Raw genomic sequence first — 72089 nt, 5'->3', positions numbered from 1 at the left:
TGGATGGAGCCATGTACCGTCAAATCTTGAGTGAGAACCTCCTTCCCTCAGCCAGGGCACTGAAAATGGGTCGTGAATGCAAAGAGGAGTGGCCCCAAATTCCTTGAGATGTGAGATGTGTGCAAACCTGGTGGCCAACTACAAGAAATGTCTGACGTCTGTGATTGCCAGCAAGGGTTTGCCACCAAGTACTAAGTCATGTTTTGCAAAGGGGTCAAATACTTATTTCACTCAATAAAATACAAATCAATGTATAACTTTTTGAAATGTGTTTTTCTGGATTTTTTTGTTGTGACTCTGTCTCTCACTGTTCAGATAAACCTACCATTAAAATTACAGACTGATCATTTCTTTGTCAGTGGGCAAACGTACAAAATCAGCATGGGATCAAATAATTTTTTCCCTCAGTGTATATATATATATATATATATAGTAATTATTAAATAATGTGGAAGTGATAGTACTCTGCCATCAGTACTAAACTATAGACATTATAAAAACAGAAAGATTTTATGGTATTCTCCGAAAGAATAAAAGAATTCTTCGAAATGCCAACCCTATTATCTTGCTTAGCATTACTTGTGATTAACAACCAAATTTGAACATGGAAATGACAGGAGATTAACACAGTGTGAGCTACAGTGTGGACATCCAGAGATGGCAACAGTACCAGAATTTAAAAGGATGGGTGGATAATTTTTTATGTGTTGTGTTAGGGACCAATATACAGTCAATAAATAAACAAAACACTTACCACAAAAATGATCACTTATCATCCATAATAGCTACAGAACAATATCCCCTGTCAAAAAACTTCCTGTGACACCACACTCCTAGTGTTCTCAAACCAACTGCATATGGGTATGTATAGAAATGTGCATGTACACCTTGCATGGACTATCTATTTTCTTTGTGTTTACAGCTGACATAGGCCATGAGTATATGCTAAACCTGGAAAACTGAGAAACTCCATCCCAGAATGAGCTAGAACATTCAGACTTTGTAAAACCTGGACAGATGTACAGTACATAATATAAAAGCAAACATCTTGGAAAGTGGAGCACAACAATCAATTACATGGTAACGTCCTTGACACCTTGTCAAACCATTTTATAAACATTCCCAAGCATATGGTTTTATGGCATAAAAATTCAAGCAATAATTTGCACCCATAAGAACACTAATCAGTTTTTGCATGTGTTTAAACACAAATTATTCTAGACTAGCTGTACCTTTCTTGCTTACTAGCAATATATTCTAAAGGTCCTGAGAGCAGTTTGTTTAGAGTCACTGTCTGAAAAGGCAGTGAAAATCGTTAATATGATCAGGGAGCCTAGGTGTGTTATCTTGAATTCCAGTTATTTCATTAATCCAGAATCTAAGGCATTTTCATTTTGATATTATATCTTGTTTGACAAAACACAAGTGATTATGCCATCTTTTAAAAGGTGTACAGAGATCCTATCAAATTTGAAGATAGTGTACCTGGTCTGTGTTGCTATCTGTGATAGAGCTTGTGTTTATTACAGATAGAGTCAACTGCTGTAAATAATGACAAAATGGCTGTACGATTCTGAATATTTATACATTATATGAGACGGAGAGACAAAGTAAAGTCACTCTCTCTCTCTAAGTCTCTCTCTCTCTCTCTCTCTCTCTCCCTTACACACACACACACACACACATATCTGTCGCTACAGTAAACAGGAAATAATCATGTATTTTACTATGCCTTTATATGACAGGTGCAAAGACCCACAAGACTAAGATGAAAGAAGCATGCTCAATGAATGGCTACTAGAGAGAGAGAGCTGGCTCCATGCTATGCACTAATTGGAGACATTCACATTATGGATGACAGTCAGACACTAGCCTAGCCATGAGCAGAATGCCAATTTGGTGATTAGAGGACCACAGTAGCTGAGCTATTAAAATAAATAATGTTCAATTCTCAAAGCACAACGTTGTAATTCAATGACAATTTTTAATTTGTAGTCTGCATGTCTGTGTGTACGATCATCATATTTTAATATACATGGATTTAAACTGAGCTGAGACGTTTGTTTATATGTTAAAAATTAATTCTCATCTTCTAAGTATGCATGCAAAATGGACTTTGGTTAGTCAACTAGAGCAGATGCAAAGCACAAAAGACATTAAATTTCAGTCAATTACAGGACAAGCTGTTCAAAGTATTCACAAAGCTCTAAAAATCCATGACAATTTAAAATAATCAAACAGTTCAACATCTGTAATCAGCAGATCATGACAATCATTTTCCTTTATTGTTAGCTTTTCTAGATTGTAATCCACATAGTTACTTTGTGGGATAGCTTTACTTCCTATACAGCCATGCTTTTTTTCTTTATACTTTTCTTCATTAAAGCAGACTTTAGTAAAGGCAAAAATTGTAAGTTTCTTTCAATTTGCCACATAATTATGAGCTTTGACTTAACGGCAGAACCCCCTTTTTCTCCAATAAGCAGCCCCCACCCCCCATCGACTGCTAGTTATTTTGCCAGCTAAGAACATAAAGGCCGTCGGGTTTGGAGACTTGAAAAGACACTGTAATTACCTACTGCTTTGATTACCTTTCGTTTGGAGCATTTGGGCTGTCGGTTCAATACCTATTACTTTGCAAACTCTTGTGATGGCTCCAGTTTCATTCACAGAAAAGGGGGAAGATTAAAGACGACAATAGTCACAGTTTTCTCTGTCTGCCCAATGCTTTAAAATCTATTGATCGTGGCAGCAGCGAATGAACCTAGCTAGCAAGATTTCGTTTCTAGAATGGTTAGGGACTCTTTTTAAATAAATGCAACACCATTTTTAAATACAGCCTTAACATTTGTGAATGCAAAATGTGAATGTTATTCAATAAACTCTCTTATGAAATGAGTGCATAGTGTTACTTTTGAGAAACAATTCAACTTCTTCTACAATTCAATTTCTTTTGCATATGAAAACATTTTGGAGATTGTTTATGACTAACCAATGCTTGCAGCTTTTTGAATATTTCCAGTATTGATTACTCTTAGGAATACTCTATCTTATAAGTAAACAAAAAATCACTACAGTGATCCAAATTATTCTAGTTGTTTGTTTGTTTTCAATATAAGCAGGATCTTACAAACAGTGCATATGAGTAAGCATAGTTGAAAGCTGCCTCATCTCTTATTAGAAGTGGGCAGGTTCAGTGGTCAGATTAATTCATCTGGCATCTCAGAGAGATTGTTACACCTTCTGGGTTAGCAGCAGTGTTGTATTAGCAGAGTAAAGTAATATTTTTAGACCTAAAAATAGCTATAACAGACATTTAGCTTACCTATTTTAACAAGATTACTGTTAAATTTGAAAGAACTGTATATTTACAATGGTAAATTAGTTCTCACTTTGATTATCAGCATCAGCCACAGTCTCTGTTTCATCACCTGAGGTAAAAGTCACTTGCAGAATATAAACACAAGCCTAATTGTTTTTTACTCCACTGACTCTGTTCTCTCTAACATCACTGGGGAAATAATTATTGATTCAGGTCTGTTGCTTAAATGTCTTGTTATTAATGTCTTTTATTTGGTCATTTGTGCACTGCTGCATGTACAGAGTGCATAAGCTTTCTTCCATGTTCTGATGATAATGTGATGACACAGACATCGTAATTGCCATTGTGACAGCCATTTACTTACGCCCATTCTAAATATCCAAAACCTGATCTATTAAAAGAAAAGCTTAGTTAGCAAGGTCTTAGACATGTTTATGCAGACTGAGTGTATTTACTGCTGCATTTTTAGATCTAGCTCCTTTCTCATCATGAGTTTTGCAGGAAGAAAGGCAGAAAGATCAAATGTAAAGAAAGTACCTTAATAAACATTTCAGCATATATAGTAGAAATGTTAAAGTACAACATTGACAGAAAAAACTATTTTGATCCATTCCCAGAATTTAGCCATATGGACTTCTGAGGGTTGTCCCAGACTGCCACACATATTTGGCCCTGCTTGACATTTACAACTGTTTCAATGGAAACTAAAAACTTTCATAGCAACTAAAATTGATTTTGTTTAAATTGCTACTAACAAGAGTTAAACTTGAATAATTAATTAACCTTTAAATATTACCTTGAAATCATTCCTATCTTTATTCTAAAAGAGTTTACTTTCCTGTTAAATTAAGAAACATATAGACAAATTCACAAGCTTATGCATATTATCACACGCACATTTATACCCCACCAAAACACACAAGCATATATATATATATATATATATATATATATATATATATATATATATATATATATATATACACAAACACACACACACACACACATAAACCTACACACAATATCCTTTCCCTTTAGACATCGACTTTTTTCATACCTCAGTGTGCTGGGCTGTGATAAAGAGTTGTTACCGGGGCAACAAAGACCTAATTCAAAGGCTGGGAATTGTTAGTCACTAACCCCTGCAGAAAAGTAAGGGGATTTATAGTGGGGGGGGGGGGGGGGGGGTTGTGATTGGGGGAAATGAACAAGAGAGACAGTTAATTACAGAATGCAAATTATGTTGTCAGAAGAGCCATTCAAAAAGAGTCTTCTTCTGCATTTCTGCTCCTCCCTCTGGTGCAAGTTTAATAAGCATCTCTTTCAAACAGCCCTGCCAGTGGCTTATAGAGAGAGCTGCAAATAATCTCAGAATGATGAACAGAATCATCTCACCTCCTCCAGGCCTTGACAGCCTAATTCATGCAAAATATGCAGCTGCAAAGGAAGCCATGAGCATGTGAGACTATCCTCTTAGTGCATGTTCAACAACATCTCCCTTTAGACTTTCAGAATTCTTCATCACTTTCTTGCAATAGTAAACCTTTAAACCTTTTATTTTAAAACCTTTAAAATGTTCCTTCAACAACACATAGCAGCATGCAAGCATGCATTACTGGGCGATTTCTGTCAGAGATTAGGTAAATAGTCTAGGTAATAGGTTTATGCAAGGCATAGTAGATATTTTTGCATCTTTTTGCAAAAAATAGCATAAATGTTAATAAGTTGTAAGTTTTTTTGGAATAGCTGAAAACAATACAGAGAAAGTCATTGGTCCCTGGTGCATAATTTATTGATTCATCCTTTAACGTTTCTTGAGAGGTTTATCCTGATCAGAGACACAGTGGTTCCAGGGCCTAACCTGTAACACTGGCTGCAACATAGCACATTTCAATTCAGGCTTAATTGTATAGAACTTTTATCAATTGACAATGTCACAAAGCAGCTTTACAGAAATATATATCCATATTTAGACACCTAATAAACAAGCTTCCCTCCCTAACATGACAAGAGAAAGAAAAAACAAAAGGAAGAAAGTGACCCATCCTCATCTTGGTGACGCTGAATAGTAGGATTATAACTTACATAACTCTACATTTGGAGACTGTAAAGCCAAATAGCATTAAGTGCTGAAAAAGGTGTTAAAATTATGTTTGTCAGGTCAAGTCAACTTTATTTATACTATAATATTACATCTAAAACAACAAGATTGGGTGTGAGGTCAACTGATTATGGGAAATGCAATCTGGTTATCCACAGCAGCACATAGTGAGTGGCACACAGTGGCAAGTCATCTGTAGGGGCAGGTAGAATAAAGCCCTGACATATTTTAAATTAGATGCACAACAAATAATAATCCTCAAAATGCCTCATTCAAACTCCATACATTTTTTTTTAACTTCAGCTGAAATATTAATTAACTCTGTGGAATGACTAGTGATTTAAAATGTTTAAAATGCCCCATTTAGCTCTAGATAGTTACTACTGCACCTAGTATTCAACATGGGAACTACAACAAGCACTGATCAGAGCAGGGGCAAGAATCATGCTGCACCATGCTTGCTCTATGAACATTGTCAGTAGAGGTGTAGCAGCCAACAGAGCAGTTTATGACTTGGTTGCCAGAGGCATGGTTTATATGCAAATTACACTAGTTTAACTATTGTCTAAAACCTGAAAGATCTTTTTTCATAGCAAAGAATCTAAATTAAATCAAATGCATTTCCACAAATAAAACAAAATGTAAGTGCAGAATGTTGCATTATGGCTGATGCTATGGGAACTTTTCTTTGCGGAAAGATACTTTCAGTTGTATCTGAAGCTCTGTGTGAAATCACAGCAATTTATCAGCTTGGGTAGGTCATGTGATGAAGCAGAGCAGGCAAACAAGACCATAAAAGGATATCTATGTCACAGTACTCTAGCTTCTACTTGTCTGAAGGAAGTGCGAGTGGATGCATGAAGTGTGGCCAGTGATGCAGCATCTCATTCCATTCTTAGGGAACCAAGTTACATGCGTAACCTGGTGTAGTTACCTTTCAAAGGGAACTCAATGCTGCATCATGGCTGACACTATAGGAACACCAAAACCAACACTGCCACAAGCCAGGAGATGTCTGTCCCAGAGGTTGTGAAAGGACACAAATGAACTGGGAGCTGGGAGCAGACGTCCCAGTTTTGGCATGGCTCACAGTCTCCAGGCTCAAATTCAAATTCATCCCAAAGGTGTTCTATAAGGTTGAGGTCAGGACTCTGTGCAGGGGCATTAAGAGTTCCTTTCACTGGAACTAAGGGGCCAAGCCCAACCCTTGAAAAAACACCTGAATTCAATGATTTGGAGAGTGTCCCAAAACTTTGGCAATATAGTGTAGTTACCACTACCCAGCACAAGACTCTGCTGGATTGCTTTTGTTGCTTTTGCCACAAAAGCAGAAGAAATGGGTGAGGACTTACACCACATGCTCAAGAATTGGGCATAAGTGCTGAGAATCCCAACTGGCACAGCAGGTACAGTCTTTTCTGCTTCACCAACTTGGGGGGGGGGACAGAAGGACAGAAGGTCTCTTAAAGGACTGAATGAGTGGGTTATAGCAGGTTATATACCATTGGCTCAAAGGGGGCATAGAAAAGCCCCTCCAGGATGACTGAAAGGTCAAAGGAGGGGAGACGAGGTCTGCAAGAAAGCCTCAGCCACCTGGCACCGCACAGAAAGTAAGAGACCAGAAAACAGGCATGTGACTTGCAGCAATAACTGCCACATATACCTTAATGTAGAGTGTGATAGGTTCTCAATGAAAGTTCAACATCGTTTCCACAACCTTCTTTTAGAGACTGGAGTCAAGGAGCTGGTCCCCTTAGGGGCCAGACCTAGAGGTTCCAAATCTCAGGGGGGGGATGGGGATGCACCTGAGAGAGGAGGCTCCTTCTGATGGGAATCTCCCAAGGGTACTGTCCAGAAGGGAAATTAGGTTAAAAAGCCAAACTCAGGTGGGCCAATGAGGAGCCACCAGTAATGGGCAGACTTGGTCATGCCATACCCTGCCTAGGACGCCGATGAGCAGAGCTAATGGGGAAAATATACAGACGGAGCCTCAGCTATGTTTGCACCATGGTGTCCAGCCCTCAAAGGGCTGGTGAAATAAAAAGCCACAGGGGACAGTGGGTCGACTCCTCACAGGGGTCGACTCCTCAAAGGCGAACAAAGCCACTTCCCTCCAGCCATATGCATTCCACCACCTACAGGTGGAGATTCCATTCCCCAGGTTTCAGTCCCTGACTCAACAGGTAGCCTGCTTCCCGATCATGTGCTCTGGGGTGTAAATCGCTCTCAGCAAAAGAAATCTGGTCTCTAACTTGGGCAAGATCTGGTGGACCAACCTGAACAGTGGGCAAAACATATACTGACCTAATGACTGATAAAGGGGACCACCAAAGGTTTTGGGGGTAAGTGTTTCAGCACCAGAAACATAGCGCCCTTCTTCAGGGATTCTGTGTGTCATTAGAGACAGGAGCCCTCCCATATGCCATGGGCCAAATCCCAAACCCAAGAAGGGAGCATCTGTCGAAAGAGCCTTTCAATGATTACATGCCCTAAAAGTGGCACCCAAGGTGAGAAACCGGGGGTTTGTCCACAAAAGAAGGGTATGAACCTTGTGATGCGTAACCCTTGTGATCCTGATAAGGGTGTCTACTGGGTGAAAAAAACCCTTCTCCTGAGTTGAAATGGTCTCATGTGTTGCAGACCCAAAGGAATAGCTTCAACCGCTACCGCCATGAGCCGAGCACCCTGCCTAGCCAGATGTCCTTTATGGCAGACTGGATGGAATCCCCCGAGTGGGAGACAGATGTCCCGGCATTGTGGATGAATCCCAAACTGTCCCAAAGAAGGTATTTCTCTGAAAGGGAGAAAGCATACACTTCCCTAAGTTCAGCCTTAATTCCTAGGGACCTCATGTGGGCAAGCGCAGCATCTCAATGCTCGGCTGCCACATCCCTTGTCTAAGCCTGATGAGCCAGACATCTGGATAATTGAGTACATGGATGCCCTGGGGTGCAGTGATGCTAGAGCAGCCTCTATGCACTTTGTGAGAGTGAGAAATAAGACTAGGCCAAAAGGGAGAGCCTTGCATCGGTATGCTTCGCACCCAAAAGCAAAGCAGGGGAGTCTCCTATGCTCTGGCAAGATGCCTATGTGAAGATAGGCATCCTTCAGGAATATCATAGCTAATTAGTCCTCAGACCTCATCTGTGACACAATGACGTTGAGCATTAACATCTAGAATTTGTATGTTTCAGCAAAGCACACAGGTCCTTCTTGGGAATCAAGAAATTCAAGCAGTAAAGATGGAGGCTCAACCTGGGAGGGGAATATACTCTATGGCCCCTTTCTCAGATGTGAGAGATGATTCTCCTGGAAAAATGAAGTTTTCTTCTATGCCAACAATAGTGGGCAGCATACCTTGAACGAAGAAGGATGTGAGGCGAACTGGATTTTGTAGCCTTTTCCCACAGTATCCAAAACCCACTGCGACTGACCTGGTAGAAGCTTCCACACTGCCAGGGGGTCTGAAAGAGGTATTTAGAGCCTCTGTCTGTTCTCATCCGGCCGTTAAACAGTGAGCTGGAAGGTGCTAACCCATGTAGCAGTGACACATAAAGAGTAGGAGCATGGGTGGGCATGGCTGATCATGGGGAGATGGCCATAGGGACATCCCAAGAAACCCTAACCCTCGGGAATTAGGATTCCTTTTTGGCCTGCCTGGTGGAGATGACCACCTGGTGGGCCTGCTCCTAAGCACTGGCTGGCTGCCCAGAATTTGTGTGGGCAACACTAGTCTCCTTTCCTGCCTCAGCAGGCCAGGCTGAGGCCAGGGACTAGTGGTAGATAGCTCTAGCTCCTCACTGCAGCAAGCTAAGAATAGGAAATTTGGAGAAACCAGCCATTGTGGCCTTGTAAGCTTTCTCTATAATGGCCACCATAGCCTGACAGAGTGCAGATTTTCTCCATGTGGCCAGTGAAGGGGAGAGATTGCTCGCAGTCATCTCTTTAATCCTAGACATATCCACATACCCATGTTCATCTAGGCCCACAATGACTGAATAGCAGTGGATTATTCCACATCCTCGACACCTCAGTGTGGAGGTCTGGGAAAGATATGGGAGATACATGCATGGAGGTGGAAGGTGGCATGAAGTTAGGTAGTGGTTGTCAAGCTCAGAGCTGACAAAGCTAACCTTTTATCAGGCAAATATAAGCTAAGCTGCCTCGACAAATGCAGGACTCAAGCCATGAGGAGCAAGCACTTGGCTGGAAATACAACCAAGTTAGCACATAATGAGCTTAACGACATCGCGTGAAACTGCCTTCAACAACACAAATGCCACTAATTGTTTTCTCTCAAGAAACAATATCTTCTTTTTCTCTAGTCTAGACAGACAAGACAAACAACTGACACAAACATGCACAGAGCATTTCCTGAAGACAAAGAAGCTGGAGGAATGTGATCTAGATGCCCTTTTATGGTCTTGCTGGTGATCTCTGCCTCATCACATGATAAATCCAATAAATCAGCCAATAAATCAGCGTGATTTCACACAGAGCTTCATACACAACTTCCACAAAGAAGAGTTCCCATAGCATTAGCCATGATGCAGCATTGAGTTCTCTTGAAAGGGAACTTTGTGTTTCAATGTTTAGTATTAAGCTAAATACTTAATCCCCCATCATTACCAAGCCTTTTTGTTCTGTGTTCTGAATCCCTTTTTAATAATATAGTACTGTTCCCTTATTAAGTTTACTTTTGATTTTAAATATCATTGTTCATATATCACCTGATTTGCCACATACCTTGCTACCTGTTTCTTGTTATTGTCTTTTAATTAATATTTTGGATTTGTCTGCCTACCACTCTAATAAAACACCTACTGCAATTGCATCTTTCTTACCTCTCCATACATGATACAGTACTGTGCCACTACCATAGATAAAGCAGTAAGGCAAGAGTGCCAAGCTGACCATTCCAGTGTTTGACTCGATCTATTACCCAAAATTATGTTCATGGACTCCCCAGCTTGTTTTGACTGCACTAAATTCACTCCAGATGGGTTCCTGCTAGAATGCAAATTTTATTTGGAAGGCTTAGTGGACCCCAAGCCTGAAGAGTCAGAGTGGCTGTGATTCATGCTGTCCTGGCTCACTGGTTGAGCAGACATATGGGCTGAAATCCTGGTAGCCAATGGTCCCCAAACATAGACAACACAGCTGCTTTATTTAAACCCCCTGAGAACTTTTTGGCTGGATAAGAACCTGTGTGTAAAACCACAAGCTATTACATAGGAGACAAGACAGTGACAAGGAAACATCCCCTGCTAATCTCCAGCCAAGACAAGGCAGCCTTTACTGCAGTACTCCTTCCAGAAGCCAACAAAGGCTGGCAATCTGGTTTAATGATATTAACACTTAGGTGTGTACCTCATTAAGTGAGACACAAAGGAACAAAATCTGCTGTATTAAAAATAGGTAAACATGTGTGCATGTGGCAGGGCATCTTCACCTGGCTGTGACAGTGACAAATCCCTCCTAAAAGCACTGAATGACTTCTACGCTTGGTTCAGAACAATGTAGCAGCTAGGAAGAACATCCCTCTACCAAACAAGCAGGTAACCACAGCTGATTTGAGGAGAACTCTTCCCCTCTTTTTACTGAACATTCCTGTAATTATTAATCAGAAGTACATTCGTCTTGTAGCTTTAACTAGCCTTCAATTCTCAACTATATAACACTATAACACATATATGATAACAGTAGTGATGCAGACCATACCAATTCTGTATCATTACAACTTATTATATGAAAATGGCTCAACTTGGTAGCATACCAATGTGAGCACAGTGCATTCAATACATCAGGTCTAAGTGACAGTCCTTTAACCAACTAGGTTTGTGAGCATTACGTGTAGGTCTAAACGTATGACTATGTGTACAGTGATCTGTGTTCTCTGTGGTCGGGCATGGAAATGCAGTAAGCTTGGAAGCATTCCAAATTTTCCCATCACTAAGGACATATGTACCCACCCCCAGTCTTTGTTCACTGTGAGCAGATCTGTGAATTTACTGTGTCCCTTAAGAACATGCAGATGATTTCGAACTCTCACTTTGTCTCCCTCCTAGAAGCAAGGGTTACGTGTGCTGCACTTAGCATCAGTATACCGTTTCATTTTCTGTTGCATCCATCTAACCTTTTGGCGGACAGTCATATCAGTGGGTGAGCACACAGGGAAGATGGCAGAATAGACAGCCTTGTGTGCATTTGCCTGCCATAAAGAAGTTGAAAGGGAGAAGTACCGGTTGTGGCATACAGAGTGTCACGGTATACCTGCAAGAAGTCAGTTACTACAGGTTTCCACGGTTGATTCTGCTGGATGGCCATTTGGATTGTGTGTTTGAGCACATGGTTAAACTTCTCTACAGCACCATTAGCTGCTGGGTAGTAGAGAGAAAAATGATGGTGCCGGATATAGATGGATGGGGCCCGACTATATCCATAGCTACCTTCTGCCATGGTCCATCTGGCAGCAGTACTGGCTGAAGAGGGGCAGGATGTGAGTTCACCATTGTGTCATTGAGTTGACATACATGATAAGAACGAACAGCGTCCTGAACCTGAACATCCTTTCCTGGACACCAATAGAGATCATGGAGACACTGCTTAGTTCTCATCTCCCCTTGGTACCCTTCATGCGCTATAGAGACTAGCCTAGAGTGAAGAGCAGTAGGTGCTATCAGCCGTGAGCCTCGGAAGATGAAGTTATTCTTCACAGATAATTCCAGTTGCAGCTGATAGTATGCCAACAAGTCAGCATTCAGTCCCTTGGGTGAAGGAGGCCAGCCATCAGTAATCTGTGCAAGTTTGGTTAATACAGGACAAGAAGCACATGCGGCAGCAACATCAGCAGCAGACAGAGAATTACAGGTGGCAGCCAGAAATGCAACAAACTCTTCATCCACATTATCATCAGCATTATGAGCCAGATCAACAGCATCATCAAGTAAGTGCATACGTGACAGGTAATCAGCAGGGGCATTTTGGGAACCTGGACGGTATACCACATCATAGTTAAATGACATGAGGTGTGCAGACCATCTTGCTATACGAAGTCCAGCACGACCAACACCTTTAGTGGTAAGTAGGGTTGTCAGAGCCTGGTGGTCCGTACGTAGAGTGAAACAACGGCCCCATAGGAAAGTACGCCACCTTTCTACGGCCTACACGCATGCTAGTGCTTCCTTTTCAACTGTTCCATATTTATGCTCTGCAGCCGTCAGAGTGTGTGAAGCAAAAGCTGCAGTACGTTCAGTGCCATCTGGACTAACCTGGGAGAGTATGGCATCCAGGCCATAATCAGAAGCATCTGTAGAGACAATGGTACGCATTGTGGGGTCAAATAATGCCAAGGAGGGGCTGCTTGCCAGCAATTGTTTCACTTTGTTCAAACTTTGTCCTGCCTCTTTTGACCAGCTGAATCCATTGGGAGCTTGTAGGCATGTGGACACTGGGACTACAACAGTGGAAAAATCCGGGATGAACTTATTGTACCATAACATGAGTCCCAATAAGAAATGCAAAGTAGATGCACCTGAAGGTGCAGGAGCATTAAGTATTGCCTGTACTTGTGACTCATCCAGGTGAAGGCCCTCTGCTGACACAGTATGGCCTAAGAACAGCAGACTGGTTTGATGGAAATGGCATTTGTCTTTATTGAGTTGTAACCTAGAGGCTTCCAAATGCTGTAAGACCTCTTGAAGCGTTTTGTTGTGTGTAGACATGTTGCGTCTGTGGACAATAATACCATCCAGATAATTTTCGACCCCTGACTATCCAGCAAGTATGATGGTCATCATCTTCTGAAATGCTGCAGGTGCTGAAGCTAACTCATAAGGAACACGGCAAAATCTGTACAGTCCATCATGGGTAATAAAGACAGTGAGATTGCGACTGTCCTCATGCAGTGGCACTTGATAGTAAGCGTTAATCAGGTCAATAGTGGTGAAGACAGCAGAGCCTTTGAGAGTAGTGAACAGTTCATCCATGTGTGGCAACGGAAAAGAATCCACGATTACTGCTTTATTTGGCCCTCTGAGGTCCACACACATCCTGATTTTTCCTGACTTTTTCTGAGTAACAACAATTGGTGAGACCCATGCAGAAGCATCAATGCATTCTATCACCCCAGCTGTTTGTAAGCTACTTAATTCTTCTGAACACAGCACTTCACACAGAAAGACGGTGAAGTTTTTGATGCACTGGTGTGACCGTTTCATCCAGCTTTACACAGTGTATAAAATTTTTAGAACACTTTACAACACTACAACACTATTCTCAATCCTCACTTGCAGTGCAGACATTAAGTCCTTCCCCATCAGTGGTGTGCCTTTTTCCACAATAAAGAATGTAGCAAAAGCTGTGTGGTCATGTAACAAAACGTTCGCTGACAAACATTCGACCACTGGAATTTGAGTTTTTGATTAAGTCACCAGCCTGACTGTTGGTTGTGACAGTGCAACATCACTGAAATGGTGTGCATAAGTACTGTGAGGCAAGATCGAAACAGAAGACCTGGTGTCAACCACCACATTCACTGTACAGATCTGATCAGCAGAGGTGGATATGGTTACTGTACTCGTAATGCTAGGCAAGCGAGCTGTATATTCTGTGTACAGAACAGTAACTTCTGGTAATTCACACACACTTTAGCATAATGTCCAGTCTTGCAGCAGGGCAGTTTGCAGTGTTAGATAAGTGTGCCTCTGAGCCACAGTGAAAGCAGGACCGTGTTTTTCCCCCATGAGCAGAATTGGGCCTGATATGTGGTGGTTTCCCCCTCCTGCACTTTACTACGTGCTGTACTGCTTGTACGGAAGTGATAGGTTGGTGAGGGTTTGAGATTGATTTAGCCTGATCGGCAGCCGATTCAATCTGACTCACTATAGTAAAAGCTCTATCCAGCGTGAGATCCGTTTGAAGTAAAAGTCTCTCTCGTATCGTGGGCTATAAGAACATTTTCCACTAACTGATCTTGAATCATCTCTTCAGCACATGCACCGAATTCACATGTAACAACAAGTTCTCACAAGGCAGCAACGTAATGTATAACTGTCTCCTGAGGTGCCTGGTAGCGTTTATGGAAGGCGTGATGTTAAATTACTATGTTAGCTTTTAGTGCAGCCTCTGCATCCTTATAGGTCGTACCTACGTTAGACAATGAGTAGAAAATCCGCTGTTGCTCTGTGCCAAGGCAGTGAAGCAGGACAGCTCTCCGTCCTTCATCCAGCCAGAAGTCCCCCGATAATGCATAGGTTCCGCAGCCATGTGCTGAACGGCATAGGAGGTTTGCCGGGGCAAGGCAGGAAAAACTCGGAAAAGGCACATAGGCAATAGCCATCTTCGTGACCAAATTAGCAGAAAAAGAAAAAACTTAATCCTCATCGCCAATTTGTGGTATTTGGCAGTATAATTAGCAATAAGCAGACGAGACAGAATTAGCAAACATCCATCAGGTTTATTACTTAACTCACATTCTCTCTTTTTTCCTCCTTACATCACATTGAACTACACAGTTCAGAGTTCCTATTTCAAAGTAGTCACAATGCAGTTACTCATGAACAACAACACACTGTTTGCACTTGGTTGCACATGATGTGCATTTTGTAGCTAGGACAACTTACTTTTAGTCCTTAGCCCTGTGTTGTTTCATGTAGCACCAGAGTCCTGGAGAAATATTGTTTCATTTCACTGTGTACTGCATCAGCTACATACTGTATGGTTGAAATGACAATGAAAGCTTCTTGACTTGACTTTCAGTATACTCAGGTGTAGCTTCTGCTTGGTTGGAATGGAAACCTGAACACACACTGGCCCTTTCTGAATAAGATTGGACACCCCTGATCTAGTGGGAGAAGTCACATCAATAGTACATGTGGTCCATGTATTCATTCATATTTACAGAATGACGCATATTTATATGCATCAGCAACCGGGGTTTCCTGCTCAGACAAGAGTGTCAAAAACAGTTCTGGTGGAGTGCTTATTCTTTGGTCTCATTTTTATTCAGGCCAAGTGTTATTTGTCAGTTTAAGTGGATACGGATTTCTATGTTTTACACAAATTTCTTCTGAAGTGAAATCAATAGAACAGCACGCACACAGGGTTTCGAACCCCACTTATCTTCAAGCTTGTGATTGCCGCATAGTCTACAGTGTGCAATATAAGAACACTGCAGTTTGAATCTTCTGAAAGCTCTTGAGGGTTTGAAATAAAAAAAAGAGATAACAGTAAAAGTAGGAGGAGGGGGGTCAAATAACACCCACGCCACCCCCCATCACATACCCCTATTATCTTAATTGTACAAGACAGGCAGCTCCAAACTAAAAGTGAATCAAAGTGATCAATGCATTTATTTTAAATTAGAAACCCATGCAGACAGACAGGAATTTGTAATTACTTATGCTAATATAGCAATGATACAGCAGGCGAGTGAGGCGAGGGGTGGTGTTGACAAAGGTGCTGTAGGCAGTGCATGGCAGAGCTGGATGGAGAGAATGAAAGCAGTATCACTGAGGGTGTACTCTAATTAAAAGCAAAATTAATCCCAACGACATGGAGGACTAACTACACACAGCCAATCTCTTAGTGCACCCCCAGTGGAGAGCAGGAGCTGCTGAGTGGTAATTACCGTTATCTGCAGCTTGTTTTATTAACATGTCCTCAGAGAATGGAGGAGTTACGCTCATCTGCAACACTGGCTGATTCCCCATTTGATAGGTATGCATGAAAAACATTTATGTTGTATGAAGAGCAAACATCCATGCAAAGTCTCCCAACATGACTATCAGCAGGATGTGAATCTATTAAGCAGTATAAGATAAGGGTAGATACAGGGATATGAAGAGAGGAACTGGGGATTCAAGAATTAACTAAGAGGATTCAGAGGCACCAGCTGAAAAACGGAGGGGAAAAAAGCTTGGACATGAAAATGGAAACGCAATAGGAAATATAAAAGAAAGGCACAGAAAACACACATAGTAGGTCCAATCTGAGTAATAAAAAAAACATGACAATTTCAGCAAGATGTGGGTCCACAAAATGTAATTGTTTGTTTTTCCTGTTTCAATTCATATTTATATACCATTATATTTCATTTGCCTGATAGTGATCTGCTTATCTGTCTTTGATTAGGATTTCTTTGTACATGTCATTATCCCAGGATTATTGCATTACAGCCCCATCTTAACTGGGGACAGAATTAATAAAAAAGGTCAATATAGAAATACTATTTCTAATAGAATTACAATTTAGTGCAGCGGCACATTTAACACATTTAATCCCAAATTTGTCCCAGCTATGTAGGTACATATAATGCATATTTCTCATCAAATAGTCTTATTGCACAAAATGAAAAAAACTTGAAAATTGATCAGTTGATCAGTAATATCCAATTACTTGAAAAATATTTAAAATCATACAGCACGGAATTTTGAATTTTATTTTTTATTTTACTCTACATTTAAAGTAAAAATTATTTATTTTTTATAATAAATATTTAATATTATCAGTAATTGTGGATAAATAATATAAATAATAATAATAATAATAATAATAATAATAATAATAATATGTGGATAAAAATAAAATAAAACAAAATAAAATATCAGTGATATGCTCTTTAAAGTTTGTTTGAAATTATATGGGAGTGTCTGTATTATAATATGTTTTACTTGCTGCCCTTAAAAAGAAATATGATGCATATAATGAAATGTATTGCTTTAACATAAATTGAAAAAAAAAAAAAAACACCATCCACCATCCAATTTGTAACCACTGGGATTAAATGGATTCATCTTGTCATGGCTAAAGAGGTTATTTCTTAATTCAACTTTGTCTGTGCCCATCTTATAGTTTTAGTTATCTTAAATATTTAGGGGGCTGCATAAGAACAGAATTTGTGTTTGTATTCACTTTTTCTTAGCATACACTAAATGTTTGCTACACTGATTAGAGTCACTGTGTGTTCATTCATCAGCCCAGAATGAAAAATGACAACAATGCAATTTCATACCCAGTGCAGTGATGTGTCACTGGTGTAGCAACCTGAGCCCTACTAATGTAACCCTGGGGATCATTTAAACAGGTTGGAGATTTACATCCTGAACAAACACACCTCTGGCATCTGCAATTCTACTCAACAAACCGAGGAGGTTCCTTGTAAACAGTGCATGTTTATACATGATTATTGCTTTGCAGTGATAGCTGACAATTAATTAGGTGAGGACAACAAACCTAAACTGATGAGGATTAATTTGTGGTATGTTATTGTGTAATGTTATTTTAGATATCTGATAATATTTCCAATTCAAACAATACACACTTCACAATTAATGAAGAACCACATCAAGCAACGTTTGTGCCTTTGGCATAATCTTTCCTGTATTGGAGTTTTATGGATTTAAATTGAGTTCTGATTTTTTATTGAGTTTCTCATCTTCTGTTCCAAAGGCTTTGTCTCAGTACCTTATTCATAAGGGATCATTTATCTTTTATGATCATTTTGGCAGTCACTGTTGTTCACTGAAAATTGAACTCCACCAAAACAAAAAAATTTTATAAGTAAAAGCAAGTATAAGCAAGTAAAAACTCTAAATTAGCTTCTATACATGACTAAATATACATAACTGTGCTATCAGTCTTTGAACAGGTTAATAGTTTGTGGGACAGTTTCTAATCCAAAAATACTTGAACAAACCTTCAAGGCAGCTGAGGGATTTTCTCAGACTTATCATGAAGGCCTCTATTTTTATGAATAGGAAACCCAGGGGCATTACATATTTTTGATATCTTTGAACATTACAGGAAATATGGTGTAGAGGGAATCAAAAATTTTAAAGAGTGGGCAAAGGATTTGAAACAATATATAATCAAGAGGTGTGGTTAGGTGTGCTTTGCAAAACACAATCAAACCAGATTATCTTACAATCAAACCAGGAAGGACAGTGATGTTTTTGTAATAAAATAAAAATAGATACGAATAAACATTCAGATTTTATCTAGATTTTTAGTTAGAAAAAACAGAACTTGGCTAACAGAACTTGTAGGGAACGTGTTGCCATGGTTGTGCTAAATACAGCACAGGACTTGGATTCCCATCAGCCACTACATATTTTGGCCTCATGAGCATGAGTATTTAAGTCACGTTTGTATAGCAAGGTTTGTTTAGCATCTGTATCCATTCCATGCTCATGTTCATTTCATGCTTGTCTAGTCTAGTTTTTGTTTGTTACATAGGTATAGTTGTTGTCCATGTGTGTATCACTTTAAGAAAAATACTCTGCACTTGCTTCAGTCTCCAACCAATTTGTGACTACATTTGTCATTGCATACTCTCTGTCACTACATTTTATTTACATCATTTAGTGGTAATAAACACAAAGTCTTTAATACAACATAAAATTCACAATCATTTAAATACAAAGAAGGTAGCAAAAATAGAGATAATGGGCTAATGCAGAGAACAACATGAGAAAACATGATGAAATTTAAGGAATAAAAGGAATAACATAGTGCAGGCTGCAGATACAAATAGGGAGTACATACTTTTCCCCTTGGCATGGCTTCTCGCTAAAAATTACAAGATTCCTATTATATTCTGCCATCTAGGTATGTACTTTTTTTCAGAAACATAATATATGCCACATTTGCACTGTCTTTTTTTATTGGAATTGAATGCACATGGATCACTATATGCTAATTATGTCTAATCACACTGCAAGCAAACACGTGTTGTTTACTGGATTGAAAAAAATGTGATTTCTGCAATGTCTGTTTATTAACAAATCACTACATTTGGCAGAAATAGAGGTCTAGTGCTGGAGAGCTTAAGCTAATCTACTTCATGCAGCTCCAAGAGTGAAAAACATTTCGCACTTTTACAGTTTTATATACGTACAGTGTGTAGGAGTGGGTACAGTTACTTGGTCTTTGGTGATGTAGAAATGGTCATTTAAGAAATAAGTATTAAAAGAGCTCAACAAATATTCTGGAAAGAAGCTCTAAACTGAAGCTCTAAAAAGTGAAATTCTTTAGTTCTTTAGTTTAATAAAGTAATGTTATTATTCGTTCAGTGCAAAAAAAAAAAAAAAAAAATCCTGTGAGTGAAAAATGCAGTATGACATTTGGATGCACATTTTTATGGCACGTCTCACAGCTGATATGGATTGAAACACTCACGTGTTAGGTGCTTCAGAAAAGCTTTCAGTGCTTTCACCGTGAATTGTCCTTTAGTAGCCACAACCGTGATGCTGGTTCTTATTTGCTACAAATAAAATGATCATTTCTGTAGTATTTATTTGGGTGAAATGGACAATTTATTTTGAAGTGAGGTGATAATGGATGAAATGGGACAGGACTTCAAAAAAGATTGATAAGCCAGGAAAATACAGTCTTATCGATGTGTCTGCAGTTAAGAGCAGGTCTTAGGAAGAGGTAACACATGCACACACATTTTTGGTACAAAATACAACTCCGTCTGCCGATTTGTGACGTCAAACACTCACCTGAGGCCCTTTGCCAATATCAGTACAATACATTATTATATGACACAAAAATAGCACAAGAGCACGAAGGCAAATAAACGGCCTGCATACCACCTACATAAAATAGTAACTGTGCTGGCTTAAAACTAGAGCCCAAAGTATTATAAGTTTTACAGCACACAATATACAGTAAAATATCCAGAATGTGCCAAATGTAATGTATTTACTTCAGGTACAATAGGTGATTAAAACTTTGCTATTTAAATCAAGATGCATGTAGCATGAGATAAGAATCATTCTTAAGTTCTATGCTCCTTACGTAGTTTTTATCTTAATCAGGATACTTGGGCTAGGGGAAATACACCCACCTGAAACAAGGATAAATTGTCCTCTTTAGCCAGAAGCAGAGAGCAAAGGAGACGACGGGAGAAATAGGCAAGGCAGTTTCTCTGCCATCAGAGTTCTGTTCACCCCCTACCTCCACCCCAACCCCCAACAACTACCACTACCCTCCCTTTTCTATTCTGCTTGTGTGAAATGAGCAAGGGTCTTATCTCTTAGAAACACACCAGCCAGAGGAGACACAGGCAGCGAGAAAGGATAGAAGGAGCGGGAAATAGACAGTGAGGGAGGAGGGACAGCAGAAAGTGAGGGAGAGGCAGTGTGTTTGAGAGCATTGAGCCACGTGGACTGCACACTAATCGCAGTAGTGCTTGGTATGCTATGAGCTTCACATTTGTTTCGAGCAGCAGCAAACATTAATCTAGTTTAACACCAGAGTAAGCTCGCCATACAAGTGCTCATCTCACTGCGCACACCTCAGTGCGCTCCAGCATAAACCAGTGTCCTAACACATCACCAGAACAAGATTGTTTAATGATCATTACTACCTAAAAGAGTCAGGAGCATTTACATGAATTGTCTAATGGAGAAAAAGTTCTTTTTAGCTGGGTGATAAAGAAGTTACTTGGATTTACGTGTGTTGCCTGAATTCGGTTGCTGATGAGAGATCCCATGAAGGGCAATGCAATAAAGGGTAGGTGTGAAAGGAGAATCAAGTGAGGTATAAGGGTTTCACTGTGAAACATGGCTTTATTACTGCAAATATTTTCTGCTTCAGTCACTGCCGTCCACTGATATCTGTCTACCATATCTGTACTGAGAAAATTGCTTCTTTTCTTTCCTGACAAACATGATTGCCTTCCGATAACAGGGCTATCAAAGGTGTGTGTTGCTAAGGGAACAAAAATGAGGAACCTAAGTGTCATTGCTAAAAGCTGAAAAATAGGACAATCAAATCACAAAATCAGTATTAGCACAACTGTTGGTACCATTATTGCGAACAATTGAGCACCTACATTGTGTGTGTGTGTGTGTGTGTGTGTGTGTCTGAGTGTATGAGAGAGAGAGAGAGAGAGAGAGAGAGAGAGAGAGAGAGAGATGAATTGTATGTATGCATGTAGTATTAATGCTGTACTCCATTAGGAGAAAACGGCAGATTGTACATCAGTTGTGTAAACAGTTATTTATGTGTAATTGTAAATCCACATTCAGTGATTTCTCATCCATCTTTATCTTTGTGTCAGGTGGTATATTAACGGCATATTTGTAGAAAAAATGTACACAATGTTCATTTATTATGTAGTATTATTATAATACAGCACACAAATTAGGTACTATTATATATTATTTAGAACATAATTATATATTATTCACATTATATGATTTATTATCTATTGGTTAGGTGGTTGCAGAGCAGTTCATTTAAACCATAATACTGTGTTGCTATTTAAAAAATCAGAAATAAATATGCAACACTTGACACCACTCAAAGAATGTGACCTGGTGATCCAAAAAAATGTCTCTACAAAATTATTCAGATTAGAATTTGCCTTAATTTGAAATTCCTAATTGCTCACACATGCCTGTAATTAAGGTTCAATTATCCTCTGCTCTTTTGAACGCAGGTACAATTGATGCAGATGTTGCCAGTCACTGCTTTAGCCAGCGGGCTTCACCCCAATTTGTTTCTACAGGTGCGCATATAAAGGTAGAATAGCTTCATCACCGGGGGTAAACATTTCAACATGACATTAGCCTAGTGAATCTACAGCTGATACAGGAAAGACAAAATTTATTTATAAAGTAGATAGAGCACATACAATTAGAATGTAATATGTCCTATGTAAACCTCCAGAAACACGCAATTAGGAGACAATGGCAACTTACTTGAATAATTGATTTAAAAAATAAAAATAATTTATCGTCTATAATTTGAAATACCTTATTTCCTACATGGGAAAAGAAGAAAAGAATTTACTAATGAAATCTGCAAAGTGAAGTGAAGTGAAGTGAAGTGAAAGCTATAAAGTGGAAATTGTATATTATAGTTAAAGCTGAATTTTCAATTGTCAAATGTTACTCATTTATCAATGCAGTCTTAATTTAACCGTGAAACCTCACAATCATTGAAACATGTTATTTTCATTTGACTCCTGACAAATACCCTCATATAAAAGCACTAAAATCACACCTAAAAGATTACAATATGTGTTTCGATATAATAACGGACCTGTACTGCCCTCTAGTGGTCATTACAGAGAACATTTACACAAAATTGTTAACCTGCAATGTTTTGATACTACAGCTAGGTTGGCCTCTATACACCACAAGCTGCGTTATCTTTCACATTTAAATTCAATTTTTATTTAATATAATTTTATAATCAATAGTAAACATACGTGAATGCATGACAAAAAATAAATAGCAATTTAAGAGTCCAACCTAATAACAAAGGTTGTTTATTATTTTTAAACTGATGATGTCTCATCAAAATCTAGCAATATACATTTTCTGCACATCATCATGTCTATGTCGTGTAAAAGAGAGAAGGAGTGGCAAAGAGGATTTAGCTGTGTCTCCACGGGTGGATTTTTTCCACTGCTGCAAAGTCCAGTCACAGCCAGAAGGATTAAATATAATTTCTGGTTCCACTACATATGAAATTGTATGCTTAGTGAATTTTAAATCCAGTTGGGTGGCAGAGTAGAGAGTGTGGTCCTGTCTTTTTAAGGTTTAGCAAAAATTACTTATTTTCCATTCCATTCCATTGCATATGCCCTTCTTAAAAGCATATAACATCACAAAGGTATAACTGAAATTGTTCTTTAGGCTTCAGTCTTCATATTCATATAAAGGTTAATGGTAAACACAGATGTTTGTTTTTATGATTATTTGTAAGGACAGTAATAATATCATTTTCATTGTAGTTTCTTTTTTTATGGCTCCTTATGTTTTCTTTTTAGTTAAATGCTCTTACCTACATAAATATATTACATAGAGTTAATTGGCTCTACATAAAACTCTCTGTTCCCAGTTGTTCATTCATCCAACAGGCTTCACCCTAATTTGTAAAAACAGATGCAAATATAAATTACATTTATGGCATTTGGCAGACACCCTTATCCAGTGCAGCGACTAAACAAAGTAAATATTAGTCTACAAACCCTGTTGGGAAGGGAATATTCTATTAAAAACACACAAGATAAAGCAATATCGTTTTATAAATAACAAAGTGCTAATTAAAGTACTTCAGAAGAGGTAGGTCTTTAGTCATCTTTTGAAGACAGCCACTGACTCAGCTGACTCAGTCACATTCAACCTACACACCAGAATAAAGAAGAGCATTGATGCATGCCTTCCTTGTACCCTGAGAGGTGGTAGGACCACTCAAGCAGTGCTAGAGGGTATGATGCAGTGAGTGAGTAAATGCTTGAAAGTAGGTGGGTGCTGGTCCATTTTTGGCTATGTAGGCAAGCAACAGTATTTTAAATCTGATGTGGGCAGCTAGAGGAAACCAGTGGATTGGGCATAGCAATGGGGTGATGTAAAAGAACTTGGGAATGTTAAAAACACGTCATGCAGCTGCATTCCGGATCAGTTGCAGAGGTCAAATGGCATGCAGAGGCAATTCCAAGAGCAAGTAGTCTTAAAATGAAGGGCCTGAACAAACACTGAACAGTGGCCTGTATGGATAGAAATGAACAGATCTTTCTGATGTTGTAAATGGGAAATTAACATGATCATGTCAGTTTAGCAATGTGAGAGGAGAAGGACAATTAATTGGTATAGAGGGAGAACAGAAGAGGACCCAGAGTCATGTTGGACACCAATGAAGATGTAAACTGATATGATCATTCCTTCAGGTAGGAAGTAAACCTTTGCCCTGATATGCAACGAATTACAAGACTAATGAGGATGAACAAGAGAGTTGTGTGGTTGGCTGTGTGAAATTTCTGCTGAGAAGTCCAGGAGCATGAGGACTATCAGCATGGCCACATAGGCACTTTCTATGGAATGTATCAGACATGAAAACAGACTGATTGGGATCTTGAAGGTTACTCCAGGAGAGATAGAGACATTTGATTGTAGATACTGTGTTTAAGTTTTTTGAAAGAAAATAAAGAAGGGATATTTGTCGCTAGTTGCAGATGTCTGAAAGAGCTGTATGGGAATAATGCGTAAGTCATTAATGAGAGTACCAATGAAGAGGAAGAGGTTTTGTGAGATGGGCATTGTAGATGATCTTGCTCAAAAGCTTACAGCTTTGGCCTTAGCTAAATCACGTCTGATAAGAATTCAAACAGGAGAGTGTGGTATATGATGAGATCCATGTGGAGTTGTGAATTTCTCTTAATCCATAATTAATTCTCTTAATCTGATTAATTCCTGGATTTAGAAGATACAGGGCAGAGAATATCCATAAATGAGGAAGAGAGGAAAGTATCATTGGCTAACTTCAGCAGAAGAGAGGAAAAGGAATCAGAATCAGGAAATGATGATAGAGAGTCGGAAGCTACAAAGGAATGGAAGTTAGGGTGGAAGTTTGAGGGAGTGGGAGAGAGGTACTGATAGCTGATGTTAGGTAGGACAGAGAGTGTGATTGTGACAGAAGAGGGTGACAGAAGACCAGGTCCAAGACATTTCCTCCCTTCTGTGGGAGGGCAGCTGTTGACTGTCAGGGAGAAGGAATGCAGAAGAAAATCTCCTAGGGCACCAGGAGGGAGATAGATGAAAATCATGAAAGGTGTATCAGAAATGTAACTGTAACTGCATGAAATTTGAAGAATGAGATGTGAAGATATGACAGTGTAAGAGGTGTAAAGGACCATTTTCAAGACAAAAAAACAAAATTGTACCACCACCATTACCAGTTTCTTATGGAATGTGAAAGAAAGCATAGGCAGAGTGCAAAGCAGTGAGTGTAGCAGAGTTCTGTGGAATGATCCACTGGCCTATGCAATTTAATAAGATTAGGACTGAATCAGCAGATATGATGTTTAGGAATCACACCGGTTGTTATTTTATTCCCCAGCGACACTCCACTAGAGGCTAAGCACCAGGTGTCACACCTTATCATCCTGAGAGGGGAGTTAACACACAAGCTTCACTTCACACAGACCAGAAACAAGTAATCAGTGGTGACATTGTCACAAACTGGTCATTTCCCACAAGAGCTGTTTGATAGATGAGAGTGGGAATTTAGACACACATCACAAGATTACACAATTTCACTTTAAGTTTGAAATTAATGCTGGATATAGCAGCATGAATGGGGTAGGAAGTCGGTATCCATCAAGCATCAGCATAAGAGTCACACCAAGTTGGTCTACCTGCAAATGCAACCTGCTATATATATATATATATATATATATATATATATATATATATATATATATATGTATATATATATATATATATATATATATATATATATATATATATATATATATATATATATATATACATATATATACACTATATTGCCAAAAGTATTCGCTCACCCATCCAAATAATCAGAATCAGGTGTTCCAATCATTTCCATGGCCACAGGTGTATAAAATCAAGCACCTAGGCATGCAGACTGTTTTTACAAACATTTGTGAAAGAATGGGTCGCTCTCAGGAGCTCAGTGAATTCCAGCGTGGAACTGTGATAGGATGCCACCTGTGCAACAAATCCAGTCGTGAAATTTCCTCGCTCCTAAATATTCCACAGTCAACTGTCAGCTGTATTATAAGAACGTGGAAGTGTTTGGGAACGACAGCAACTCAGCCACGAAGTGGTAGGCCACGTAAACTGACGGAGCGGGGTCAGTGGATGCTGAGGCGCATAGTGCGAAGCGGTCGCCAACTTTCTGCAGAGTCAATCGCTACAGACCTCCAAACTTCATGTGGCCTTCAGATTAGCTCAAGAACAGTGCGCAGAGAGCTTCATGGAATGGGTTTCCATGGCCGAGCAGCTGCATCCAAGCCATACATCACCAAGTGCAATGCAAAGCGTCGGATGCAGTGGTGTAAAGCACGCCGCCACTGGACTCTAGAGCAGTGGAGACACGTTTTCTGGAGTGACGAATCGCGCTTCTCCATCTGGCAATCTGATGGACGAGTCTGGGTTTGGCGGTTGCCAGGAGAACGGTACTTGTCTGACTGCATTGTGCCAAGTGTAAAGTTTGGTGGAGGGGGGATTATGGTGTGGGGTTGTTTTCAGGAGCTGGGCTTGGCCCCTTAGTTCCAGTGAAAGGAACTGTGCACCAGTGCACAAAACAAGGTCCATAAAGACATGGATGACAGGGTCTGGTGTGGATGAACTTGACTGGCCTGCACAGAGTCCTGACCTCAACCCGATAGAACACCTTTGGGATGAATTAGAGTGGAGACTGAAAGCCAGGCCTTCTTGTCCAACATCAGTGTGTGACCTCACAAATGCGCTTCTGGAAGAATGGTCAAAAATTCCCATAAACACACTCCTAAACCTTGTGGACAGCCTTCCCAGAAGAGTTGAAGCTGTTATAGCTGCAAAGGGTGGACCAACGTCATATTGAACCCTATGGATTAGGAATGGGATGTCACTTAAGTTCATATGCGAGTCAAGGCAGGTGAGCGAATACTTTTGGCAATATAGTGTGTGTATATATATATATATATATATATATATATATATATATATATATATATATATATATATATATATATATATATATATATATATAACAACATTAGCTCAGGACACAAGGAAATCATGCATCAATACTCTTCTCTATACTGACACCATGCTAGCATGAATGTCTTCTGGCTATGCAAACAAGTCACTGACTGACTTCAAACAAAGTATGAAGATCTACCTCTTCATTAAACATTGTGAAAAATTTTTATTTAAATTATTTTCTGTAGGTCTGAATGACTGGGTTTTTTTGTGTGTGTGTGTGTGTGTGTGAATACATAGAAATAAATATGTGGAAGTAAAAGCTTGGTTCAGGTCTCAGTGTGGATATGGAGGTACACTTTTGATAAAAAGTGTCTCTTGGAGTCTCTGGTCTCCACTCGCTCAACAGAATAACATCGCTGATTCATTACAGTAGGGAATTTGAGGGAGTAGTGGTAGAGCAAATTCAAACATAAAAAAGAGGCAGCATTGCTTCAGTTTATTGCTCCTCCAATCCAGTGGGTGATGAGTGTAATTGGTTATAGCATTTATTAAACCAGCTTATTTTAGATTTTGGTGAGGGAGTTCAGACAAAATGAAGTCAAACCTGGCTTATGCTAATGTAATAGGCAGTTGAGAGTTGACGACATACAGGTGAACTTTTTAAAACTGTGTTTAATTGAGCATGCAGGTGTCCTGTTCTAGTGAGGTGCACACAACAGGATTAATCATTAATTATTCATGGTTGCCAGGTTCCAGCAACTATTCCAGGACAGAATTTGACTGCTGGAAAAATCATTTAAAAAATGAACCTAGCCCAAAAACATGCTTGTTTCCCTCTCATCTTTTGCATAGTAAACAATCATGTTGCACAAACATTTCAGAAGTATGAATGTTACCTCTCCCAATCTATGCTATACATCATATACATTGTTTATACTTCCATGTAACCTTTGCAGATAATTGATTTATTTATATCTATATATACAATGATTTGTTATAAAGTAAGATAATGATAGATTATTTTTAACTGCAAATCTGTCAACTTTGCCATTAACTGTTCTGTCCGCTGCTCCTCTGCAACTGGAAATGTTTATAGAGAGAGACCACTCTCTGGAGCTAAATGGAGCAGTGAGCATGCTTTATTAGGAAACTAATACACAGGAACTAAACAGGGAGTGGGAAATTATCTGGATTGGTAATTAGGGTTTCTTTTAAATATTAGGAGTGAAATATATTGTTTGATAGATTAAGAAGCTAAGGGATGTAGAGACCGAATAGTAAGATAAGGGCACTATTTGGTGACTATAAAGCTGCCAGAAATGTCTAAAATTAAGTATGAGGTATCTAGATTTGTACAGAAGAGAATACAGATTTATCAAAATATTTTTAAAAATAATCTATTTCTTAGAAATGTTTTTTTTTTATGTTTCCAGATAATGAATGTGGTTTAGATTTCCATAGATATTGAACACAGATGGGTCCAGCTCCTGTCATGAAAGGATGGGGTGTTGGGCAGTTTGTTGATTTAAATTTCCTCAAGTTACAGAGCAAATCTCTTCTGCAACAAGACCATAATTAAAGAGGTGAATAGACTTCTGTCTGCAGTTGTCTGTGGAACAGAAGAAAATGTTCAGAGACGTCCTTTGTGTTTGCTGAGGTGTGGAGGTGGATATTGCGTAGACTGATTTGATGGAGCATGAAATTCCCCCTTTATATGGTGTCCCAGTATATCAAAGATTACATCAAATCAATATAAAGCGGGGAAAACTCATATCACACTGTTGTTACAGATCATAACAGACCGTAATGGAGATCTGCGGTCCATATTTTTCACCTGTAGTCATCTTAGAGAGGACTCAGTATGTGACTAGCAAACGGGAGGTAGGAGATTTGACTAAACTGAGTGACTGTGTGAATGCACAGAGATTCCTGGAATTAAGTTGTTACTGAAAATGAATAAATAAATAAATGACAGAAAGTTGGGGGAAAAAAAAGTTTGTCTTATTTTTAATAGCTTGTGATCACTCTTTGCGTTCTATTTAATCCACTCAATTGTATTTTGCATCAATGTTTAAAATGTTGTTTAAATGTGACATAAATGACTTTATATTAGTGCCCACTAGATGTCACCATACACAATTATTTTAGTCCTGACAACAATCTTGTATATGTGAAGAAAAGTAAACCGGAAGCGAAGGAGTTGAGCATGCTTTTGTATGTTCCATTTTTAAGAACCTGTATTATTCCTAAATGAAGGACATATCTGTTTGATAATTGTTTTTTAACTAATCTAAACGCTTATTTTAACATGTTCCAATTACTGTCATGAAGTACGGCTTTATAAACTTATAAAAGGCTTCAGAGATACTTTTATCTCCTGTAATGTAATAATGTTGGGCTCGTCACTCATCTAAAGTAAAACCTGTGTAAATCTGAAGCTATAAGAATTTCTTGTAAAATATCATGGCACAATTAAAAGATGAAGGAGTTGGATCATCGGCCACTGAGTTTCCTCATCAGTCCACAGATTCATGTGAACGGATTTTGTCAAAAGAAGAGATGGACAAACTGAAGAAAGACCAGGTTTTGGTGTCAGAATTTAAGCAGCAAAAGTTGGAGATTGATGCTCAAAAAAACTGGGACTTATTTTACAAAAGGAATAGCACAAACTTTTTTAAAGACAGACACTGGACTACACGGGAATTTGAAGAACTTAAAGCTTGCAGAAAGGTGAGTTGCTGATGCTGAGGTGCTTGATCTGTGCATTACGGAATGATAAATGGTTAACTGGTTTGTTTGGCTTTTCAGTTTGAGGCTCAGAAGCTGGTGATGCTGGAGGCTGGATGTGGAGTTGGCAATTGTATTTTCCCTTTGTTGGAAGAGGACCTCAACATCTTCATCTATGCATGTGACTTTTCACCTCGAGCTGTACAGTTTGTGAAAGTGAGTGCCTGCAGTTATTCAAGTGTCTCTTTCTCGTCGTTTATCGAAAAACTTATCATGACCATGATCATTGCTTTATCATGACCATTTTGCTTTATATAAATCTGTATATAAATCTGTTTAGCAAGGCAGTGGGCATTTTAGAGGTGTGTTTGGGGTCGTTATCATGTTGGAATACTGCCCTGCGGCCCAGTCTCTGAAGGGAGGGGATTATGTTCTGCTTCAGTATGTCACAGTACATGTTGGCATTCATGGTTCCCTCAATGAACTGTAGCTCCCCAGTGCCGGCAGCACTCATGCAGGCCCAGACCATGACACTCCCACCACCATGCTTGACTGTAGGCAAGACACACTTGTCTTTGTACTCCTCACCTGGTTGCCGACACACACGCTTGACACCATCTGGACCAAATAAGTGTATCTTGGTCTCATCAGACCACAGGACATGGTTCCAGTAATCCATGTCCTTAGTCTGCTTGTCTTCAGCAAACTGTATGCTTTCTTGTGCATCATCTTTAGTAGAGGCTTCCTTCTGGGACAACAGCCATGCAGACCAATTTGATGCAGTGTGCGGCATATGGTCTGAGCACTGACAGGCTGACCCCCCACCCCTTCAACCTCTGCAGCAATGCTGGCAGTACTCGTACATCTATTTCCCAAAGACAACCTCCGGATATGACACTGAGCACGTGCACTCAACTTCTTTGGTGGACCATGGTGAGGCCTGTTCTGAGTGGAACCTGTCCTGTAAAACCGCTGAATGGTCTTGCTCACCATGCTGCAGCTCAATTTCAGGGTCTTCTATCTTCTTATAGCCTAGGCCATCTTTATGTAGAGGTCCTCAGAGAGTTCTTTGCCATGAGGTGCCATGTTGAACTTCCAGTGACCAGTATGAGAGAGTGTGAGAACGAAAACACCAAATTTAACACACCTGCTCCCCATTCACACCTGAGACCTTGTAACACTAACAAGTTACATGACAGCGGGGAGGGTAAATGGCTAATTGCGCCCAATTTGGACATTTCCACTTAAGACTTTAACCGTCAGCAGATCGCTTTGCTGTTCAGACTACATGACTTTAAAAAGACTATGTCTTTTTGTCCTTGTGGTGTTCACACTACGCAACGCTTCTTAAATGATCCACAAGAGGGGGTCACACACCACACGATCTGACAACAACTCTCAACTCTGTTGACTTGCTCTCTCATTGGCTGGAGGTCGTAGCTACAATTGACACCACGTGATGTCCAGTCGGCCGACCGTCCCAGATGTTTAACATGCCAGATATCTGGATTTTGTCTGCGAGGTGTCAGCAACACGTCAGCGAGCCTCTCTGATGCATCGTTGAGTAGTTCACACATAAAGGTTGCCGAGTGCTGATCACCTGCTGATTTTCCCACGATCACAGACCGATCTGTCGGCGAGCTCGTTAATTTGCAAATCGGGCTTAAAATCTTGTAGTGTGAACTAGGCTTTAGGGGTGTACTCAGTTTTGTTCCCAATGGTTTAGACATTAATGGCTGTGTGTTCAGTTATTTTGAGGGGACAGCAAACTGACACTGTTATACAGGCTGTACACTCACTACTTTACATTGTAGCAGAGTGTCATTTCTTCAGTGTTGTCACATGAAAAGATATAATAAAATATTTACAAAAATGTGAGCGGTGGACTCACTTTTGTGAGATATGTATATCTGAGACCCTGCCTTTTAGCACCTGATACCACAGGAAAATCCATGCAACTCAAGATTTTAGAAAACACATTATTTGCCTCTAGGTTCGCTTCCTACTAAGGCACAATTTCCAAACAAAATTTTTTTAAAAAACACAGACACCAAAGGGGTGCAGATAAACTACCAGTGATAAACAAATTTTGATCCAAAATGTTTAATTGAACCCTAAGATAGCAAAGAAAGGCATTGCTGAAGGAGTTGGGGGCATCAGGTACAACAGTATGCACATCCACCACTGGCCTAAAAGGCTTTCATGTGAGAAAGAAGCCTTTACTTCATGACCAGCATACTATGCAAGTTTGCAGGTTATCACCAGTACAAAGACCTAGCTTTTTGGAGTAGTGCTCTCTGGATAAATGAACAAATTTTGAACTGTTTGGCCATACTAATAAGAGATACACTATATTGCCAAAGTTTTGGGACACCCATTCAAATCATTGATTTCAAGGGTTGGGCTTGGCCCCTTAGTTCCAGTGAAGGGAACTCTTAATGCTCCAGCATACCAAGACATGGGTAGAATTTATCCCAAAGGTGTTCTATCGGGTTGAGGTCAGGACTCTGTGAAGTTCCTCCACACTAAACTCGCTCATCCATGTCTTTATGGACCTTGCATTGTGCACTGGTGCGCAGTCATCTTAGAACAGGAAGAGGCCATTCCCAAACTGTTCCAAAAAAATTGGGAGCCCTGATAAACAACCCCTGAAAAAACAACACCTGAATTCAATGATTTGGAGGGGTCTCTCAAAACTTTTGGCAATATAGTGTATGTAGGGAGGGAAAAGATTGAGGCTTGTAATTGACCATCAAAGCCCTGACCTGAATTCCATAGAAAATCGGTGCACTGAACTAAAAAAAGCACACCTAAACAAGGAGGCCCAAACAACCTGCAGTAGCTCTGTCAAGAAAAATGAGCAATAGTAGCTTACAGAGTAGCTAAGTGTAGTCAGAAGCTTGTAAAAAGAACACAAGCATTTGACTCACACAATGCTATTAAATACTAGCAAACTGTATGCAAAAGTTTGACCAACTAAAAATCTGATATCAGAAGTAAAAGGTGAAATAAATCTGTCTTCAATCATTTAATATAAAATGACTTCTTATTGTAAATAAATTGACATAACACAGGAAATGTGTGGTTAGGTGAGGTATGTGGTTACATGAATGTCTTTTGCGATGGTGTGTGAGTGTGTGTAAACTATATTTAAATATGTTTCAGTATGCAAGTTCAAAAGAAATGCACAAAACATTATGAGCAGCACAGGGTGTGCACAGTATATACTTTCAAAAGGAGTTAACACTGATAACTGATATTGTTTATAGTTACTTTTGATAACACAACCTTTCTAACCGCAAAATAATAACATCCTGTCATGGGTTATCAGACTGGAATATACTGAATATGGATATGTCCTTATCTCAGCAACATTTCCATTTGTTGTTGTTTAATCTTTAATATAGACCATCTGAACTCATGATTGTTCTCAACAGGGAAACCCTGTGTGATTGTTGTTGTTTTTCTGTTTAAAATCGAAGGTAGAAAAAGTTGCAGTACATGTTTCATAAAGAAAGGCGTCCTCCTAGGAGTGGTAGACATGACAGAAATATGGTCATATGATCATTGAAGACATTTCTGTGATGCATGATTCAGGTCATGGAAAAATCTGTTGCATTACAAAAAAAATCTAACAAAAGCTATATATAAATAAAGAGATAAGAAATTTAAATGGTTCAGCCCTGTGTCCTCCTGCATGGTAACAAATCTTTAGTGCTGTTAGGTTAATGCTGGCCATTCTCATACAAAATCTTGTATTTGCTTTCCAGGAAAACTCTCTGTACTGTCCAGAGCGATGTCTGGCATTTCAGTGTGATCTGACTAAAGACGACCTCCGTGCCACCATTTCAGAAAATAGTCTGGATGTTGCCACTCTGATATTTGTCCTGTCTGCTATTCACCCTGACAGAATGCAGCAAGCCGTGGAAAACATTTATCGGGTAAAGTGACTTGTATAATCAGATGCATGACAGGTTGATATTTTTAGAGCTACGAAAAAATCAGTGTGATTACCAGAGGTAAAATTACTGTAAACTTTGGCCTACAAAATAATGTGTTGCAGTGTGGAAAGTAGATATTAATACTTACTTTATTCATTATTAATCAATTAAGCACTGATATAGTAGCTCTAAAGTCTCATATTTGTTATTTGTTTATTTGTTACCGACTCATGTTGATGGAGATCAAATGCAGGGCCAAGAAAAGTGAGAGATGGAACTCATGATTGTTCTTAACCCCTATGTGATTGTTGTTGTTCTTGTTCTGTTTAAAACAGAACACATTTATTGTGGTGACGCATGAAAAAGTTGCTGAACATATTTACTAAAATGTATCTTATCCACCTATGAGTGATAGACATGACAGAAATATCATCCTATGACCATCGAAGACATTTCTTCATCTTTTAAAGTTTGCTTGAATATGTGAAAGCGATTATTTTTATTGAACATGCTGTTTTATGCAGAATAGAAATGTGACAGTGTCAGGCCAAAAAAAAAAACATGTTTTAAACACTTTGGGTTTGGCAGGTATTAAAACCAGGAGGAATCGTCTTGTTCAGGGACTACGGCCTCAATGATCATGCCATGCTGAGGTTTAAGTCAGGGAGCAAGCTTGGGGAGAATTTCTATGTGAGACAGGATGGCACTCGTTCCTTTTTCTTCTCCAGAGGTTAGTCACTGTTGCTATTTTTATCAGCCTTTTTTTCTATAAGTGAGTATGATCTCATGAACCCTGTGTATGTCTTTCAGAGTATCTGGCCAATCTGTTTCAGCGGGCAGGGTTTCACACTCTTGTAAACGAATATGTTCTGAGAGAAACTGTGAACAAAAAGGAAGGACTGTGTGTTCCACGGGTATTTCTCCAGAGTAAATACCGCAAGCCTGAATGACTGTGGTTTTCAAGAGTGCTTTATAAATAAATACATGTATGTAATGCAGTGAATATTAGCCATATTTTTTATGCATTGTATGAGTCAGTGACAGTTTTATTAATTGAATTTTCATAACGTTTGTAAAGTGTTAAATAAAGTAAATGTTTATATAATATGTATTTATTACTTTAATGCACTGTTGTGTTTTCTGTGTATGTTTCTCTTTTGTCTCAGTGTTCACAATTCAGTAAACCATAGCCCTGTCATTACTATCTTTTAACACAAGAGGCCATCACGACAGCATCAATGAATGATTAATCAATAAGTCTATCAGTTTATCAATTAGTAAACAAACACTGAGCTGTAAGCTGTAGATTGTATGAATTGGATTTTCCATTAATTAAAAACGATAAAACAGTATGATTGAAATAACTCAAAAATCTTTTGTCCAGAAAGAATGATAGGTTAAGTGGTTAGTGGAGTTTGCCACAAAAACATTTTTCATTTTTCAAAAACATTTTATATATATATATATATATAATCTCCATCTCCATTTCAGCTGGCGCACACACACACACACACACACACACACACACACATAAATCTGATTCAAATCCACGGCTGTCTGGTTGGATGTTAATACCAGACGTGAAGAGGGCCAAAGCCACAGGTTAGTGAGTGGACGTTTTGGCACGTATGGCCTTCCATACGGTGCCACTATGAAAAGGGGCGGGGAAGTGGCGCTCCACATTGCAGTCTGGGGCTACGTTTTTAACCGCATACTACCATACTAGCTAGTATGCCAAAAATAGTACGGCTATTCTACATGGAGCATACTCTGTAGTATAGTAGTACACGTAGGTAGCATTGCGTTTAGCCCACGGCTCTGCGTCTCAGGCGCACCGTGTTGTGCTCAATAATAGCCGCGTTTGAATAAGACGGCTCGGTTTCATTCGAAATTAAGAGACGTAAGCTTTAGATACATAGTGAAGGGTTTTTTTTTATTTATACGATTATTTCTTTTTAAAGATAGCATTTTCTAGTAGAGCAGGAACCACTGTTTGGACCATTATTAGAATATCAGGAGCACCCGAAAATCATCTTTACAGATCATGGATAACAGAGAGAAGGAAAGCAGGTCTGATGGAGAATGCGAATCGGCTGAAGAGGAAGAAGTGGATCCCCGGGTCCAGGTAATAGACCCTCTTTTGCCGCAGTGTTCGTTTGGGTATTTTATTAATCAGGATACTTAAGTATCTAGTTTTATTACGGTGAAAAAATACGTCTTTTGTACGTACAAAGTCGTGGCAGTACCAAATGAATTGTGTTTGCGCTCTTTTTTGTTTTGTTTTGTTTTGTACAGCATCGTGCATGCCATCAATGCATGCATGCATGCCTTAGACCAAAATGTTCAGGATTTCATTTCAAGTTACAGACAAATCTGTAAATACCTTTACTCTAGAGATTGTTCTATTGTTTGATATTTGTACCCAGGACATTTTTCCCACAGAAAAGAAGAGCTACCACAAATCTGGAGTAAATCTATCCAACAGGGCATTGCTTTTAAATACACTCTTCAGACACATCTTTTGAAGATCGTTTGCTGTAAACTAGCCTGTCCTTTTAATCAGCTGTTGGGATTTTTGCTTCTCTGTTTCATTTTAATTTTGACTTCTCTAAATTGGCCATCTTTTGATAACAGGGGGAACTAGAGAAGCTGAACCAGTCCACAGATGACATCAACCGATGTGAGACTGAACTGGAGGTACTGGTGAATTTAAATATTATATTTCCCGCATCAGATTGTTCTGTTTTAGTTGCCTGAGTCTGAATCCTGAAGCTTCATGCAAAGCTCAGTTAATTAACATGACTAAAGAGACAATAATGTTTCAGGAAAGTTGTAAATCCTGTCTGGTGACACTGTTGTACTTGACTGGGGAATCAACAGTGTGCCTTTCACCTCAAGCAAGTTTATTTTAATGTTTAATAAAATCATTCTGAAATTTTCTTAATAGAGTAGTATGAGTGTACTAGGTTGTGATGATTGACTTCAAATCTCAAAATAAATGTGGTCTGGAATACTTCATTTGAAATGAAGCTAGACTTGCCAAAAGCAAAACCAGTTGCCTGGCTGTAATCACTGAATGAGCTGTTAATTTAATTGTCTACATCTGTAGAGGTTAGCAGTTGTAACCCAGTCAATCTGTAATAATGTTCGGGTTTTAATAAGAAGCCAAATCTTTTAAAACTTGTGTATTGTGTCTGTGTTTCTCCCCCTGCATCTGGCTACTGACACTGCTGGAAATGGTGGAAATAATTAGCCAAACCTGCTGTCATTTTGGCACAAGGTTATATGAATGTACTACAAGCAATAAACGCAAGCCATGCGAGTTATCTTGTCTAATTTATAACAGTCCTACCAAGCTTTTGATAAAGCCTTTTTTAACTGGATGTCTGGCAGATTTCATAGGTTTTAACTTCAGAGCAGAACCATATTGCTTCTGTTTGTATGTCAGCCTGGTGAAAACCCTTCACATAGTCAAATGTTGACATTTTTAAACTATGTTTAATTCCAAGAGTATGTTTTTCTTTTGCGTGTATTTCATCTAGAAGTAAAGTTCAAGAATCACAAGTTGAAAAGGGAGAAACTTGCTTTTAAATATTGTATTCCAAGTTCACTGAAAGGTGCCCTGTCTCTACCTTTATAACCTAATCAACTTATGGAAAAACATTTAGTGCTGAATTTTAGAGAACAATACATTTAAGATGGTAAATGAGTTCTCACTTTGATTATTGTTATCATCAACATTAGTCATCCACTTCAGTCTCCCTTTCATTGTCTGATTTTCACACACAACAGTCCCAATTGTCCAGTTTTCAAGTCTGTGCTCATGATAGCCTCAGAATGTTGGCAGGAGTGGTATCTTGATGGGGTCTTCCGGTGTTGTAGTCCATACACCTCAATATTTGTGCATGCCTTGTGCATTCTGAGATGCTTTTCTGCTCACCATATTTGTAACAAATGATTATTTGACTATAGACTTCTGGGCAGGATAAACCAGTCTGGTGATTCTCCTCTGACTTCACGCTCATCAACCAGGTGTTTTTTTTTAACCATGTAGACTCTCAGTGCACAGGATATTTTTTATTTCTTTCTTGTTTTTATTTCTGTATGAACCCTAGAGTGAAATTTCTTGTGTGAAATCTCACCTGAAATACTAGGTGCCATTTGGTACCAAAAACCACTATACAGATGTTTGATGTGAACAGCTCTTGACCTGTATCTTCAAGATAATATGCATTGTGCTGCTGCTACGTGATTGGCTTATTGGATAACTGCATAAAGGAGCAGGTTTACAGGTGTTCCTAATAATGGAGCAGACTACGTGACTCCACTTCAAGCTAGGTTTGCTCTGTCCACATTGGCTGAATTTAGGTGACATGAACCTCAGCATGTCCTAGTAGTACTACTATCCTCCCCAGTGCCAAGACTCAATAGTGCTGAGTATAGTTCTTATACTGTCTGTTTTCAATAGCACTCGGTTCACCTTTGTTAAAAGGTTACTATGAACATAGCTGGCATTCAGGAGATTATAGGGACCTTTATGTAAAATCTAAAAGACCTTGTGCTTGACTCACAAGACACAAAATCATAAAAGACATAAAATAAATTTTTACTTAACACAAAATCAGTTCTTGGATATATTATTGAAAAAGGTACAATTCCATATAAGTCTGTTTGTATAATCTGTAGACATAGAATATATTTCTATAATCTAAGAAATAATTAATATCCTCTTTCCTGTGTATCTGTGAATTCAGTGCAAGCAAGCAGTGTTTTTCTCCACTCATCCAGTGACATATTTATCTCAGAAGAAAATCTCAGCTATTTCAGATAACAGTTTTAACCCATTCAGGAAGATATTTTAATTGAAACTGGGAATGTGAATGCATGAACAACTGCTATGGAATTCATAGAATCATTCCAGTAGTCTTGGTTCTGGTCCGTGTTCATGTGTGATGTTTGGTGCTGTGGTTCTCAGGACGCAAGGCAGAGGTTTCGCTCTGTGCTGGTGGAGGCCACAGTGAAATTGGATGAGCTGCTGAAGAAGATCGGCAAGGCTGTAGAAGACTCAAAACCATACTGGGAGGCACGCCGTGTGGCCCGGCAGGTGAGTGAATCTCAACCTTGGCTCTGCTCAAAGCTTATCAGTGCTGAACTCTTCCCTGCCTCTACTATATAGTGTGGTTAGTGTTATGACTCTCTGGGGAACACTTATTTGCTTTATAGCATCTTCTCCACTCTCTCAGGAGAGGAAATCTCCACTCTTTCAGGAGAGGAAATCAATGATTAAATAAATTTTAATCATTGATTTCCTCTCCTGGTTTCTATTGTGTGGCAAAGACTTTTCTTTATTTAGTAGATGCTGTTTGCTTAGTTTAGGCCAAGGCATCTGTTGTGGTATAAGTTTCTGCATTGAATTCTTTGTGTTCTTCTTTATATCTAAATGGAAACAGTGTTATCTTCATCAGCATTGGAAATTTTAACCAGCATGACACACTGAAGTTTCCTATATCTGCTCAGTGTTTACCTTGAAAAAACGTGTCCCATACAGTAATGAAAATATATGGATTATAATATTCTGAATGGTTTATCTCATATAGTGTAAAAAATGCATATAATCTTGTAACATATTGCAAAATATACTTGAAGGACAGACTTGCAGTGTACTGTTCACTTAGTTAAATGCCAGATGTATTTTCCTCCAGGTGATCAGTAATTCTGAGTGTGATTTGGACTTAGATTTGCTCTCCCAATTGTTTCATCAACAATTTTGACATTTATTTAGAGCAGTGTATTCAGAGAGTATAATAATAACCCTCAGGGACAAGTATTACCATTTTAAGATGCTTTATTTCTGAAATTAAGTTACTCAAATATAGAAACCCATTATTAATGTGCTGCTTTGTGTTTTAGTCTTAGGTCACAGTCTTGGCCAGGTTATGGAGAAAATTTCGGCTAACAAATGTCTTTGCATTAGAGTAGAAATAGTGCTTCCTTCAATTAACAAGCTTTTATTGTACTAGGCAACCGTGTATGCTTATTTTTAATAAAAAACAAAAATGCAGTTTATGACATTTCTTTTAACCACAAAGCTGTTAAATAAATATTACTGATTATGTTCAGACTCTTTTTTGTTTTATGTTATTAATGTTTAAAATAGACAGAATGTGGTGAAACTAGGACAAAGCTTTGCAGCTGCACTATCACAGCAGATATATTATGGTAATAAAAACAGCTCTGACAGATTGACAGAGTGCTTACAGATTGAACATATACACTAATGGGGACATGATTTCAAGAGCTTTTTGTGTCCAATAGACCTTTATATCTTTGTCTGAAGCCAGTATGACAGAGTCTGATCCCCTTAATCATCAAAAATCTCATGCAGTCATAAATCATGGTTATGATGTGGTAGTCCTGACTGTATTACTGCTGGAAAAGACCAAGACATTATTAAAAGAAAACCCTGCCAGCTCGCTTCTCCTTCACTGTCTTTTCCTCCTTTTTGTTTTGCTAGTTGTCTCTCTTTTTCTCTCTCACCCACTTGTTTTTGTCGGGTTGTTAACAACATCAGGCTGAGCTTGTACCCTGCTTCCCAGCCTCGCACAAATTGTTTTCCACACTGTCTCTCACACACTTCCTCAGACAAGCCCTTGAATATAACCAAACTGATTATAGATTGTGGTATACAGTTTTGCACTGAATGCTTTGTGCTCTTGTTTATGTTCAAAGAGAAACATGGTGTTATCTTCATCAGCATTAAGATTTTAACCAGAATGACACACTGAAGCACACGTTAGTCATGACCAATGATTTTAATTAATGTTTCCAACACAGTGAGGCTGAACAAATAAAAAAAAAAACTAACTAAATAAATAAAAAATCATTGCAATTACCATACTTAAGAAAGTTGATGTTGATCTTTAAGGAATAAAATAAGGGGAACCGTGCTGCTCTAACAGCAAGGTGGTATGATTTGGCCCAATATAAATGTCTTTAAGTTTTGATTATTTCTAATGTTTTATTCATCTTATACTGCTGCAGTTTATAAACATTTTTAAACATAAACATGTTGTTGACCATTACTTAAACAGCTAGTTCCTGTTATCACTTACTTTATAATAGCTATAACCAGTCATTCCCTCACCAGCCTCACTTTTTCTCTCTCTTACAGACATTAAGACAAGAAATGCAACATGTCATGTTACTGACAAACCCCAAAAAGCCCCATCTCACATTCCCTGTACACGTTGTTACAATAGAAACAATAATGTATATAAATGGGCACATCAACATAAACTTGTGATTTGTCTTGCATCTATTGTTTGAGCTGCTCCTATAGAAGCACTGACTGATTTGAATCATGAATGCATCGGGCTGGGATTTAATATTGCATATTATAGAGACCTATTGCAATGTAGAAAAGGTGTCTGTAAAAGTAATTCTTCATGGCACCCATCAGACTCTCTCTTTTTTTTTTTTTTCCACCTCCCTTCAATTTTTGACACAATATCCTCACCCACATCCACATTCTGTCTGTTTTGTTGAGCACTGGTTACTAAGTGTTCAGATAGATAAGGTTGTAGTGCTGCGTGTTCACTTCTTTTGCATATCATCCTCCTGTAATGTTCACTGTAAGATGTTTAGAGTGACACACTAGGAAACCTGTGATGATTCATCATAATATGGCATTCTCCTCAGATTATTTGCTAGAAAAGTGTGAGAATTGGGCGCTTGAGGTTCTTAAGTGAAGCCTTTTAAATGTAAAGACTGTGAAGGTTGGTGATTTCAAGTTTAAGAATTAACTTAATCAGTATACATTTTCAGCTGAAGGGATTTGCCACAGCATATTTTAGATAAACTGGAACCCAGGTTAGAAGATACTCTCTGCCAAAAATTCTCTAATCCTTGCTGGCCATGGTGAGATTCATTCAAAGGTTGCGTGCCATGCTGCACTATATGCAAACACTTGGCATTACATGTGCTAGGCTTTGCTGGATTGTCTATGCATTTTTGTATACTTATCATTCCCTTTCTTTCTTTTCACTGTTTCATAAATAGAGGTTTCACAGAAAATTGATTTCATTTATTAAAATTTTTAAGAGTCATCCTCAGGTATGAAAAAGTAATTATTCTTTATAATGAACTCCATTCCTAAGACTCATCTGAATGATCAAGGTTTCATTAGCTGATTGCAGTGAAGGTTCATAGCTGAAAGATCACAAATGTGTTTGTAATCAAAACAGTTCTTTTTTTTTTTTTCTGAAGGAACACAGAAATCCATCCTGTACTTTGAGACTAAGTGCCAATAGAAACTGTGGGTAAACAATTATCTGGATAAAACCTGACATAACTAGTTACTGATTAATACATGCAATGATATTATCACTAGCAATAGAGGTTGGAAAACTTTTTTAATCAAAAGTGTCAGAATTAGTGAATAAATAAAAGTCTTAAGAATATGTAAATTGAAGACACTAATGCAAGAACCTTTGAGTTCATAGCACCGTGTTATTGGTCCAGAATAAAACCTCTGTTTCAGCTTATTGTTATCTAAATAAAGGTATTCTAGAAAATTCTAGTAGAAACAGTACTGAAGTGTTTAGTTAGTATGGTTATTCTCCATTTAGTCTCAGCCTCAGACGTCACACCCATTACCCATTGGCTGAAGGTCGCCTATGTTGCATATGGCACCTAAAATTGGAATTATTTCAGGAGTTTCTAAGGCGTCATCCAATCAGTTGGTTATACATGATTTCCAGGCGATATGTGTCACATACTTAACAGTCCACTTGGAAACAAAGCCATGGTGACACTCTACTTCCGTCATGGAAGAAGGAAGCTGTCCTGTTTACAACTGTGACAATGAGAGCTTATGAGGATCAGCTAAATGCTTTATTTTCCAAATTATTGACCTTCACAGAATAGACTCACAACTTTCTTAAATAATCTATGGTTGCATGTTAAACAAAAAAAGGAAACTGTGATTGGATGCTTTACATGTCAGTCAGATGCTCTCTTCTGCAGTCCTTGGCCAGTTGCTGTGGAGTCCAGGCCTTCTGCTGTCTGTCTGGAAGTCTGGCTATGCGAAACTAATCACCACATTGCAAGTAAATTGAGCCAATAAAGGCAGAGTTTACAGCATTTTGTCAGCCTCAACATTTCACAACACATTGCCTACAGATGTAGAACTTGATCTTTGGAAACTCCCTTTAGGTCTGCTCACATTCTGGGCTGCTTTGAAAAGTTGTTCTCTTTTTTTTTCCTAAGATAAGAAAGGAAATGAGGCAGATACAGAAGTGATAGTTCCTCACATTGTTTTAATCTCTTTCTTGTTTCCTTTATTGTCTCAGTCTTTATATTCTTGTCACCTCTTCTGTCTTCTGAGTCTCTGTTTATGAGTCTGTTTATTTTTGTCTGCTGGCTGAATTTTCCGAAATGTATGTGAAGGGGATTATCTCATTTTTTCATTTGTCTCCTTTTTTCTTGGGGAAGTTTGGCTTTTGTTTTACTTTGTGCATGTCATCATACTGCAAACAATGCTAATACTTAAAAGCATCAAACAAAACCTTGCTAGATTGTATCCATTGTTTTTGGCTTATACTTTTCAAACTTATTCTCAACTGCTGACATTTTCCACCAATTAAGTCATGGCTGTCCTGAGTTGTTTCAAACAAATAGCCATAAAACTTTTTTAAACCGTATAGAATGGTCCAGTCATATGGAATTCATAACTGTAGCATATTCTCTTTATTTGTAATGCACAAAATAGTATAGTTGTGGATAATGTATCATTGCTTTTGTTGTAATTGGGTTTAAAAATCATATAATATTAAACAGGCAATATTATGTTTTATTGTGTTATGTATTATGTTTTGTGGCACTTATTTGTTCATGAAACATTGTTTGAGCACTCTCAAGCGAGAAGAGGTTGGCACATTGTAGATAATTACTTTGATTCAGACTGTAAGCATTGTAATGTTTGGAGCTTTCTTAGGAATTTTGAGAGAAGGCAGATCTCATAAATGACCCCATCTAGTATAAGGTCATGTGGTATAAATATAGAGCAATAGACAAACGTAAATCAAGCCAACTGGGTCGCACTGTCCCCTAGGCAAAGGATGTTTAATTATAAGGAGTCTTTGGGAACACATCACACCAGATGTATCCGGATTCCTGTTTAGTTAGTTAATCAAATCCAAAAGCCACGCACAGACAGAATAAATGATGGCGATTTTAAAGAGAGAATTTCCTGGATTGTCATCTTGTATAATAAATAACACACAGTTTCTCAATCCCTAATGCCGCTCTTGTCCCATTAAAGTTAATGAAAAACTTTACCAAGTAACAAAAGAGTCTCTCTTCAGTTTAAGTTTGGGGGGAGTGAAGGAAAATGCTGTCCTGTTTGTTTTTTCGCTAGCCGAATGCTAATTTTATTTGGTCTCATGCATCTTAATGTGATAAACATCTGGATAGAGATGAATAATTTATGTCTTGTGGTTGTTATGCACAAGAAAAATAACCTTCAAACATTTTGGTGTGTGTTTAAATAAACTGAAATTTAGGTTTGCCTCTTTTTGAGTCACTCCCTTACATATTACCTTTGAACCAGACACACTGGAGCTAAAATATATAGTATTTATATAGTGCTCTTTACAGCTGTTTTGTTGTGTCTGGAGTCTAACTGGACAAATTAAACTTCCTGGATAGTTCACTATATTTTCTTCATAGTGCACTGTAAATACTGTGTACTACCCATGCAAGCTGCTTCCTTGCTAAATACCACAGTGCATAACAATATCCTTAACTCAAATTGTACTATGTAACAGAACAGATACTACAGTAGCCATGTGTGTAAGTAATAAGGGAAAAAAAACAATGTGGAGCATTCTGTATAGCATTTATCTTTGCAAATTTACCACAATTAAAGGTTCCCCCATTTTATGCAAATATTTCATTCTCAGATGTAGCAATGAACCATCTTCTTATTTGGTTGGTAGTTCCCCATTATTATGTCTGTTTGAAGTGTGAACAAAAATAGCAGAGAAGAGAGCAGCGAGCTGTTTTGGTATTGCATTTGACGTTTGGATGTTTGGGGAAGTTTCATAGCAGTAGTGGTTTTGGTTGAGGAACATGGGCGAGAACTAGCTTACATTTTTATAGAATTGATAAACCTACTAAGCATCAGATGTTCACATGCAATGCTTCTGGTCAAGGCATCAGTTCTGTATTTTACATATCACTACAGTGCAATGCATAGTACTCTAATTTAAGTTCAGGCTAAGTAATTAAATGTAGCTGTTCAGCTCTATATGTTGAATTACCAAAGGTAAAGTTCTCTCCAGTATTTGAAATCAAAAAGTGGTCTAACATACAAGAATAAAGCGTTGGTGCTTTATTGTCATATACAGGATATATGTTGCAAAGAAAATAGAGAGGATATAAACCCAGTCAAAGTAAAATGGTTGCTGTCACTGGAGGCCTTTGTGTTATAGTCGAGTATAAAAATTACTCTGACTTTTATTCTCACTGAGTAGCACCCACAGAATAAACAGGCTTTGTTTGTAAAGAATTTTCTTCAGGCATTCACCTGTCAGTACCAGTAAAAGAAGAATAGAGTCAAGAGCATAAAAATAGCAGCAGATTATGATGGTAAGGCTTTAATGTTCTCTCATAGGCAGCTTTTTTCAGTTGCAAAGTCCATACTTCTATAGCTCCTGATATTCCTTTTTTTGTTCCATGTGAACCATTGTGTAACCAGAGCAGTTCACTTTTTGGTATTTCAGCCTGACAAACTGACAAAAAAAGCAAATTGACAGAAAGCAGACTGGAATATGGGATAAAAAGCCTAAAGGCAGACTGGTCCCTCAGCAGGAGTCTGCTCTGTGTCCTGGCATCATATTGCTGGTGGTGTCTGACTGATCATGCTGCCCTGTGCCCAGGCTCAGCTTGAGGCCCAGAGGACAACACAAGACTTCCAGAGAGCTACTGAAGTGCTTCGGGCTGCCAAAGAGACTATAGCCCTTGCTGAACAGAGGCTCTTGGAGGAAGACAAGCGTCACTTTGACTCAGCCTGGCAGGAGATGCTGAACCACGCCACTCAGAGGGTGAGTAATGTGGTGCCTCAATGCAGTCAACGTCACTAGACATGAGCAGATAAGTTGTATAATCCCCAGTGATAGAACCATTAAAATATACAGATTTACGTTTTTTTAGTGGGTTTTTTTTGTTTGTTTGTTTTTACAGATTTTACACATGACCTTTTTTTAACTCAATCCTGGTAGAATGTGTATTTAAATGACTTTCCAGCTTTGGTTTTCATATCTTTGATATATATAAATATTTTCTATAGCCACCTTCCTTTTCTCTGCAGTTGAAGTGTCTGTTTTTATGATTTTATTTCTAAGATTAAAAGTAAGCACTTGTCAGTAAAATGTCACACATACAGCAGAACTGAGGTTTAATAATGCTGAAGCATAGAAGCTTAGAAGCATAGATGCTTAGAAGCTTAGGTTTTTATGTTTACAGTATATATTTAAACACAACATCTCAAAGTTCAACAAGTGGCCAGTTAAACACAGCAGTGCAAGCTGCATTGAAGATGTTGCAAATGTGCTGCATTTAAAGGTGATGGAGGCAGAACAAACGAAGAGCCGCAGCGAACTGTTACATAAAGAGACAGCAGCCAGATACAGTGCAGCCATGAGCCACATGAAGCAGCTGGAGAAGAAGCTTAAACGCACCATCAGCAAGTCCAAGTGAGTATTTTAATCCACATGGTTATAAATGTCAATATCCAGTGGTTATAAATGTCAATCTCCAAGCAGTGAAGTTGTTTTATGCTATGGATTATGACCATGTTATGTGACTGAATTGATTTCCCAGACTAGAGCAAAGGATTTTATTTATCTCAGGCACTCTCATACTAAAAATATGGTGACATAAGAATGGTTTCAAACGCTTATCTCAGCACCATGCAGTGCTTCAGTATGGATTTTACGTCATTTTCTGCATCATTTTAAGTATGTTTTCCAGGCACATTATCAGGGGTGTAATTTCTCCTCTGCCAAACTGTACTTCCTACTTTGCCTACATACAGTTTCCTAATAATCCAGCTTCAGCTTTAGAGTTCAGGCAGAGTGACAGGCGGGTAATCCGCCTCAAAAGCCCTCACTGAACCTGGCGGGCAAGGCAAATTGTTGCTATGGCATTACGTACAGTTCTATTCATAGATGTATTCTCTCTGTCTTCCTGTCTCAGGCCTTATTTTGAACTGAAGGCAAAGTACTACTTGCAGCTAGAGGTAAGCTTTTAGAGGATTATATTACCATGTCGTATATGCTTAGTGTACTACTGTTGTATACCTGCAGTTTGTTTAAATTGTAACTCTTTCTCTCGCTCTCTCTCTCTGTGTTTTACTACATCTTTATCATTATAGCAACTGAAAACAAATGTGGATGACCTTCAGACCAAGTTAACATACTCCAAAGGGGAATATAAGACAGCTCTAAAAAACCTAGAGATGATCTCAGATGAGATTCATGAGCGCCGGCGCTCCATTGGAATGCGAGAGAGAGGAGTGGGGTCAGAGACTGATGGGGTCACCGGAGATGATATCACCAACTTCAAAATGGATTCTGATGGTATATCCAGTGAGTACACACTGATTTCTGAAATTGTTGACAGGACCACAATAATAAGTCAGTGCCCTGCATTATTAATATTATTATTACTGCTATTGTTATTATTATTTAAATATGAATTGAATTTTGTTATTTTGTTATTTTTTATATTATTTTGACATCAGGTTTAGTGCATTTTTATGATGGTGGAGTACTGCAATTTTCAGTGAACAAATGTTTTACAAAACAAACATTTTCCGGGTAAATACTCTGCCCTCTGTGCACTGGAAGCTTGACATATTTATGAAACTGTCTATCAGACTCTTGTACAGCATTGTCAATTAATCAACAAAAACATTAATGATTAGCTTTTTCTTCTGGAATGTGTTGCAACATAATTGAGTGCTGGTTAGACTTTTATTACAATGCATAATGAAGGCCAAAGAACGATAAATGCCTTGGGCATGCAGTGTTTATGAACTGGATGTCATCTGGATGACAGTCACAAGGTCAAGTTTTAAAATTTTTTTATTTGTGTCTAGTTTTTATTCCTGGTACAGTGACATTGCTTGGATGGATAATTGGCATCAACATTGTGCATGAGTATGTTTTTGCTAGTGCTAGACAGCTGACAATAAAACTCACCCTTCTCTATCCTGTCTCACTCCAGTGGCATCAGAGACATTTGAGGATGAAAACTGCAGTAACAGCGCCATGTCTGAGGAGGATTCAGAAACACAGTCCACATGTAGCATGAACTCTGGAGGCAATAGCCCTTTGCAACTGCTGTGCACCTTCTCCTCTTCCTCATCTCCATCATTTACTTCTTCATCTTCCTCTTTTTCATCTCCCTCAACACGGCCTTGCAGCTTGGAACTGCCCAGTACTGTTTCCCTGTCAGACTTTGGCCTGATTTCACCTATCCTTGGACCTCGAAGTGAATGCAGCGGCGCCTCCTCACCCGAGTGCGACATGGAGAGAGGTGAGATGTTCACAGCAAAACCTGTTTATTTGGGTGTGTCAGTATGTGAAATGTCAGCACACAAAAATATCTACCTATATTTGTATAGGAATTTCCCTATGATTATTGTAATCTTTTTCTAATAGAAAGAAAGGGTAAGTGATGAGACTTTCATTTTCATATTGTTATTGTGGTCATTTATGTCGTCATGCTTTTCTTAAAGAACAATAGTGATGATTTCTACAACATCTTCATAACACTGTATAAACATGACATCTTGCCAAAGGAAAATATCTTGATTATAATCAGATATCTATGACCCTACGTGGACAGTAACACACGATTACTGTGGATGGTTCCACTTTGAAACCATTTTGCTATGATGGCTTAGGAGTGCAGTTGCTATTATAGCTTTAGCTTTAGTTGCCACAAATAGTTTTGCACCATCAAGTATCCATCATTGAACAATTGTTAACCAACAAAATAGACTTCATGTTGTAACTAGAAATTTTTGCTTATATAGTGCAGTTATAGAAGGGATTTTCTTTTTGTAATCACTCTGTCTGGTGTCACCCAGAGAAGGATGAATTCCTTTTTGAGTCTGGTTCCTCTGATGTTTCCCAGGGAGTTTTTCCTTGACCCCATCACCTCTGGCTACATCATTAGGGAGAAATTTTTAAATGTAACATTTATATCCTAAATTTGTAGGTTTCTTTAAAGCTGTTTTTGACAAAGTCCATTGTTAAAAGTGCTACACAAATACAGTTTGGGTGGAACTGAATAGAGAAAAAGAGCAGCTGGGAAAAGGAACTGTTTATAGCTGTTATAACTAATTACATTCTACAACATGAAAAATATTTAGAAGTGGAAAAAAGATGGAGCTATTCAATAATATATATAAGTGTTTTAGTCAAATTGCTGAGGAATAAAAAGAATAAAACACTTTGGGATTTGCTGTTACTGAAGAAGAGTCCTCTTCATTAGAGGTAACAGTAACACTCATTATTGTTGGGCCACATGACACATTACTGATTATTTTCTTATGTCATCATGTTCCATTATGCTTTATTCCTGACATTTTGCCCACCTACTATAAAGATGGATTTTCTCATTTTGATTTATTTCCTCTGCTGCAGTGATAAAGAGAATCAGGGGATTCTCTTTATCACTGTGACAAGTAACACTAATGCCTCTGCCAGGTGCAAAAATGAGAGATGACAAAGCATTTTATTTCCTGCCTCTCAAAAACTGGATATTTCCTCTCATTCTCTGAATATCAGCAGAGTCATGCAGTAGTTAACAGTTGTTTTAGTTTTCATATGCCTGTTTGTGTGTACGCAGGTGACAGAGCAGAGGGAGCGGAAGATTTCTTGAACACTTTCAATAACAACAGCAGCAGCATAAGCAGCATTAAGAACCGCTTCCATTTCCTGTCCCTGAAACGCGGTCAGATGGACAATGGCAAAACCACAGAGCATAAACCGCCGAGTATGGCCTAGAGTTACCAGTACCACACCACTGCTTAATGTGGGCTGAATTAGCTGCTATTACCCCCATCACACTCTTCCATGTGAAAGACGTTGGCAGCTGTCCATCTGTCTTTTACTGTACCTGTGATTCAGCACCATTCATTTTGCCAGGAATGCTCTGAATCTTAATCTTCATCATTGAGCAAGATTCAGTCTCAATAAGAGTTATAGGAATGTGTGAATTTAAGAAAGTTTCTTACAGCATATTGATTAAAAAAATAGTAAGATGGGGGGGGGGACTGAGCAATCACTGACATGGTGATAGGGGAAGCAGTCAAAAGCAGTACTTCCAGATTCAACCGGATTTTTAATTGGCTGCTTCTGTAGTGCAATAATGGCTCATATGCCATCACTCCTCTCCACATGCACTTCTGTAATTGCTTCTTCATCTACACTTTAAGGTCTGCATTTCAGCAGCAGCATGGCCATTATAGCTGAAATGTGCATGATGCCATATTTGTGTCTTTGTGGGTTAAATATGGACTGTCACCACTGTCACTGAAAAAGCAATAGATAACAATGCAATGTATAATTCCCAACTCTTGTTTGTAGATTAAAACAAAGAATTGAAAGGCATAACTTAATTTTACACTGCCAATTAACTGTAATTGTTGCATTTGGGTAGACACTAAGGTGTGTGTGTGTGTGTGTGTGTGTGTGTGTGTGAGAGAATACCCTATAGCTGCTGCTGCTAGATATAAAGGCACAAAGCACAGCTTCGGTCTAGTCAGCAGACCATGTGGGCTTTGTGACGTTCCACTTTAGTTTGTTGTAGCTGTTTTTATGTACCTTTATGTGTAGTAGAAACATTGTCATTAAGCTGTGATTTTATGACTTGGTTATTCTAATAGTTTCCTGGGTTTGAGTAGCTTTTGTCATTGTTTTCCTGTTTAAAATAAAGTACTATTCTGATCATTGTAACATTTTCAGGAGCCCTTTCTGGCATATTTTTTCTTTAAGTTGAGATCTGACAGAGTTAACAACATTCAGTTGTTTTGTAAAGGTAAGTAAAAGATTTTCAAAAGAATGTTGGCTATTTTCTTCTGAAAATGGCTGAATGTTGCTATTGTTCAGACTGAGCAAAATATATGGTGGATAAATTATGTAATCAATTCTGTCATAATAATCAAGTCTTTTAGTTTTTCTGACACTAGAGCATTTTTAGCATTTTACTTAAATGTGCCTGGTTTTCTGTTTATTAGGAGAGAGATTATTGTTATTAATCAGTGAATAATTATTTTCTTTGCACATGGGCATTAAGGAAATGCTCTACTGTAGGATGCTACTGTTGTGATCTAAATGTTTTTGTTGTTCCTTTTGATTCTCCAATGAAGCTGCAATCATCTGCCAGCTGCTGACTGCAGCTCGGCTTCAAAATGTATTTACATTTTGGTGTTGGTGTACAACACCTACATCAAATATACAAAGATGTTCAGATTATTTGAACCTTCACATTTTATTCCTTAAGTTAAAATAAGTGCATCCAACCAAATTAGAAGGTTAAATAAGGTAAACATTACTCTCTATAAATATCCATGTTCTTTACATTAAGGGCATCCCATCCACCTACAGTAATAAAGAATGTAGATAGAGGTACATATTCATTTGGCTTCAGTGAGATCAGAAAATAAAAACTGAGCACCACAAATAGGTAAAAAACTTTTGTTTTCAGAAATAAGGTGTAATTTGTAAAGTATTAAAATAATTCAGCTGATTCTCTATATATATCAATAATATATATATATTGAGAGAGAGAGAGATCTATGATGCTCACATTCTCATACAATTACATCCACCACACCTAACCTGCCAAGGCTAGAGCCCTATGTACTTTAACATACAACACTGTAGATTTCAACAGTTTATTGCAATCTCCTGAGTGGAATAAAATAAATATGTATGCATCCATGTCGTCATCACAATTTAGTGCATCGTTTTGGAGCATGTGTTCCTTACTGATTAATAGCTCATTCCAAGCATTGTACAATGACAGTGAGAGCCAGGCCTACCAGAGAGTGCCAAGTAAACAGTCTGTGATGATCTGTTTTGACTATACACTTTGACAATGAAGCAACTCACGAGAACAGAAAGACAGAAGGCATGTCTATACCAGTAGGAAACTGATCTGAGAGAAGACTTTGTACTTCGATCTTCTGTGCTGTAACAGCTTATAATATTGGCTACCGAGTCATCACTGTAGCTGAGACACTCGAAGAGGAGTTGCACTGAAAAAATCTAGGAAGAAGGGTCCTTCTTGGTTTGGCAGGAAAGTGGTAGGGATGACATTGTAGATGCCGGCAGGGACATGATCCAGCTCCATATAGCAGAAACCACACCTGATGAGAGCAGATATTGAGAATGGGTTGTATATCATGGTACTATGGATCTTTTTCTAATTATATACATTTCGCTCCTTTCTATTATATACTAAACCCAGAAACTGAATTTAATCAATTGTATGTCTTACTCTTTCATACTTCCAACTTATCTGCCTAATATCCCATCCCCCAACAAAAAAAAATAAACATTTAAAATATGATACACATTTCTCAAAAATCACACAAAAGTGGTTGAACCTCACTGCTGCCAATAATGTATATAACCTATATTTTAATTATACCCGGTTATTCTTTCATGTCTTGGTCTGTTTTTTTCCTGTTTGTTTTGTTTTTTGTGGAATCGGTTCTGCATAACAGCAGCAAACGTTTTTCTGTTTGCTCTTTATAGTAATATAGTCCATATATAGTTTACATGTTACTTTCCCATGGTTCTCTACTGAATACTGAAATAACTGTATAAGCCCCTATAACATCCATAAGTAATTACATTAGTGTATAGTATAACTTTATGTACAGTATTACCTCGCAGATCCGCGTCTCACGATTCGCAACTTCACTGATCCGCAAATCCTTGCAAAATCCAGCTAAAGTGTTTACAGCTAATTTCGTGGCAATTTATACATTTTCATGCTTTAAATGCAAAATTATTAAGAAAAATTTAGTTTATTAATTTAGTAATATAAATATAAAGGTAAAAGCAACTATATACATATATATATATATATATATATATATACATACATACACACTATATTGCCAAAAGTATTCGCTCACCTGCCTTGACTCGCATATGAACTTAAGTGACATCCCATTCCTAATCCATAGGGTTCAATATGACGTCGGTCCACCCTTTGCAGCTATAACAGCTTCAACTCTTCTGGGGAGGCTGTCCACAAGGTTTAGGAGTGTGTTTATGGGAATTTTTGACCATTCTTCCAGAAGCACATTTGTGAGGTCACACACTGATGTTGGACGAGAAGGCCTGGCTCTCAGTCTCCGCTCTAATTCATCCCAAAGGTGTTCTATCGGGTTGAGGTCAGGACTCTGTGCCAGTCAAGTTCATCCACACCAGACTCTGTCATCCATGTCTTTATGGACCTTGCTTTGTGCACTGGTGCACAGTCATGTTGGAAGAGGAAGGGGCCAGCTCCAAACTGTTCCCATAAAGTTGGGAGCATGGAATTGTCCAAAATGTCTTGGTATGCTGAAGCATTCAGAGTTCCTTTCACTGGAACTAAGGGGCCAAGCCCAGCTCCTGAAAAACAACCCCACACCATAATCCCCCCTCCACCAAACTTTACATTTGCAGTCAGACAAGTACCGTTCTCCTGGCAACCGCCAAACCCATCTCCATCTCCAATCTCCATCAGATTGCCAGATGGAGAAGCGTGATTCGTCACTCCAGAGAACGCGTCTCCACTGCTCTAGAGTCCAGTGGCGGCGTGCTTTACACCACTGCATCCGACGCTTTGCATTGCACTTGCTGATGTATGGCTTGGATGCAGCTGCTCGGCCATGGAAACCCATTCCATGAAGCTCTCTGCGCACTGTTCTTGAGCTAATCTGAAGGCCACATGAAGTTTGGAGGTCTGTAGCGATTGACTCTGCAGAAAGTTGGCGACCTCTTCGCACTATGCGCCTCAGCATCCGCTGACCCCGCTCCGTCAGTTTACGTGGCCTACCACTTCGTGGCTGAGTTACTGTCATTCCCAAACACTTCCACGTTCTTATAATACAGCTGACAGTTGACTGTGGAATATTTAGGAGCGAGGAAATTTCACGACTGGATTTGTTGCACAGGTGGCATCCTATCACAGTTCCACGCTGGAATTCACTGAGCTCCTGAGAGCGACCCATTCTTTCACAAATGTTTGTAAAAACAGTCTGCATGCCTAGGTGCTTGATTTTATACACCTGTGGCCATGGAAGTGATTGGAAGACCTGATTCTGATTATTTGGATGGGTGAGCGAATACTTTTGGCAATATCGTGTATATTATATATATATATATATATATATAAATAAAATATAAATGTTAATTTAATGATATTGAACGTTGCTGATATCATGTACGTACAGTACAGCCATTACAACACGCTATTGGCTGGAAGGGTTAGAAGTAGCCAATCACAGAGCATTAACAGTTTTACCTAGCTGCTGATTGGCTGGTAGCTACAATGCTTTGTATGCGTGATGTCGCGGTTCATCTCCCCGCAACTTGTATTTGGTTCAGCACACGCGTATGGTCTGTAAGTGTGAATGTGTTTTTTCCCTGGTTTTTATAAAAAACGCAAGATGCCCAAACATCCTGCAACTTCTAAGGTTCCGAGGGACTCTTGTTTTTTTTTTTTAATGAATGCCAAAGAAAACGCCAGCCAGCGTACTTACCGTAGCTCTGTGAATTACAGGGGTAGTATATATGTGCTTGTGTGATATACCCAATAGGTGATACTGTACTTTATTTTTACGTCAAACATTTATTTCTTTTTTTAAGGGCAAGGTATTAAGCAAACTTTTAAATGAAATTAAAGTGTTTTGGGAGCATGACTGGTCATATTTAGGGTTTACACTCTAATAAGCATTTACAGTACAATATTAACATTTTTAGTGACTCCACCACACATCCGCAAAACCTCGTCATTCGCGAGGTCCTGGAACATAACCTCGTGGATGTGTGAGGTATTACTGTGCTCCAAACATTAAAATTCATTAAAAATGTTTCCCCTGTGCAAAACAGTCTGAAAGCAGTGCAGACTTTTTCAGGCACAATCAACATCCATACTTATTTTACCATACAGTATTTTTTTCCCATTCTTGATATGCTTCTCTCTTTTATCCCAGAAAAATGTTAGTGCTGAATCATCCTCCTACATGTACACTGTGTGTAAGAACAGCAGTACATTACCTGTAATCTCCACTTCCCTTTTTCTGGATGCCTGAAGTCCCTGTATCTCCTACGGTCGACACAGTCAAGACTTCGAATCCCACGCTGTACTGCCTTTTGAAAAAAACATTCAAAGCACTTCAAAAAAACTTACACTCCTACACACATTGCAGAAACACAGCCAGGCTTGAAACGAGGCCAGGCCACATAAATGTAATATAAATGACTGATTCTTGGCAGGATCACAGTTTTCGATTGTGTGCTAAGTATGTTAACTGCTACATCTCTCAAAATGAAGTATCTTTTCTAGAAGAACAAAGTCTACAAATACAGATAGCTAACAAAATAGAAAAACACAGTGGCTCTGTTATCCTGTAATAGGCGTTTGGCTAGCACGGTTTGTCCACTTGTGTCATTAGAGGAAAGGGTCACTATAAATCAATACAAAGCTGCAAATCCTCAAAGCATGAAGACTCACTGAATAGTTTAATGAGTATGACTTATGATGTAAATTATACGCTATGGCCTTTACGGTTACCTGATCTCAACAGAAATTAACACCTCACCACAACCATCATTTAAACACCATTTGAAGAAATATCTTTTAGAAGAATGATGTAGAGTTCCAGACAGTTGTAGAATTTATGCCATGTACTGAAGCTTTATTGTTAACATGTGGTGGCCTACAATCATATTACTTTTTATATTTTTTTTCTGTCACCTATCTCTAAATCTCATGCAAACAAGAACTAAATACAACACCAAATCAATGATGTCAATACAAAGTAGATAGAAAGCTGTCCTCCAGAGAAGAGGCAATGAGATAAAATATAATCTCACCTAGAGCCTCGAAGCTCAATGAGCAGAGGTCCGGATTTGTCCAAGTTGAATTGGTAGATTGGGTTATGCTTGTGGGTGTCCTTATAGTTGCTGCAGCCTCCTGCACTGATCCCTTTCCACTGGCCATTTAACTTTTAGCATGGCAGAATTTTCATTAAAACCAGCAATATACAACCACAAACATACAACCACACAGCAAACAAATTATTTATGATACAAACTTACCCTTTTTGTGTGGTTGAAGGGTGATGAAATTTTGGAGAAATTAAACTTGCACAATGAGTAGACCTGGTAGGGAATAAAGTAAATTCATACTAATGACTAATATTCAGAAAAATCCTAAATGGTTCTTATCCTATTATGCTTAATCTCTGTAGAATGTACTTTCCATATACTATACTATGTGCAGAGGTGTGTAGAAAATTGCATGGCATGACCTCAAGGGGCCCTCAGAAGTTTGATAAAGAGCATCACATAATGAACTAGAAACACTCAGCTATGTCAATACATTATAAAATCTTTTACAATAAAATAAAAGAGGCTAATTTCAGACTACAAAAAAATGAAGTTCAGGTCATCATGTTGCAAATATGAATACCATTTTCAGACAATGGTCTTCCACAATTTAAAATGAATCTCAGAGAGAAAGACAAGGAGTTACCCTTAATGTGTAGTTGATGGTATTTTGTTTTTCATATTGAGACACAACTAGTGTAAATGTGTGAGTGCCTGGACTGGTCAGTTTAATCTTGGTCAGGTAATGTGGGCTGTTGATCCTGATGCCATCAATATAAGGGGGAGGGTCACCTAAAAGAAGCAAAGAAAGAAGAGAAACTGCTTTAAAAAGTGATACATGTATGGCAATCTATTAGGATATCCACCTTCTCACAAATATTACATTAGTTTACTAACTGTATTTCATGCACACAAAGAACAGACAAGCAATATACACCTTTATCTCCTTGGTTCTAAATTTTCAATCATGATACTTACTTGGATAATAAACCTTCCTGCCGTCATTCTTGTAAACTACTAAAGTGATGAACTCCCGGTTTTGAGCAAAGTCATCCTTAAAGAGTAGATGAAAGAATAAACAGTTATTATCGGTTAATACATTGCAAATCAAAATGACAATTCTCTGCAACTAACTATACCTTGTCTGTGATGTGTCTTGTTAGCAGCACCCACACTGCAGCTCCACCTTGTGGACACTGAACCTCCAGCTTGTACTGAGGGTTATTGGCCAAACTATATACATCTTTCACTGGACCTTGTTTTCCATCCCAGCTACTGCAAAAGGCAAATCACTGTTCATGAGCACTTATTACAGCAATCCTCATCACTCACAATTCAAAAACTCCCAGATCACTGCACTGTAAGGCTGTTTCACTGACCCAGTGATTCCCAGATGAACACAAAAACACTTGCATCCTCTTCTGATTGTAAATCTGTATTGATGTTATCTTCACAACTACATTTAAGTATTATAATGAGGCTACATCTCCACTGTGTTGGTAAACTAAAACATCTGAAAAGTCCTGTCTCAGCTTCCGATCTTATAGGAGGTGTATCCTTTGACCTTCACTCCTTCGCATGCTAGTGTTATACAGCCATTGTTATGATCACAGTTAAGTTGATTGTTAGCAACTCTTCCATATGCTGTTTCCTCTAAATAATTCCCGGATAATTCTTCTGTAGGTACTATACATTCGCAGATAAGGAGAACTTTTATTAAAGAACCTTTGTAGTAACGAAGTACTCAAGAATATGTTACAATCCAGGAGACAGAACGTCACAAGAACAACTCTTCCAAAAGCTGCACTGGCACTCATTCAGAGCACACACATGTGCAGAACTCCAAGCAAGACTTGGCAGGAAAAGACAGTGTTTATTATTTCTTTCAATGGTTCACAGAGTAATGAGTTGAAGCTTTAACCTGTTTGTTAAACACAGGGAATCATCACACTGTGAACCCTTCTTTATTCTCTCTTTGATCTCACTCTGCGCACAGTAACATGGTCAGTCATTAACCCTCAGCTGCTCAGTTGTATAAAGAAGATAAATTGAAGTGACTCTGGATAAGGGCTTCTGCCAAATGCCATAAATGTAAATGTATAGGATAGCCTGGTATGTCATGGAATAGTGATGTAACAACCTTATTAGGCAGCAGATGACTGGTAGAAATCTGACCTGTGTATGCAGGTGGACTCTCTGAACAGAGCAGGATTCCAGCTCAGGTAGATGACATCATAGTACTGACATAAGTCTTCCCAGATGATCCAGAACACACCTTAAATACATCTAGCATGTTAGCGCACAAGTCTTGAAGGTCTTTACATTACACGGTGCTAAGAACTACATGGTACTCCCTCACCATTATCAAATTTTTGTGCAGTTTTGGGGTCAAACTTGAGGTACTTTAGTAGATCTGGTGTCCAGTTCTTCTCATCCCACTCGCTGTAGCGGCCCTTCCACCGGAGATGGCTCCAAGGGTTCTTCAGCTGCAGGAAACGCTTCCCCTGGAGTCCATGACATACAGAAACAAAAATTAAAGTGCAGAATGAAACATCCTCTGGACACATCTGGGCAAGTATATATGGGAAATATAACACACCCAAAGACCATGAAAGAGTCTGGGTTTTTAAATAGTCACAAAACTCATAGAAATGATTATATGATAGGCTGTAAAACTGACCTTGTATTCCCTGATGTCTAAAACAGCATAGGCATGTGTGGGCACTAAGCCCCACCTCTCCCCTTCTTCCTCTGTCATCACACCTGTCGCTACAGTGATTAGGACATCTCCTTTGTGATACCTGTTAATGGAAATCCACATGGGCATTGGCTGTCAGAAGCACTGCCAAAAGGTCCTGCCTGCTAAACAAACAGAGCCTTTGACCAGTACACTGGAACACTTCAAAAAGTGTGTGTGTGTGTATGTGTGCATGTGTGTATGCATATTTTCTACACATGTGTGTTCACCTTTGGTTAAGCATGCGAAAGGTGTCGTCCTTGCTAAAGGACTGATTGTCTGAGTGCATAGCAATGCGTTCTGGAATCCAGCCAGTCAGCGCATGCAGGTCAATATTCTACAAAGGAAATAAAAAATAAAAAAAAATCAGTCAAGACACTTTAATTTAGAAAACATTTGTTTTGTGACCCCTCTAGTCTTAATCTTGAATCTTGCTTAATCTGTGTGAGTCTTGGTGCAATGTTATTTCTGGCCATATAGAGCGTATAGAGTAATCTATTATGTAATTAAAAAATAATGTATTTTAATCAAGGCCTTCTTTTAGTGCATTTCTATTATTAAATTTGCATACTTGAAATGTAAATTAATATCTAGTTTATAGTCTATACTTACAGAGTTGGAGCCAGGGAAATCATATCCACCCATCACCTTCATGTAGGCTTTCTCTATGAGGGAAACCCACAGCTCATTTCGGTTACTTGAGTAGGAGCAGAGCAGCTCACCATTGCGGTCCACTGGGAGGAAATCATCAATGATCACCTTCACAGGAAAAATCACGAGATATTTATCAATCAAGTAATGAGTCACTAGATATTAATAGGTATTAATATGTTTTCTACAACAGCAGTTTATCACATGGCTAATCACAAGTTTATATTAATGAGGCTCACCCTAAAACATTAATGTTTCTATAATAACAGCTAAATTCACAGGTACTTGTTTGGCAGAGGCTCACATAATATAAACGTTGTGTCAGATCAGACCATACCACATCATTAATTATTTCTCAGCAGCCCTTGAATGATTTATTCTTTACTAAAGACAACAGTGTCTTTGTACCTTTCTAGGGACCCCATTGATGTGCAGTTTCACCATGTATTTCCCACATGGGTTATACTCTGGCTCACCTCTTCTATTCTGAGGATAAATAACACTGTAGATCACACACACACACACACACACACACACATTATTTAGTATATTACAAAACTGAATGGAATATTTGTATCTGTGGGCTTCAGTAAATGTGCAACACACAGCAATCAGAACATTTACCTCGTGATTAACTTCTTGTTGAACCGTCTCTCATATGCTGCACTGATTGCCAAAGAGGCAACAAAAGAACAGTCTGACACCACAGTCTGCAGGAGCAACAAAAACATGTTAAAATCCACAAAAATTTGTAGCTAATTTTATGTTTATATTCCACAAAAAGTCAAGCAAGACACCATGACACCTGTTTAATGCTGAAGCTCGACACAGTGAAAATCATGGTGGGATTGTTGCAAATGTCATCAGGTCGAACCCAGCGAGAGAAGATGGCCATCTGTTTAGGAGATAGGGCCAGCTTTCCACATTTATCCCTGCACATTATAGTACATTAAGGTTTTTACTAAGGTTCGACACAGAACATTTTGCAAGTAAAAAGAGCACATTTATTAAGTATTGAGTGCAGCAAAATATAGGACATCTGGATGGAAAAAGTACTCACGAAAACGGAACAGGAAAGGCAAAGCGTTCCCTTAGGTCAACATTCATAAACGGGACATATTCAATTCCATTTATCTTGGAAGTCTTCCTTCAATAGATAAAACAGGAAATTTAAAAGAAAAATGGCCATCTGGGGAAAAAAAACATCATTCAAATTCATTTACAGCAACTTCAACTCCAGATGTTGTTACCTGAGTACTTGTATCTCCTCTTGTGTGTAGCGCTGGCCCTGTGGCTCACTAGACTGGACTGCTCGCACTGGCTGTGGCTTGTCATTGAGGGAGAAATCTGGACCCAGGGGTTGGTACTGCCTCACAGGGGCAGAAGCTTTTGCATTAGATGAAGTGGCCTTGTCTTGGGATTTTGAAAGGGCATTTTTTAGTCCCTCTGCCCTGAAGTATACAGTATAAAGAAGTAATAAAGCTGGTGATGAAATGGAATTAATAAGCAAACAGTACTGTGTAGAACTTCTGTGTAGTACAGTACTATGTAGAATTAACATGGTGTGTGTTGTGTTTCTGAAGTAGAAATCATTCAGTCTTTTATTTCATTCAGTCCGTTTACCTGTCCAGTGCCTGGCGAGCTAACTGCTTCAGTTTGCCCTGCAGCGCTTGATCCGAAGTCTCATTGGACTGGAGGAATGAAAGATAAGAGAAGCGCTTACTACATGAGCAGTTCAGTTTGTGAGACACATTGTCTGATTCAGCTGACTCAAGATTATATTCAACAGGAGCCCAGGCCAAGTGGAGAAAGAGTGGCTTTTTGTACAAGTTACTAAACTATGAAACCCTGAAGGCACAATTAAACTTTGTATTATGGGGTTCTTTACTGTTTTTGGATTATGTCTTCCTTGCACTGTTTTCTTTTTTACTTTTGGCCTCTCCTACACGTAGCCTCGTCATCTCTCGTTTGTTTACATATTAAACAAGAAAAAACCACATGGCATCTACGAACCCCGCTACATGAGTTGAAGCAATTTGAGGCAAACAAGGACTGTACCATTTTAAAGTGCTGTGCTATTCACTCTGAGAAATGATTGCAAATACATTTATAGCTGTGGATGATTGCAAATACATTTGTAGCTGTGGATATTAGGATTTTTCATGGATTTATATGCAACAGGCATGCAGAGGTTATGAGATCAACCCATTTTCATAAATGCAATGTTGTAAAACAACAGTAATAAGCAGACAGAATAGTTTACACTCTCTCTAATACTAATCACAATGTTAAAAGTGAGCTGCTTCTGTTCTCAAAAAATAACAGTACAATTTAATAGTAACAGGGACGCTGTTCTATTTGAAAAAAATATATACAGAACTTCACTTAATGCATGTACTCGAAAAGGTCAACTCTGGTCCTGGCAGATATTCGGTTGAGCATGATCAAACCGTCTAAGGTACAGAACTCACTGCTTGTATGCACAGTTCCACAGCCTGAGTGTAGAGCTCAATGGCTTCATCACTGTTTCCCTTCTCATCCTCCTCAAAAGCCTGGGTTACCAAAAAGTATGAACGCTCCAGCTCCAGCTGATGCTTGGTCTTTAATGGGTCATTGCTTTGAGCTTGAACTGGTGAGAGAGACATGAAATGAATTTGTATTAATTACAAGGTACTGAACAGCAAGATTTTTTTTTAAAAATGATAAAAACCAGCAATGTTCGGTTAGGCTAAAAAATCATAATATCCTGAGTTGATATTGCTAAATATGAAGTTTTTATATCCTGTTGCACCTGGACAATACACCACACTTATGAAAAATTGGGTGTGTATTTCACACAAAAGCAGGGTGTGTGGAGTACTTCCTGATGAGCAGATTCAGAAGACAAATCTGACCTAATATTATCCAAAGGAAATAAGACAATTTACACTTCTATGCAGCATCACTCCATGAAAATCCAACTGTTTCTTAAACTTTAGTTGTGGACATAATTGTGCTTAACTGTATTATTAATTAGGCAATAATAGAGGACTGAGAGCAAATAAAATATTAAGTAAGAAAAAATCTATCAAGAAAGACAAATTGTTTGTCTTTCCTTAAATTATTCCTTAGGAATATAAATAATTTTGGCACATGAAAATGTTATTGCTTCAAACAAATAATCCCCCATATGGTTTGCTGGCAATTTGTTAATTATAGTGTCTAATGTTTTTCATCACTGAATAAAGTAGGTAGAAGGTATTTTTTTTTGGTAGTAACAGGATGTAAGCACACTCCTACACTTTATTATGCCCATGATGACATAGTTCCATGATGATGTGCGCTCTCGGCTGGTCACACCCATGCTCAGACTGGTGTGAGGAAGCCATAATGGATTATAAATTACAGAAAGTATGAGGCTTTCTTTCTAAGGGCATGGAAAATTAGCTACAGCACTGGCACATACACCCAGGTCTTTCACACAGCCTTAATACATCTTAATAACTCACCAGCATTGAGCAGAGCCTGTACTCGGTCCAGGTACTCATTCACCTTTCCCTGAATGTTATCCAGTTTAGACCCTGCCATATCAGCATAGATAAGAGCTTGGGCTGCCTCCTAATAAAAAAAAAAAATATTTAGTCATTATTACAAATGAAATAGTAAATCATTCAAATTAGCATGCCATTTTAATTTAGATTCAAATTAATTCATCCTGATCACAACAGGACTGCAGTTTCATCTAGTACATCTCACCAAGCTCATTACCAAGGCCTTTGTTGACTAAATCTTGGGTTTTTGAAGAGAGAAATTCAAATCTGTGAAGGTTTTGCTATAAAGCTATAAAGACACCTTTAGCACCTTCTAGGTATGGTTTGAGTCCACTTGTCCCCTAAGTTATCCTGACCGATCACCTTTACCCCATGATGAAGCATTTCCATTCTGATCAGAGTGCTGTTTTCTAGGATGATCCCAACCCCATCCGTGTGGCACAAGGGCTCAATAAATGTATATAAGTACTAAAATGGTGCATTGGCCTTCACAAAATTAACAATTAAGTCACTAAATTTAACACCTATAGGTATAACTGTTCACTGGTGAGTTAGACAATACACTCCACCATCAAAACACCAACTGGAGGAATATCTTTTGGCAAAAATAATGTCTTATGAGTTCCAGAGACTTGTACTGTTGAAGTGAAAGCGCATTGAAGCTGCTCTGGTGGTTTGTGGTGGAACACCTTACTCAGACATTTTGTTTCTGTTTTAATTTGTTTTATATCTGTGTTGTGTTTATTATATTCCTGTTGATGTTCGTTATATTTAACCTAAAAATAAATAAAAGCCTAAAAGTAGGAAATCCCATGCGGCAGTGTGCTTTAGTTCAATACGATCAGTTGACTTAGCTTGTTTGTTGACCTACTTGGCATTAAAACGAAAGTATGTAGCTTACCTTGTAAAAGAAGATAGCTTCATTGTATTTCCCTTTCTGGTCGTGTAACACCGCTGACTTTGCAAATTTCACAGCGTCCACTTCCAGCGCACTGCAATCCATACTGAAGCTGAAGTGTCACTAGCTGACCAGCTAGTGCTAAAACGGTTATTAGCTATTGCTTCATGTTTGCTAGCTTAAGCCTTAACACAAAATACGCTGAGGGGCTTTCCAGACAGCGGTGAAATACCGCTTTATACGAATTTAAATCACGAAAAAAATGTTATATTATTAAAGTTTGAGGGTCAAAACAAGAACTTACGTCGGAGTACCCGAAACTTCCTTCCTCTGCTCAACAACAAATCCCAAAAACATTCCGTTCGGTGGGCGTTTCCCGGAGCTGTAAACGTACGCCATTGGTTACGTCTCAAAACGCGCTTTACTTCCTATATAAGTGCACTACATAGGGTACAAAATAATGGATTGTAGACACTTCGCTATGCACAATAGATATAAACAGAGAGGTATTTGGGATTTAACCATAACGTGTCATTTACTAAGATGTGCGACGTCATGGGGAAATCCACGCTGCTACAGTTTTGCCCTCAATTCAAACGTAATTATGTTTTAAATATGTTATTAAAAATGCATAAAGTATAACACACAAAACTTTCTGCTTATGAAAAATAGAATAGGTCTTCTACACTACTTCTACACTACAGAACCAACTAAGCAGATACAGTTTATCTATCCATGCATCACAGCAAAAACAAGGAACACGTTGATGGTTACTGTGATGTTATGTCATGATTTCAACGTGGTTACAAAGTAAATATAAGTTTTTTATTTTATTTTATTACCAAATCAGAAAGCCTGTATATATATATATATACAGGCTTTCTGTATTTCTATATATACAAAAACAGTGGTATAAAGTTCCCCAACAGCAATGTGAGAAACTGGTGGAGAGCATGGAGCCAAAATGCATGCAAATCGGGGTTATTCCACCAAATACTGATTTCTTAATGTTATTTAGCCAAAGCATTAACAGAATTTGTTTACAAATTATTTGCATTTTGTTTTATTTGAGTTATTAAAGCTCTGCAAATACTGCATGATCTTGGGTTTTTTTATGTGTTGTCATTTCCTTTAAATATACACTCTAAACAACAGTAGTTTTTTTGTTTATGTTTTGAATTTAGGAGAAATATTGTCAGCAGTTCTGCAGTTTTTACAGAGCTGTTAATATATACACATTGATGGTTACTGGACCTATATCAGTGAATGTTATGTCATGGTTTCAATGTGGTTATAAAGAAAATATAATTCAATTCATAATAAATCAGAAAGCCTGGCCTAATGAAGATATTTGAAACAAAACAAAAAAAAAAAAATCAGGCAACAAAAATCAATACCATATTCTAGCTTTTGCCAGTCAAGGACAGTCATATTTTCACAATAATACATGCCACCACAGACCATATTATTAAAAAAACTATTTTAAAAGTCACTATATTTATGAAAATAAACTAGGAGGAGCAATGCTATAAAGGATTGGTAGTTCAGACTTCACCATGTAAATTCCTACAGAAACATTTACTTGTCACAACAGAGCAAAACATTTACAATCATTGGATCCCACTTCTCCTTGGTTGTGATATCCTTACAATTAACAGCAACTTTCCATAATCTGTACTTTTCTTCAAATAATATCTGGGTTTGGGGGCCTTGATTTATAATAATTTTCTCAAACTTAAACAATCATAACTTGTTTTGTTCACCTGGTTGATATGGAATTTTTATGGACGTTCCATCCATACCAGAGTGAAGCGGACTTCACACAGACTCAGTGTTTGTGTGGCATACAGCAAAGCACAGACATGTTTCTAAAATCAAGTGAAAACAAAGGATAAAAAATCCCAGCTGATCATTAGTTTACACACCATACATACTCTGCTCTCCACACTGACTTCTAAAAGCTGTGCTTTTTTGTTTTAGATTAGCATTCAACACAATTATAAAACTATGTCATTATTTGACAATGCAACCTTGGATTAATTTGCAATGCCTTTTTACATACGAATTGGAATTGTTCTGAACACTTCCTCTGTACTTCTTGAAAGGTTTGTTCAGTTCCATACTATACACCCTGTTCATGTATGACTGCACCCATGTAAGCAAAACACATTAAGGTCATAGACAACACCTTTTTCTTTGGACTGAATTCTGCCAGCAATGTGTCATCAGGGAGCTGGGGAGTAGGAAGTAAATCAAAAACCTAGCAGCAAATCATTCTTAACCTGTGATCTGAAGCGATTGTGTCATGGTAAGTCAACACCATACTTGATGCAGATATTATTTGTTTGTTTGGCTCATAAAATCCAGCACTGTGTTCACATCTTGATGAATCCTAAGGAGTCTGCAAGTCTGACAAACTCATTATTTTGGCCAGCATGAGTAGCTTGGCCACTTTCCATTGCTGTCTTTGCATGTTCTCATTGTGTCTGGGTTCTCCATTTTCCAAAATCATGCCAGTAGTTGGATTACCAACTCTGAAACTCTGTGTGTGTGTGTGTGTGTGTGTGTATATATGTATGTGTCCAGATCCACCACAACCCTTAAGGAAGTTAATGAATATGTCTCAGGTTCAGCAAAAGAATTGTCTTACAGTCTTGCTGCAGAACTAGTGCAGAAGGTCTTGTGCATAACAAATTATGCTGAAATCAAAAACAGATTCAAGAAATGTTGTCTGGCAGACACATTAATAGCATTATAAGAGCAGATTACAAAACGTGAATCATACAGTAAAGCTGCTGAACTATTCTTTCACTTTCACCCCACACCTCACAAACACAATGACACAGTATTAACAAGCCAACAAAGCTGTTCCACCAGTATATTTTATCTTGGTGATCTCAAAAATAATTATTTCAAAAGTTTAACATTCCTTTCTACAACATACTAGAGTTTTTATTTCTATATGTTGATCTGTTGAGCATTGTAGCCTTTCTATACATTGGCCCAATTTTCTTTTTACATTTAGTATTTAACAGACACACACAAGAAAAATAACAACCATGATTATTATTATTATTATCAATAACAACAACAACAAAAATATAATAATAATAATAATAATAATAATAATAATAATAATAATGAGATTTTTGGATATAATGTACTTGTCAACCCTAATAAAGAGACGACTGTAGAGGACGCTATCATCTTCCTGCACAGAGCTTACACCCACCTTGAGGAGGCAGGCAACACTGTGAAAGTCATGTTTTTTTACTTTGTCAGTGCTTTCAACACCACACAACCTGCACTGCTCAGCGATAAGCTACTGGAAATGCTTTTCTGTTCAGACTCTACACATCAGTCTTCAGACACTGCTCACAATCCTGCCATCTGCAGACGTTTTCCAATGACTCTGCCATTGTAGGCTGTATTAGGAGAGGTCAGGAGACTGAGTACAGAAGTGTTGTGGACAGCTTTGTGGAATGGTGCAGACAAAATCACTTGCAACTCAATGTCACGAAGACAAAAAAGCTGGTGGTGGATTTTAGGAAGCAGAGGATTCCCCCAAGCACAATTAGCATCATGGGCACTGAGGTGGACATTTTGGACAATTATAAGTATCTGGATGTCCACATAGACAACAAGCTGGAATGGACCAAAACACTGATGCATTGTATAAGAAAGGACAGAGTTGCCAGAGTTCAAGTAATTTGTTCTACCAATGTCATGTCCTTTGTTCTGCAGATGTTCTACCATTTGGTGGTAGCCAGCGTCATCTTCTACGATGTAGTGTGCTGGGTTAGCAGGGTGAAGACAACCAATGCCAACAGACTTAACAAGCTTATTAGTAAAGCAGGTTGTCATGGGAGTGGAGCATCCCTTTCAGTAGGGAGCAGAGCTGACACAATTAACACTGACAGTATTACTGTGTCATTATTTGCACAATCCCAATTCACAATATTTACAATATGTATCTTAATTTAATACCATGTGCAATATTACATCATGTGCAATATGGTCTTAATTCTCTAGCACCTTTTTGTACATTCTGTATACATTTTGTATATATAGCATATTTCATTTATATTTTATTTAGATTTATTTCTCATGTGTAATCTGAAGCAGTCTCTGGCAAAAGAATTTCCTTTGGGATTAATAAAGTTTTATCTTATTTAATCATCTTAACAGTTTAGTAAGACCACTCATAAGCTGAGCTCATTCTAAGTATAAATACATATTGTGGAACTATTTGTCACAAAATCGAGCCTATTTTTGAATGCAATGAAAATGGTGTGGGGGGGAAAACATGGTATGGAAAACCCTTTCATCTGGCTTTTATGTGGGTGATCTCAGGGTCTGTAGGCAAAGGCAAAGACTGTGGTAGATTTATGGTTAGCCAGGAAACAGTTACAAATAAGATTAATGAGCTGTGTGTGCTATGCTATAAATATTCTTGTAAAGACTAGAGAAAATCAAATGTCATAGCAGTTTCCTAAAAAAAATTCTTGGATCTTGATTCTGATCTTGTATATAAGCTAAATGAAACTGTTTATGCAGAGCAAAATTGTGGGACCTCACACTAACTGAGCACTCCAACATGAAGAGGAGCTTCACAGGAATGCAATAACAAAGGCTTGCATTTTTTTATACAACCTTCGCTGAATAGTTAGACAAACATGTAAATTTACTACTACTAATAAAAAAAGTGTTAAAACAGAACAAACTTGTCCATTAAGGTACTTAAGAAAGAAAATGAAAAAAGTAAAAGTAATAATAATTCAGAATGGTTTTCAGGGAAGTTTGGCCTATAACTTACTTACGTGACACTTATGTTAAAGCAACAAATATCCAGACAGGATATTCCTAAAACAAACCTTGAATTATTTACAAAAATCTTAACAAATGGTGCATAAGGACCACTAAATGCACAAATGAATCCTGCTGATGTTACTAATGTTATATCTATCATTTTGATAAAAGTAGCCAAACTGATCTGGATCAATCATTTAATCAATCAATCAATTAGCCATTAGGTAAAATAATCTATTATGCTTATAAAGACATTAAAAACCCTAGAAAACTGTAATTTCTTCAGTACAGTACCTGATTAGTTTAAACAGTGCATGCAGACAATGGACCAAAGAAACATGACAAAGAAAACAGCACAAAACAAACAACAAACAAACAAAAGAAACACTAAATACTATTGTAACTGGGATTTCGCCACCTGAGGATTAACATGAGGAATTGTCTTTAATAGATACTTCAAAGCATTACTGTAAGTTACTCTGAATAAGATACTGCAAATGTAAATGGCCTGATAATGTAACATTAATGAAGATAAGAAAAATTGCTGCTCTAAAAACTCTATAAACACATCTGGTTCTTGGTGTCCCATTCGTCCTGGACCTCCATAAATAAAACAGTATTCAGAACAGCATAAAATAAGGTCCTTCTTTCCCATTAAACAAATAAATCAATGCTCTGTTTTAGAACAGCTGTACTTCACCCTGTTTATCTGTGGAAAACTATTTGCCTGCAATTCTGGATTTCTTGTATTTGAAAGAAATTACATTAAATCATTGCCACAGTCACAAGACAGTCCACTGATATCCTAATACACAAAGTTTAAAAGGCTTTCATGAACATCAGACTTTAAAGCAGACAGCATACAGACTATAGAAAACATCACTTCTAATAACCAGAAAAGATACATGTCACTAGAGAATAATCACATGTGTACATTACCATAAGGTTGTGTATACATTGTACACAAATTTAGTTCCCATACCTTTTTAATCATTATAATAAACTGTTACCATCAGGCCATTGCAGTTTGTTTGTATAAGATGTATGTATATGTATAAGGAGCTCTAATATACCAATGGGTGATAGGACTGTTCCTATATATTCTCGTGAGATTGATTCTGATTGTCATCTTATTTGTAAGCATTTAATCATAATCCTTATATCTGAAGCTTTATACCAAGCACTGGAAATTACCAAAGAATTTCCCCATGATCTAATTACAGTGCTAGACAGAACAAATTAAGCACACAAGTAGGAAAAGAATATATTGAGGATTGGAAAACAATTTCGGACATTTGAATGACACTGTTTAGATCAATTCTAAAATCTAATCAGTTTATCTGCTGTTACAATGAAAACTTCATATAAATCCTAAAGACATTCAACCGTTTATTTAGGCATCATGCTAATAAAAATCTGGAAAGATGGACAGATAAGATAAAATCTTCTGCTCCTTAGCCTACTGGTGCATCTAGTAATATTAGTAATAACACAGACAGGCTTATGGAAAAACTGATATGTATATTAATGATATTATAGATAGCATCGATATCTGTTTATTGATTGCCAAAACTGTATATGTGCCACATTATCTTATAAATTTTTGACCATGGTAATGCTGGGAATATTCAGTATGTTAGACAATTTCTGCCAACCACCAGTTTAAATTCAGATTGGCTGCATCATTTAAAGTGAAGTTAAAAACCTTTATAAGCATAATAAGTAATAAGTTGTTCTGATTTCAAAACTGTTCAGTTCTGATTCAGCAGCAATAGAGTGACCTGTAGGAACATTATAAAACATTTTCAAACCAAGTCTACACTATGGTTTGAGGTGAGGTTTGAGGTTACACCAATGCTATATTATTATCACACCCACACTAAGATGCATGAGTCTAGGAGTGTTTTTTCCTCCACAATTGTATTTCAGCAACACCACTAGAATGGATTTCTTCAACATTGTTATAAACAAGAGACTTGTGTTGGAGACTTCCTTAACGTACAACTCCAAACATCATTTAAGATGATTGTTTTCTTTGATATAAAAGTTGGCCAATAAAATATAAACTTGATTAACATTAAATCATGTGAGTAATTAGGGTAGTGTAGGGAGGTTTTCTGCTAAATCTTATGGCTCAGTCCTTTCCAACAGCTTGAGCAGCTCATTTATTCATGTGTGAATCTGAATTCATTTTGAACTACATTTATTTATTTATTTACCACTGTTTTTTTTTATTGATGAGATGTGTTTCAGCCAAAACAACCTTTTCCCAAGTATAATAAAGAATATGGCCAGATTGTAATACAGATTGTAGTAACACCCAAGAGGGATTTCTTTGGAAGTGCTGTAGTTTTTCCAAAAGCTAAACATCTGTTTTCATTAACCAGTAGAAGAAGCCTTTATTATTTCCAGACAACAGTTTCATTTTTTTCTTTGCATATCCCAGCTGAGGAAGTTTGAGTCAGAGTGTAGGACCAGCTTTGATGCAGCACCCCGGGTCAGGGAAGGTGAATGGCCTTGCTCAATTACCCAACAGTGGCAGGTTGACAATGCTGAGGCTTGAGCCCTGACCTTCCAATCAACAGAGTACACAATCTGCATTCTTACATAAGCGTGTGCACATTTCCAAATGTTACAGACATAGATACAGATATATGTACTGTTGAGCTCAAAGGTTTAGATTTATTTTGGATTTTTTTTTAAATGTAATTGATTTAATTTCATTTTATCAGAATTCCAGTGAGTCAAACATTTACATTCATCAAGCTGACTGTCTATGTAAACAGTCTGGAAGATTGCACAGGTATTGACTATTAAAAGCTTCTGATTGGTCAATTGTTACCATTAGGAGTTAAGGGAGTGTATGTTGCACTGTAAAATGGCCTACATTTAGAGACACTGTGTTTTGTTGCCTTGTACCCATATGAAAGGACTATAAATTTTAATGTAATCTAATCTAATCTAATCTAATATTTTTTCTTTGCTGATAAAATGTGAAAATCCATGTCAAGTCTGGTTCCTCCTTAGGAGCAATTTCCAAGCCACTGGTACAAATGGTTTTATGCAAACAGAAAAGTCTTGGGAACACAAACACTGCATCATTAAGGAAACAAGAACAAATCAACTTCAAGGGGTACATGAACTTTAGTTCAACTTTTAATCTGAAGAACAACATGGCTGCTATGAAGTTTGTGGGAGGCAGCAGCATGGTGTAGGGGTATTTTGCTGGAAAAGGGACTGGTGCTGTGGTCAAAAGACAGATTGCGTCATGAGGAAGGAGGATTATCTAGAGATATTGAAGCATGACCTCAGCCAGAAAGATAAAAGATGAACACTATCTTCCAGCAGGACAATAATCCTAAACCTGCTATAGTTGTAACAAAAATGAAAACAAACTGAATATTAGGGAGGACAACAGAAAGCCATGACCTGAATCCCAGAGCAAATTTATCAACTGAGGCCCAATAAATGTGACTGAGTTACACCAGCTGTGTTACAAGGAATGAGGAGGAAATTCTTAGAATCTTGTGGAAGGCTAAACCTAGAGTATGATTCAACTTCAAGCTATTAAAAGGCAATGCCATGCAATACTAACAATGTATGCAAACCTCTGACCAACCAAAATCTGCTAACGTAAATGAAAGTTGGAATAAATCTGTTTCTTAGCTAAGTCTAATTCTGAGACAAAGCAGATAGTCGATGCATGGAGTTGTGAA

At 38.1% G+C, this 72089-nt stretch overlaps 3 protein-coding genes across 5 annotated transcripts; 2 read left to right on the top strand and 1 right to left on the bottom strand.

Annotated features, from left to right (window-relative positions):
* Positions 1-29061: 29061 nt before the first annotated feature.
* Positions 29062-34922, top strand: mettl6 (methyltransferase 6, methylcytidine). Of its 2 annotated transcripts, XM_058385923.1 has the most exons (6): positions 29062-29623; positions 29702-29836; positions 33391-33561; positions 34150-34291; positions 34372-34547; positions 34728-34922. In XM_058385923.1, exons 1-5 carry the CDS (start codon positions 29357-29359, stop codon positions 34509-34511), a joined length of 855 nt encoding a protein of 284 aa, XP_058241906.1. In that variant the 5' UTR covers positions 29062-29356; the 3' UTR covers positions 34512-34547; positions 34728-34922. The 2 variants fall into 2 exon arrangements, with proteins under 2 accessions (XP_058241906.1, XP_058241898.1); XM_058385915.1 differs by lacking the exon at positions 34728-34922 and having other exon boundaries at positions 29063-29623; positions 34372-34665.
* A 289-nt stretch (positions 34923-35211) lies between these two features.
* On the top strand, positions 35212-50587 carry sh3bp5b (SH3-domain binding protein 5b (BTK-associated)). The gene is made up of 9 exons (XM_058385901.1): positions 35212-35686; positions 36196-36258; positions 38537-38665; positions 45501-45665; positions 46186-46316; positions 46819-46861; positions 46997-47210; positions 47851-48162; positions 49483-50587. Exons 1-9 carry the CDS (start codon positions 35606-35608, stop codon positions 49638-49640), a joined length of 1296 nt encoding a protein of 431 aa, XP_058241884.1. The 5' UTR covers positions 35212-35605; the 3' UTR covers positions 49641-50587.
* Positions 50588-51518: 931 nt separating this feature from the next.
* Positions 51519-63958, bottom strand: capn7 (calpain 7). 2 transcript variants are annotated; one of them, XM_058385879.1, is made up of 21 exons: positions 63568-63958; positions 62625-62733; positions 61608-61765; positions 60760-60827; positions 60387-60587; positions 60197-60283; positions 59942-60068; positions 59761-59846; positions 59545-59638; positions 59098-59244; positions 58716-58822; positions 58429-58549; positions 58108-58252; positions 57924-58023; positions 56888-57023; positions 56727-56802; positions 56395-56540; positions 55959-56021; positions 55734-55864; positions 54915-55007; positions 51519-52006 (listed from the first exon to the last, which is right to left on the bottom strand). In XM_058385879.1, the coding sequence occupies exons 1-21, from the start codon at positions 63667-63669 to the stop codon at positions 51862-51864; spliced, it is 2442 nt and encodes an 813-aa protein (XP_058241862.1). In that variant the 5' UTR covers positions 63670-63958; the 3' UTR covers positions 51519-51861. The 2 variants fall into 2 exon arrangements, with proteins under 2 accessions (XP_058241862.1, XP_058241871.1); XM_058385888.1 differs by having other exon boundaries at positions 63869-63887.
* Positions 63959-72089: the final 8131 nt, after the last annotated feature.

This window comes from Hemibagrus wyckioides, linkage group LG01 (genome assembly GCF_019097595.1).
Source record: "Hemibagrus wyckioides isolate EC202008001 linkage group LG01, SWU_Hwy_1.0, whole genome shotgun sequence".
NCBI lineage: Eukaryota > Metazoa > Chordata > Actinopteri > Siluriformes > Bagridae > Hemibagrus > Hemibagrus wyckioides.
The sequence above is the reverse complement of the archived record's forward strand: the minus strand, read 5'-3'. Positions and strand labels throughout refer to the sequence as shown.

Excerpts from the sequence above, each read along its gene's own strand:
- mettl6 (XM_058385923.1), top strand. The coding sequence starts at position 29,357 with ATGGCACAATTAAAAGATGAAGGAGTTGGATCATCGGCCACTGAGTTT. Across the intron at positions 29,837-33,390 it reads GAGCTGTACAGTTTGTGAAA|GAAAACTCTCTGTACTGTCC; the intron begins GTGAGTGCCTGC and ends TTTGCTTTCCAG. Across the intron at positions 34,292-34,371 it reads TTCCTTTTTCTTCTCCAGAG|AGTATCTGGCCAATCTGTTT; the intron begins GTTAGTCACTGT and ends TATGTCTTTCAG.
- capn7 (XM_058385879.1), bottom strand. The coding sequence starts at position 63,669 with ATGGATTGCAGTGCGCTGGAAGTGGACGCTGTGAAATTTGCAAAGTCA. Across the intron at positions 58,823-59,097 it reads ATTTCCCTGGCTCCAACTCT|AATATTGACCTGCATGCGCT; the intron begins GTAAGTATAGAC and ends TTTCCTTTGTAG. Across the intron at positions 56,803-56,887 it reads CAAGACACATCACAGACAAG|GATGACTTTGCTCAAAACCG; the intron begins GTATAGTTAGTT and ends CTACTCTTTAAG.
- sh3bp5b (XM_058385901.1), top strand. The coding sequence starts at position 35,606 with ATGGATAACAGAGAGAAGGAAAGCAGGTCTGATGGAGAATGCGAATCG. Across the intron at positions 38,666-45,500 it reads CACGCCGTGTGGCCCGGCAG|GCTCAGCTTGAGGCCCAGAG; the intron begins GTGAGTGAATCT and ends CCCTGTGCCCAG. Across the intron at positions 46,317-46,818 it reads CGCACCATCAGCAAGTCCAA|GCCTTATTTTGAACTGAAGG; the intron begins GTGAGTATTTTA and ends TTCCTGTCTCAG.